Consider the following 72,089-nt stretch of genomic DNA (forward strand, 5'->3'; position numbering starts at 1 on the left):
CCCAGAAAGCTTGCTGAAATACTTCAAAAAAAGAGAGAAATAGCAAGGATAGAGCAGAGGGAAACTCTAAAAAGGAGAGAGACAAAGAAAATATATACCAAAATTGTGTGGGTGTTGGTTAAAACAACATCCAGACAATACCCAGGGAATATATATGTATATGTGTTCATTCACATTGAGCTTCCACATAGGAAAGAGAACACAGCTCCCAACAGAATAGCCCGCATAGGCTCATGTCTAAATGTTACAGATTACCCTAGTTTTCTGGGGTCTGGAGTTGATCTGTCACATACCAGAACGCATATGTAGACACCAGGAGGTGCATCGGTCAACATGGGTACAATCATCCTGCCCATAGATGGATCGAATCTCGGCCGGTCCCTGCTGAACCGGCCAAGATTTGATCCATATATGGCAGGTTTTAGGGCTGTTTACTGGAGAAAAGAGGAAGCAAACCTATTAAGTATCACATTTAGATCTGTATATACAAAGAAAAATGGTTGTACTGATGTACAACAGAAAGATAATATCAACACAATCTCAAACGCACCACCATAGCTAAACACTGATATGGTCCAGAAAGAATTAGACAAAATAAATATACATAAAGCACATACACTAGATGCGTTACACCCATGGATCCTTAAGGAGTTGAGGTCTGTTATTCCAAGGCCCTTGTTTCACATTTTTAAAGACTCCTAAAAGAGGCACTGCAACCTTGCCTGTGCAGAGGAAGGTGACAGTGGAAATGGCATCCCCTTGGTTATCATATACTCCACTTACTGGCACTCTATTGTAGCTCTTTGCTCCTGGCTGTGTCAGCAACCTAAGAGAACAGCGACATCACTCTCCTAGACACATAACAGTGCTCACCTGCCCCCCTCCCCACGGTCTAGTGGTGGAATGTTCCTGATGTTATCACGCCAATAGACCAGCTCTGGACGTGAATATGTGGACTGCTGGACATGGGGAGCTCTGTTTTGTGGAGGATGGAAGGATTGGGTGAGTTCACCCCTAGACAAAATGAGCAGGTAACCCATGCAGTGCGGGCACAGCTCCACTGCATGGAAGTTTTTTTTTTTTTTTTTTACCGGAGCTTCAGCTTTCAATGCTCTCTCTTTTTCTCTCTCTCTTTGGAACCAAATGAATGTTTCTGGGTATATGTTAATACATTTCAATATTTACAAATTTTCAGCTTTTGTTAAAATAATCTCTGGTGATCCTGCGATTAATGTTCAGGCGCATCCTATTATAGGGGGACAAACCTTTATCTCTGTTTCCAAACTGTGTTCCTGGGTTGTCAACCTCCCGCAAGAGCCTCCAATATGGAGAATACAAGCGCATGATGGCAACTGTCATAGTACAGTTATGAATCTCTCTCCTATGTCCCCCCAATGATGCTGCGTCCTGGATTCTCTCCCGAGAGCATAGAATTCCCGTTATTTGAGTTACTGAGCATGCACTTAGCATGTATTAGCTAAAGGGATTGTGGCCATGAGTAGGCAAATCCATGTGTGAGTAGAAGGATCGCCGCTCTCCCAACCAACCTATGTAGACAAAAAGTAAGGAACGGCCTCAGCCTACATGTCCCTACAATAATCCCCATTGATGTGTTTCGCCCCGCCCAATAAGGCCTAGTCATAGAGTCAAGAGACTAAGCCCCGTTCATAAGGTCATAGGGAGTCATAGGGACTAGGCCCCCGGTGGCCGGGATGAAATGTGTCAGGGACGTGGTTTAGCTGAGACATGTATGCTGAGGCTGCTTCTTACTTTTTGTCTACATGGGCTGGTCGGGAGAGCAGCGATCGATCTAATCACACATGTTTAGCGCTACCCCCGCAGGGGCTGCTGGTTACTGATTCCCCTATTCCTGCACAGCTAGGTAACACTCCTTTCCAACATCCATCCAGAAGCAAGAAATCGGCTCATGGGCTTGTTTTTGGTGTTTTATTGGGGAAAATAACTTGGATAGGGTGTAGGGATTGTGGAATGCCCAACCTGGCTTGAAGAACAACAGATAAGGACAAAGTTATTTCTCTATGTAAAAAAATGAAGGTCCTGGACTTTACCACTTCCGAATAAACACAGTCTCTATGGATCAGTGACTAGATCCTTTATGGACCAGGAGCTCTCGGTCCCTGTTAAAGAATTAGCACAAAGCTGCAAACTGTATGCAGAAGTATTTTTTTTTCCACTGTAGAACTTTATCCAGTTCTGACGCCTGCTTGACTACCAGCCAACTGGGCTGCTTGACTACCAACCCACCTGGCTGCTCTGAAGAACTTCCCAGGACAAGGGAAAAGGATTTAGCCCAATGCTGTCCTTGGAAAGTATGCTATGCTAAATTCCTGTTCAGCCCTCCAACTGATCAGATCCTCACATGCCAGTCCAGATGTCCAAAAGTAATGGAGATTCCTCTTTGAGGTTTCCTCTCCCTCCTTTCCTCAGCTCCCAACCCGGGGGGTCCCCTCCCAGGCCACACGATAGCAACCTCAGCACTCCATCTTCCACCTGACTCCCCTGTTGGTTAGGCTCCACCATATTTAATGGCTGACCCAGCCACCCTGCCAGGCCCTCTGCCTGGGGATTGGCCAGATTCCTTCAAATATGCAGATCAGGACCTCCTGGCCTTTGCCCGCTAACTTCCAGAAGCTTCTCCAAGCTTCTAGGTCCAGAGGGGGGGTACCAGAGACCCACCCCATAGAACCATCCAGCCTGACCTGCAGTATTCTGACCATATTACAGACTCACACAGCTACCATGAGTCATAAACTGAATTTACGTACACTAGTTTCACACTAGAGGGTGCTACACATGTTTGCCTTCTGGACCAATATATGGATATGATAGGACCCTGTCTTACAATGGATGCAGGGAAGCGGTTCCCTCACCACAAGTAAAACATACTGGGCGATTCCATAATTAGGTACAAACTGCATAGAAAATGGGCATGACATGGGCAATACCACTGGAGAAGCACGCATGATCTGGGTGGGACCACCTAGAAGGTGAGCGCATCAAATGTGGTCCATGTGCAATGGTCAATTTCCTGGAAACTGGGATGAAGATATGTGGTATGCCATATTACACAGCATGATCCACTGTTGTCACCATCAGGAAGCCCACCTTGAGAAATACCATGCAACCGTCGATGTAGATAATAGGTGGCTGCAAAAAGGCTTTTTTCATGATACAGATTGGTTCAGAAAATCTAAAAAGCTATCTACTTTGTTTCAAGCTTTTTTTTTTCTTTTAAAAACAGATTATTCACCTTTTTCCAGCTTATATTATGACTCATACGTTGATAATCCATAGCGTCCAGTGATACAGGAATGTCTCGATTGGTTAACTATGAAAGGAATTTGTAAATTTCCTGCTGCTGAACTTGGAACTCAACTTGTGAACTCTCATATGTGAAATTAAAAGTGCGTTGAAGAACCCTGTTGGCCACCGGTCAGTACAATATATTTTCGGCTTACCGCGTGACATCAAATTTGTTTACACATAAAAACCTTAAAGTCCTCAAGCTGTACCAAACACACACACCTCTACATCCTGATAGACGGTATTCCATTTTTTTATTTTGGTAATCATCATAATCTTCCTCCTTCAGCCTCCCAACTTGGAGTATTGTAATCGTAGGAAACAGACATACGAAGGAAGCATGGAGAAAGAGCATGTCCCATCAACAGCCAACCCGTCCAGAGTAAACACTCCAGGATATCCTGTTATTGTAGCCCAAACTGCGAGCTGACATCAGTAATCCTGCTTCCAGGAGACGTTGTGCCGTGAAGGAGCCCGTCAGAAAGGACAACACCTCCCCTCCCCCCCTTCTGAATATTAGGGGATTTAAGTCCCTATATGGAAGAGTTGAGGGACGCGCTAGATTTTCCTTTTCCAGAGTTTTCGAAAAGGATTCTTTTTTTGGCCAGTCTGATGTTATTTTAGAACAGGAAAATAAAATTTGGATTTGCTTCCTAATATGCTGCTTTTCTTTTTTACAGATATTATGAATTGGTTACTAGGGAAAAACTTTCACCGCAAAGAAGAACGAAGGTCAATTCTACTAAGAGTCATTCTTATCGTTGAAGATGTCAGCTTTTAAAGAAATTTGGACAATCAGTAAAGATGAGAGAGGTTCTGAAAACCAGTTGAGGTTTTGGGGAAAAAAAATTTGCGAACCTCCAAAATGTTGAATTTTTGAACAAAAACTGAAGTCAATTGAAATCCGAGGTGGGCTCCAAAAAGTATGTGTTACTAGGCAGCAAAAGAAGCGGCATAAGGAGGTCTGCTTTAAAATAAATGTGGACAATTAGTAGAGATGAGAGAGATTCTGAAAACCAGTTGAGGTTTTGGGCAAAAAAAAAAAATTGTGAACCTCCAAAATGTGGAATTTATGAACCAAAACTGAAGTCAGAGGAGAACGATTTGGGGTGCTCCTGGAGAGCTCCTGGCAGCCTGGTGAATAATGGGGCCATAAAGCAACCTCAGCCACTTCCTTTAAAAGTTTTACAAAGAATATAGCACCCCCTAGCAGCAGGTCAGTTACCAGACTAGGAGGCTACCTGATGGGAAATGTGTCTGATACCCCATCTACCATGTACTGGCTCCATACTACCAGGCCAGAGGCCTACAGCAGGAGCTTTTACGAACTCACACTCCAGTAGAGAGTAACAGTTCTTTGATGTTCTGTCGGGTCCCTCAAGCTTTGCGCCACACTATCAGGCCAGAGGCCTACATGAACTCACACTCCAGTAGAGAGTTGCATAAAGCAGGGGTCTCCAAACTTTCTAAACAAAGGGCCAGTTTACTGTACTTAAAACTTTAGGGGGGCTGGAATGTGGACAGCAGGAGTAGAAATGTCCTGGTATCAGTGGGAGTAAATAGTGTCCCCTGCTTGGTATTAGGGGGAGCAATAGTGCCCAATTGTTGGTGTCAGTGGGAGAAATAGTGCCCCATCGTTGGTGTCAGTGGGAGGAATAGTTTCCCATCGTTGGTATTAGTGGGAAGAGTAGTGCCCCATCGTTGGTGTCAGTGGAAGGAGACGTACCCCATCACTGTTATCAGTGGGCGAAATAGTGCCCCATCGTTGGTGTTAGTGGGAGGATAAGTGCACTATCATTGGTGACAGTGGGAGGAAAGTGTCCCATCATTTGCATCAATGGGAGGAATAGTGCCACATCATTGGTATTAGTGGGAAGAATAGTAACCCATCACTGGTAACAGTGGGATGATTAGTGCCCCATCATTGGTATCAGTGAGAGGAATAGTATCCCATCTTTGGTATTAGTGGGAGAAATAGCGCCCCATTATTGGTGTCAGTGGGAGGAATTGTGCCCCATCATTGATATCAGTGGGAGGAATAGTGCCCCACCATTGGTGTCAATGAGAGGAATAGTGCCCCACCATTGGTGTCAATGAGAGGAATAGTGCCCCGTCATTGCTGTCAGTGGGATGAATTGTGCCCTGTTGTCAGTGTCAGTGGTAGGAACTATGGGGGGAATATGGCTCCAAGGGCCAGATAAAAGCAGAAAAGGGCCACATCCGGCCCCTGGGCCACAGTTTGGAGACTTCTGGCATAGAGTAACAGTTCTTTGATTCTCTGTTGGGCCCCTCAAGTGCTGCTCAACACTACCAGTAGGGAGTCACTTACAGTTAAAGTCTTTTGATCCCTAGTCAGGTTCCCCAAGGACTGTTCCATACACCTGGCCCAAAAGTTGAAGGTACATGGGTTTCGAAGCATGTGTGTCCCTAAGTTGACCTAGGAATACTGCATGGTGGGCCGACCCTCCTTCTCACAACCTATTCCAGCTCTATAAGCTAAGTCCCTACTGACACGGCGAGGTATAGACCACACACCGGCAGGTGCAGTGATGAGAGTATGGGGGGGGGGGTTGCAGGTGCAGAGATGAGAATATAGAGGGGGGTGCAGGTGCAGTGATGAGAGTGTGTGTGTGTGGGAAGGGAGGGGAGCTGTAGGTTTAGTGATGAGAATATGGGGGGTGCTGATGCAGTGGTAAGAGTATGGGGGGGGGGTGAAGGTGCAGTTGTGAGTGTGTAAGTGTGCGTGTGGGGGGGGGTTTAGGGGGGACAGTAATAAGAGTATGGGGGGGTGCTGTTGTGAGCATGTGTGTGTGTGTGTATGTGTGGGGTGGGGGGGAGTAGGTGCAATGATGAGAGTATGGGGGTACAGGTGCAGTGGTGAGTGTGTGTTGGGGGGGGGGGGTGTGCAGATGCAGTGGTGATGGGAAGGGGGATTTGTGCTAGGAGGAGGGATTTGGGGGCTTTGTGCTAGAAGAGGTTATATTGTAGAGGGGGGAGGGGATTTGTGCTAGGAGGGGAATTTTTGGGGGCAGAGTGGGGATTTGTGCTAGTAGAAATGATTGGGGGGGGGGGGGGGTGTTGGGAGGGAGATTTGGAAGGGTTTGTGCTAGAAGAGGTCACATTGTAGAGGGGAGGGGGAGAGGATTTTTTTTTTTGGGGGGGGGGGATTAGTGCTAGTAGAGATGATTGGGGGGGCATTTGTGCTAGGAGGGGAAAAATGGGGGTGGGATTTGTGTTGGGAGGGGGAATGGGAAAGGGGGGTTTGTGCCAGGAGGAAGATTTGGGGGGATGGAAAGGGGGATTTGTGCTAGGAGGAGGAATTTGGGGGCTTTGTGCTAGAAGAGGTCACATGGTAGACGGGGAAGGGGATTTGTGCTAGTAGAAATGATTGGGGGGGGGGATTTGTGTTGGGAGGGGGGATTTGGAGGGGTTTGTGCTAGAAGAGGTCACATTGTAGAGGGAGAGGGGATTTTTTTTTTTTGGGGGGGGGGGGGGGTTAGTGCTAGTAGAGATGATTAGGGGGTATTTGTGCTAGGAGGGGGAAAATAGGGGTGGGATTTGTGCTAGGAGGAGGAATTTGGGGGCTTTGTGCTAGAAGAGATCATATTGTAGAGGGGGAGGGAATTTGTGCTAGGAGGAGATTTTTTATTCTTTTTGGAGAAATGGGGGGGTTGTGGTAGTAGAGATGATAAGAAGGTATTTGTGCAAGGATAGGAAAAATGGGAGGGGGAGGGTATTTGTGCTAGGAGGGGTGATTTGGGGGGGGGGGGGAACTATGTGCTGGTAGTGGGGCTTTGGAGTGGGGGGAGAAGATTTGTGCTCGGAGGGGAAATTTGAGAGGTAGATGATTAGTGATTTTCTTTTGGGGGGGGGGGTGCTGGTGGGATTTCGGGAGAGAGAGGGTTTGAACTGGCGGGGGAGATGGGGGGCAGACATTTCTGCTAGGAATTGTACTGGGAGGAGAAGAAATTCATACTTAGGTGTAAGCATGCAGATTGGTGCTCAATTATTTTTTTTTTTGGCGGGGGGGAGGGGATTTTTGCTGACACATAATGCTCATACTACAACTTGGGGTGGGGGGCACAATTTGGCATGTTCGCCGTGGGTTTCAAACGACCTTGCCCCAGCACTGCAATACCCACACTAGTTCTGGTGACAGACAGGGATTTTCTCTCACTTCCTGTTTTACCTATTGGGACAGGAAGTGCAGGGAAATCTCCCCAATGGGGACACAGATGGTAAAAATACATTGACAGGGGTTATAACCCTCCCTTACTCTATCTAAAATAATAAATAAAAACAGTTTTGCCGGTTCTCATGGCCTTCTTTGTCTAAACAATTCGGCACCAGATGGGAGCTTTACATCCGTCTTTGATTTACCATTTTATCAAAACTCTTCTTTCTTGGAGGATCGCTGTCATGTCACATCCTGTTTCCTCGCATTGTTCTGAGTGTAATAAAAGGGAAGATTTCATCAGCCACGTCCGGGGATCTGACGGGCCGGGGTCTGTCCACCGCAAACTTCTAACAGTTTTTGGTTTTAAAGTAACTCTTTCATTATTAAAATGAAAACATTTTTTTAAAATGAAAAATGTAACAACCACTAACATTCTATGAAAAAAATTGCTTAAAGTGTAACTAATAGTTTTGTTTTTTTTTCATTTTGAATAGAGTAAGGGAGGATAACCCCTGTCAGATTTTTTTTTCCTGCCATCTGTGTCTCCATTGGGGAGATTTCCCTTCACTTCCTGTCCCAGAGCCAAAACAGGAAGAGAGAGAAAATCCCTAGAAAGTGAGGGAATCCCAGAACTAGTGTCCCCGTTGGAAGATTTCTCTTCTAATAGTGTTCCAAATGCTAACCCAAAATTTAGGATTTTCTCTTACTTTCAGTTTCAATGATAATAGTAAGCAGGACAAATAGAGAGGGTGGATCTCCCTAACGGGGGCGCAGACAGCAATAAAAACCTGAATGTACTCCCATGAGGGTTAATAGGCTAAGAACATTCAACCAGCAGGGAGACATCTGCTCAGTTTGCAGTGAAAAATCTTGTGTGAATAGCCGAATGAACCTGCAGCTGCAGAGCAAAGCAAAGGATTTAGCTTCCTCCTGGTTGCTAGGGAGCTGGCACCCACTGGCGTCCCAACAACCAGAGACCCATTCATGCCTCCTATTGCCAGCTTCCTAGCCTCCTTTTTTCCCATTGTGTCCAGGGCTCTGGGTTTGTGATAGCACTGGCTCAGTACGGGCTCTTTGCTGTACACTATGAACCTTGGTCCTGATTGTAGTTTACCTTCTTGACCTTAGCCTGTTCCTGGATTACTCTATTATCTTCTGACTGCCCTGACCTCTGTCTGTCTTTGAATTATGCTTATTGTCTGCTGCCTGCCCTGGCCTCTGCCTGTCCCTGAATTATGCTCATTGTCTGACACCTGCCCTGACCTGTGCCTGGATTATGCTTCCTCTGCTTCCTGCCGGACCACCACCTGCCTTGACCTTACCCTGCTCCCAGATGACCCTATCGTCTGCTGCCTGTCTAGACCTCTGCCTGACTATAGACTGCACTTATCATCTGCTGCCTGCCCTGACCTCTGCCTGTCCTTGAATTATGCTTATTGTCTGCCACCTGCCCTGACCTGTGCCTGAATTACTCTTCCTCTACTGCCTGCCTGACCACCACCTACTATGACCTTACCCTGTTCCTGGATGACCCTATCATCTGCTGGCTGTCTTGACCTCTGCCTGACCATAGACTGCACTTATCATCTTCTGCCTTCCCTGACCTCTGCCTTTTCTTGAATTATGATTATTGTCTGCCGCCTGCCCTGGCCTCTGCCTCTCCCCGAATTGTGCTTATTGTCTGACACCTTCCCTGACCTGTGCCTGGATTACGCTTCCTCTGCCTACTACCTGACCACCACCTGACATGACCCCAGCCTGTTCCTGAATGACCATATCATCTGATGCCTGCCTTGAACTATGCCTAACCATAGACTGCACTTATCATCTGCTGCCTTTCCTGACTTTTGCCTGTCATTGAATTATGCTTATTGTCTGTCGCCTGTCCTGACCTCTGCCTTTCCCTGAATTATGCTTATTGTCTGCCGCCTGCCTGACCATAGACTGCAACTTATCATCTGCTGCCTTCCCTGACCTCTGCCTGTCCTTGAATTGTGCTTATTGTCTGACACCTGCCCTGAACTGTGCCTGGATTATGCTTCCTCTGCCTCCTGCCTGACCACCACCTGCCATAACCCCAGCCTGTTCCTGGATGACCGTATCGTCTGCTGCCTGCCTTTTACCTATGCCTGTCATTGAATTATGCTTATTGTCTGCTGCCTGTCCTGACCTCTGCCTTTCCCTGAATTTTGCTTATTGTCTGCCACCTGCCTGACCATAGACTGCACTTATCATCTGCTGCCTTACCTGACTTCTGCCTGTCATTGAATTATGCTTATTGTCTGCCGCATGCCATGACCTGTGCTTGGATTACACTTCCTCTGCCGTCTGCCTGAGCACCACCTGGCATGACCTTACCCTGTTCCTGGATGGTCCTATTGTCTGCTGACTGCCTTGACCTCTGCCTGACCATAGACGGCACTTATCATCTGCTGCCTGCCCTGACCTCTGTCTGTCCTTGAATTATGCTTATTGTCTGCCACCTGCCCTGACCTGTGCCTGGATTACTCTTCCTTTACCACCCTACTGACCACCACCTGCTATGACCTTCCTGGATGACCCTATCGTCTGCTGGTTGTCTTGACCTCTGCCTGACCATAGATTGCACTTATCATCTGCTGCCTTACCAGACCTTTGTCTGTCCTTGAATTACGCTTATTGTCTGCCACCTGCCCTGACCTGTGCCTGGATTACGCTTCATCTGTCGTCTGCCTGACCACCACCTGCCATGACCTTACCCTGTTCCTAGATGACCCTATCATCTGCTGCCCGTCTTGACCTCTGCCTGTCCTTGAATTATGCTTATTATCTGCCTCTGTGTTCTGTTACTGGTTACTCCCCTGCTGTGCAACACACTGTGTACTGATACTCAACACTGATACTTCTAAAGACCACAGGTACTCTTTTCTATAACCTTGCTCAGTCCCTTGTGCCAATTGACCACCAACTATATCACTGTGCATTAGGCCCTGGGGGCAATTCAATTCCTGAAGGCCACCTTGCCTTAAAGGGACAGGGACTGCTATGGGTGAAGCTACACCTATCAGCTGTCATATTCTATTTCTGGTATTGGGGTGAGCATTACACAGCCATTGCTGGAGTGCCTGCAGACAAGAAGTGGCTGCAAGCAGGCTGCGGAAGATCAGCAGCAGAGATTGGTAACCAATGATGAAGAAAGGTGAAAAAAACTTGTTGATGACGTGCAATGCTATTGAAATCCGGATGCCATCCAGGTTATCATCCCAATCAATATTTTGGGTTTCCACCTTTAAGGCCCAATGGATACATTACAGGATAGTCTATACGACCTTCAAAGTTGATCTAGTCAATCTAGAAAATGCATTCATGAGAAGAAAAAAGTCACTGTCCCCTCATTTTGATTTGGGTGGGGAGGCGTCTTAAATTACAAGGTGCATGTTCACGGGTCGCCCAAGTCTTTCATCCTCAGGGCTGCTCTGTTATTAGGGGATAAGAGGGGAATCGTCTCTTCGGGATCCCATAGAAGAGCTCATAACTGCAAAGCGACAAATTAGAGGCCTGATTCTTCGGATAAATTGCGGCCGATCGTCTCCTTATTTCTAAGGATAAGTGTTACCATGAAACCAAACGTCTTCACGGCTCTTCAGTTGTGGTGATGGTTGGTTGGGCATGGGAGACCTGATAAAAATATAACACTTTGTGCTGAGAGTTCTGAGAAAACTGCGTACGGCGAGTGCGATTATATTTTATATAAGATTTATAACTGCTACTTGAAGTATATGGGGCCCACTTAGGGCCTTGTGTTGTGAACGGCACCCCAATGCACCTGCATTGCAGTATACCACAAGTAGAGCATTGCCATGAGTGCATTGGCAGCCCATTATTTTAAAAGGACTGCCAAAATGCAGCGCACATTAGGACTGCCCTAATAGCACCCCAATTCACTTGCACCTGCATTATAGTAGGTCACAATACATGGCTATGCACAGTGTAGCAATCAGGTGCAGTGGCAGCCCATTATTTTTACAGGACTGCCTTAACGCAGCGCACATTAGGACTGCCTTAATGGCACTCCAATACTCCCAGGCAATGCACCTGCATTGCAGAATGCCAGAACACATGGCAATGCACAGAATTTAATGCAGTGCACATTAGGAGTGCCTTAACGCAGCGCACATTAGGAATGCCCTAATGGCACCTTACTGCCCTCAGGCAAAGCACCTTTATTGCAGTATGTCACAACTCATGGCAATGCACAGAAGACCGCTGTGTTAGGTGCATTGGCAGTCCATTATTTTAAAGGGAATGTTTCAATGCAGCGCACATAAGGACTGCCGTAATGCAGCACACATTAGGACTGCCTTAATGGCACCCCAGTGCTCTAATGCAATGCATTTGCATTGCAGTATGTCAGAACACATGGCAATGCCGAGTATAGCATTGCTTTAGGTTTTTTGGCAGTCCATTATTTTCACAGGACTGCCCTAATGCAGTGCACATAAGGACTTCCGTAATGCAGCACACATTAGGACTGCCTTACTGGCACCCCAGTGCTTTCAGGCAATGCACCTCTATTGCAGGATGCCACAACCCATGGCAATGCACAGAAGACCGCTGTGTTAGCTGCCCATTGTTTTAAGGGGAAATTTTCAATGCAACGCCCATAAGGACTGCCGTAATGGCACCCCAATGCATTCAGGCAATGCACCCGCAATGCAGTATGCCATAACGCACAGTAGAATATTGGATTAGGTGCATTGGCAGCCCATTATTTTCAGAGGCAGCCCTTCCTTCTCTGAGCTGGCCGCTCAGCTGTCGGCTAATTACCAGCTCCTATCTCTCCACAGTGACTCACCTGTTGATGATATCCTGCTCATCAGCCCTGCCTACTTAAGCCGTCCAGCCCAGATGATCTCTGCCTTTGCCTTGGTCAACATCACAGAGACTCTCCTGCGTTCCTGGTAAAGACTTGCTTGGCTGACATTCCTTCTGGCTCCAGATCCTGCTTGCTGTTCTACTACGCTCATCTCTGGCTCCCTGACGTTTTGGCTTGTATGACTATCCGTTCCGGTTCCTGAACTCTGGCTATGTATTGACTACCTTTACTTGGTTTACCTTTTTTAATATTAAACAAGTGAGATTTAACTGTACTTCTGTCTCAGTCTCTACAAGAATCACTACAAGATTGCCAAGACCCTGAAACTGAGCTGCAGCATGGTGGCCAAAAACATACAGCGGTATAACAGGACAGGCTCCACTCAGAACTGGCCTTGCCATGGTTGACCAAAGAGGTTGAGCCCACATGCTCAGCGTCTTTGGGCAGTGTTACTGCAATGCACAGAAGACCGCTGTGTTAGGTGCATTGGCAGCCCATTATTTTAAGGGGAAAGTTTCAATGCAGCGCACATAAGGACTGCCGTAATGGCACCCCGATGCACCCAGGCAATGTACCTGCATTGCAGTATGCCACCACACATGGCAAAGCACAGCAGATTGTTCCATCAGATGCGATTGCAGCCCATTGTTTTCACAGGATTGCCTGAACACAGCGTACACTAACAAGCGATATAAAAGCACCACGAAAATGTAAATGAGCGGGGAGATTTGGGAGTAGAATGGGTTTATAAGCAATTGCCATTTTTTTCATACATTTCTACTATTTTTACCTTATTCTCATCCTTCGTTACATTTCAGTGTTGTTGATCACCTGCAGCCTCTTTGCAACTACTTCCTGTCTGCATGTCCCCCTGTGAGTGCATGTAGACAGGAAGTGGACGACAAGAGTGGACCATGCCTGTGTAATGTGTGTGGAAAAGGCTACTTGTGGTCTTCATCAGAAGCCTGAGTGACAACGCAGAAGCACAATTGAGAGCCAGGGACAGAGCATTGCTATAAACAGGGAGTACTTGAACCAAGACCTTTGTGGCAGGATCACCAGAGACCATTATAAATGAAATGTACAGTTTTTAAAAGATTGAAAATAACTTTTGAACTACTAGAACTTTACGTTTTAGTGATTGAATTTTCTATATTGTAAAGGGAAGATGTGTTTTTTTTAGGCATTTTCTTACCGTATTTATTATAGTCCAAATTTTTTTAAATGATAGTGTTACATACTATATAATAATAATAATAGTAATGTATTTATATTAATTAGATATACAGTATCTCACAAAAGTAAGTACACCCCTCACATTTTTGTAAATATTTTATTTTATCTTTTCATGTGACAACACTGAAGAAATGACACTTGTCTACAATGTAAAGTAGTGAGTGTACAGCTTGTATAACAGTGTAAATTTGCTGTCCCCTCAAAATAACTCAACACACAGCCATTAATGTCTAAACCGCTGGCAACAAAAGTCAGTACACCCCTAAGTGAAAATGTCCAAATTGGGCCCAATTAACCATTTTCCCTAACCGGTGTCATGTGACTTGTTAGTGTTATAAGGTCTCAGGTGTGAATGGGGAGCAGGTATGTTAAATTTGGTGTTATCACTCTCACTCTCTCATACTGGTCACTGGATGTTCAACATGGAACCTCATGGCAAAGAACTCTCTGAGGATCTGAAAAAAGAATTGTTGGTCTACATAAAGATGGCCTAGGCTATAAGAAGATTGCCAAGACCCTGAAAGTGAGCTGCAGCACGATGGCCAAGACCATACAGAGGTTTAACAGGACAGGTTCCACTCAGAACTGGCCTTGCCATGGTAGACCAAAGAAGTTGAGTGGACGTGCTCAGCGTCATATCCAGAGGTTGTCCTTGGGAAATAGACGTATGAGTGCTGCCACCATTGCTGCAGAGGTTGAAGGGGTGGGGGGTCAGCCTGTCAGTGCTCAGACCATACGCCGCACACTGCATCACATTGGTCTGCATGGCTGTCATCCCAGAAGGAAGCCTCTTCTAAAGATGATGCACAAGAAAGCCCACCAACAGTTTGCTGAAGACAAGCAAATTAAGGACATGGATTACTGGAACCATGTCCTGTGGTCTGATGAGACCAAGATAAACTTATTTGGTTCAGATGGTGACAAGCGTGTGTGGCGGCAACCAGGTGAGGAGTACAAAGACAAGTGTGTCTTGTCTACAGTCAAGTATGGTGGTGGGAGTGTCATGGTCTGGGGCTGCATGAGTGCTACCGGCACTGGGGAGCTACAGATCATTGAGGGAACCATGAATGTCAACATGTACTGTGACATACTGAAGCAGAGCATGATCCCCTCCCTTCAGAGACTGGGCCGCAGGGCAGTATTCCAACATAACGACCCCAAACACACCTCCAAGATGACCACTGCCTTGCTAAAGAAGCTGAGGGTAAAGGTGATGGACTGGCCAAGCATGTCTCCAGACCTAAACCCTATTGATCATCTGTGGGGCATCCTCAAACGGAAATGGGAGGAGCGCAAGGTCTCTAAGATCCACCAGCTCCGTGATGTCGTCATGGAGGAGTGGAAGAGGACTCCAGTGGTAACCTGTGAAGCTCTGGTGACCTCCATGCCCAAGAGGGTTAAGGCAGTGCTGGAAAATAATGGTGGACACACAATATATTGACACTTTGGGCCCAATTTGGACATTTTCACTTAAGGGTGTACTCACTTTTGTTGCCAGTGGTTTAGACATTAATGGCTGTGTGTTGAGTTATTTTGAGGGGACAGCAAATTTACACTGTTATACAAGCTGTACACTCACTACTTTACATTGTAGCAAAGTGTAATTTCTTCAGTGTTGTCACATGAAAAGATAGAAGAAAATATTTACACAAATGTGAGGGGAGTACTCACTTTTATATAATATATCTATATATATATATATATATGTAGCGCTGGTAGATTTGTGATCTACCATTTGATAGGTAAATTTAGTGAATTGCTTGTTAGGGGAGTTAGATTTGCCTCTGTTCCAGCTTGGCTGACGTTGCGTGTGTTTCCACACTGAGTCGGTGGGTTTCGCTGTTACCATTGGCTGGTGTTGGAAGAGCAACTTGTCGAAGCGTATGAGTTCTCCTCTGTCCCGGAGACAACTTGGTGGAGGTGGTCCTTCGAGTTGCATTCTGGGAGAGGGTATTTATGGGATAGACGCCATATTGTGGGGTTCGTTTTACAGCCACCTGCTGGCCCTCCTGGCTGACAGGTATGCATTAGAGTGCTACCTTTTGGTCCTCCGTTCTGGAGGCCCGCGCCGCTGCGGCGCGTGGGTGGGCCCAGAAGCCTGTCTGGGGCCTACCACAGCAGCCGAGGAATGGTCCTGAGCTTTCTATCCAGAGTGAAGAAGCTGGACAACCGAGAAGATCCCAGGGGAGGACCTGTCATGGAAGGATCATGCAGAGTGCTGGTCTGGAGAGGGGCCTGGTGACTCGGTTGGAGGACGTATCCTAAAGTAGTTCTACAGCATAGTACTGCTGGGTTGGGTTAGCGGTCCAAGTACTGTGTCTGACATTCACAGAAAAAATGAATACATCCTGTGGCAGAGGATCGTACAGGTTTTATTTCAAACAAGTCTGTGGCAGAGACTTTTGTTCGTGCTACGTACTGGCTGCTAGGCAAGTGAGAGAGGCCTATCCAGGCGAGCAAAGATCGTGTCCCACAAGGGGATCGCATCCAATTACAATATTCAACTTTAAAGGACATTCTCAAAAATCCTAAAGAAAGCTTGAGCTTCCCTGCAGCTTCCCTCCTGCCTCTTTCCTGCTACTTCCTTCATTACTTGGTTCAATAAAGCATTGAAAACATACTAAAGTGTTGGTGCTTGTATCGCCCAGAGGTAAACTCAACGGAACCCTAGACCTGGTGCCGGTGAAACAGGAGTGTCGAGAGTGAAGGTAACAAGCCCGCTTAAACCAACAGCTCCGCCAAGAGTTAGTGCTACATATATATATATTTTTTCCTTCATTTTTTTTATTAACCAGCAGGTGGCGATAAACTCTCCTTTTCACATGTCCTTCAGAAACTTCAAACAGCAGAATTACATTGTAGTGCTTTTGTATGAATCTTCTTTCCTTATTAATTATGGTCCAAAATCTAAAAAACTACTGTAAAAAAAAAAAGAGTTACATACTATATAATAATAATATTAATAGTAATGTATTCATATTATTTATATATATATATATACATACTGTGTATATACAGGTGCATCTTATAAATTAAGAATATCATCAAAAAGTTGATTTATTTCAGTAATTCAATTCAAAAAGTGAAACTCCTATATTTTATATTGATGCGTTATACACAGAGTGATATATTTCAAGCATTTCTTACTTTTAATTTTGATGGTTAAGGCTTACAGCTAGTGAAAAACCAAAACTCAGTATCTCAGAAAATTTGAATATTACAGATAAGATCAATTAAAAAATATATATTTTTAATACAGAAATGTTGGCTTAGTAAAAAGTATGCCCATGTACAGTATAGTATGCACTCAATACTTGGTCAGGGCTCCTTTTGAATGAGTTACTGCATCAATGTGGCGTGGCATGGAGGTGATCAGCCTGTGGCACGGCTGAGGTGTTATGGAAGCCCAGGTTGCTTTGATAATGGCCTTCAGCTCATCTGCATTGTTGGGTCTGGTGTCTCATCTTCCTCTTGACAAAACCTCACAGATTCTCTATGGGGTCATCTGCTGGTGTTGGTCCACTGTGTTTTATCAAGTCCAAAGTCAGTGCAGCCCTCTAGCAGGAAATTCTAGAGCACTTCATGCTTCCCTTTGCTGACCAGCTTTATGGAGATGCTGATTTCATTTTCCAGCAGGACTTGGCACCTGCCCACACTGCCAAAACTACCAATACCTTGTCACATGATCATGGGATCACTGTGCTTGATTGGCCAGCAAACTGGCCTGACCTAAACCCCATAGAGAATCTGTGGGGCATTGTCAAGAGGAAGATGAGGGACACCATACCCAACAATGCAGACAAGCTGAAGGCCGCTATCAAAGCAACCTGGGCTTCCATAACTCCTCAGCAGTGCCACAGGCCGATCCCCTCCATGTCACGCCGCATTGATGCAGTAATTCATGCAAAAGGAGCCCCGACCAACTATTGAGTGCATACTATACTGTACATGGTCATACTTTTCAGTAAACCAACATTTTTGTATTAAATTTTTTTTTTTTATTGGTCTTATGTAATATTCTAATTTTCTGAGATACTGATTTTTGGGGTTTCACTAGCTGTAAGCCACAATTAGGGATGGGCTGTCTGTTCGGGTCGAACATGAGTTCATCCTCCGATCCTCTGCTTCTTCCTTCGGTCTTCTCGTCCGCATCTTCTTCCGGCTTCTTCTTCCCCGCTTCGTTCTCCAGACGATCCGCATCCATGGGAGGTTCCCGCTGTGTGACGCTTCTGTTCTTCTGACAGTTTTTATATAACTGAGGGCGGGGCCGCCGCAGTGACCCCGCCCCCCTTTGACACACGGGGACTTTACGGGGACTTCCCTATGGCTTTCCCCGTGATGTCAGAGGGGAGCAGGGCCACCCGGTTACGTAAAGGGTCTGGTATGGATCTTGAGGGGAACCCCCACGTCATTTTTTTTTTAATTTTGGCGCGGGGTTCCTCTTAATATCCATACCAGACCTGAAGAGCCTGGTATGAAATTTGGGGGGACCCCCACGCATTTTTTTTTTAAATTCTGGTTCGGAGTTCCCCTTAATATTCATACCAGGTGATGCACTGTGGGGGAATCCCAGGCCGTTTTTTTCAATGACTTTTATGAGTATTGCAGAGACCCGACAATTCATTATAGCTGCCGATGCTACCGCTAGTACTTTTAGTAATGCTCCCGAAAAAAACGGCCATTTTTAAAACTTTTTTTGCATTGATACATGTCCCCTGGGGCAGGACCCAGGTCCCCAAACACTTTTTATGACAATAACTTGCATATTAACCCTTAAAATTAGCACTTTTGATTATTCATGTTCGTGTCCTATAGACTTTAACAGTGTTCGTGTGTTCGAACAAACTTTTTGCCTGTTCGCATGTTCTGCTGCGAACCGAAAAGGGGGGTGTTCGGCCCATCCCTAGCCATAATCATCAAAATGAAAAGAAAGACATGCTTGAAATATATCACCACTCTGAAACATTTGGTCTTTTCAGGTAAATACACATAATACAAACAGAGTATATATATATATATATATATATATATATATATATATATATATATATATATATATGTATGTATGTCTTTTTTATTATTATTATTATTATTTTTTATTTTAACCAGTGGGTGGCGCCATATTCTCCTTTTCACGTGTCCTTCGGGAATTCCAAACAATATAATTACATTGTAACAATATTACAGCTGATTATTTAAAAGTATATATTTTCTATCTCTTCATATGTAGTAATGTTTTTGTGGGGGGTTTCTGCTGTTCATTCATGTTTGTAGCATCTCAATAAAGAAAAAAAGTACACCAATTTTTTTTTTTTTAAAGCCTGTATTTTATTTCCAAATAACATTGCCATGCTTTGTACCAGAACGATAATTTTAGTTATAGAAAGGACAAACAGCAAAAAATAAAAAATGTACTCTTCTTAAAGTGACTCTAAAACAAAATCCTTATTTTACAGAAATAATCCACACATACCCGCTACTAAATGGCCCTGTAATATTTTTATTGAAATTGATTCTTACTGTGTTTTTCTACCTTCTTGGCACAGCCTCTGTGAGCTCCTAATGCTGTGTACACATGACCGGTTTTTCCGTCGGAATGAATTCTGACGTTTTTTTTCGACAGAACCCCGACGGAGTTTCCGCTGAAACGGACTTGCCTACACACGATCACACCAAAGTCCAATCGTTTAGAACGTGATGACGTACGACGGGACTAGAAAAAGGAAGTTCAATAGCCAGTAGCCAATAGCTGCGCTTGCGTCATTTTTGGTCCGTCGGAATAGCATACAGACAAGCGGTTTTCTCGATAGGAACTGATTCCGTTGGAAAGATTTGAAACATGTTCTATTTCTAGGTCCGTCTGAATTTTCGAAAGAAAAAGTCCGATAGAGCCCACACACGATCGGAATGTCCGATGGAATGATTCCGTCGCACCTTTTCTGCCCGAAAGTCCAATTGTGTGTACGCGGCATAAACCTTTATTTCCCCCCACTTCTCTTTGTTTGGAACAAGCAGTGCATGTTAGTTGCAGTCATGTACACTACACATCCCATAGTCCATGGAGAATGGATGGAGCATGGATGAGCCATGGATGGAGCATGGATGGATGGATGAGACATGGATGGAGCATGGATGGATGGATGAAACATGGATGGAGCACACATGGAGCATGTATGTTGCACGGATGGATGGATGAGACATGGACGGAGCATGGATGGATTGATGAGCCATGGATGGAGCACGCATGGAGCATGTATTGAGCACGGATGGAGCATGGATGGATGGATGAGACATGGATGGAGCACACATGGAGTATGTATGGAGCACGGATGGATGGATGAGACATGTATGGAGCATGGATGGATGGATGGATAAGACATGGATGGAGCACGCATGGAGCATGTATGGAGAACGGATGGCGCATGGATTGATGAGACACTGATGGAGCACACATGGAGAATAGACTGAGCATGGATGGATGGATGGGACATGGTTGGAGCATGGATGAATGAGACATGGATGAAGCATGAATGGATGGATGAGCCATGGATGGAGCACGCATGGAGCATCTATGGAGCACGGATGGAGCATGGATGGATGGATGAGACATGGATGGAGCACACATGGAGAATGGATGGAGCATGGATGGATGCATGAGACATGGATGGAGCATGGATGGATGGATGAGACATGGATGGAGCACGCATGGAGCGGAGCATGGAAGGATGAATGATACATGTATGGAACATGGATGGATGGATGGATAAGACATGGATGGAGCATGTATGGAGCACGGATGGATGAGACATGTATGGAGCACACATGGAGCATGTATGGAGCACGGATGGATGGATGAGACATGTATGGAGCATGTAAGGAGCATGTATGGATGGATAAGACATGGATGGAGCACGTATGGAGCATGTATGGAGAACGGATGGTGCATGGATCGATGAGACATTGATGGAGAATGGATGGAGCATGGATGGTTGGATGGGACATGGTTGGAGCATGGATGAATGAGACATGGATGGAGCACGAATGGATGGAGCATGTATGGAGCATGGATGGATGGATGAGACATGGATGGAGCACGCATGCAGCATGTATGGAGCATGGATGGATGGATGAGACATGGATGGAGCACACATGGATTATGTATGGAGCACGGATGGATGGATGAGACATGTATGGAGCATGGATGGATGGATAAGACATGGATGGAGCACGTATGGAGAACGGATGGTGCATGGATCGATGAGACATTGATGGAGAATGGATTGAGCATGGATGGATGGATGGGACATGGTTGGAGCATGGATGGATGAGACATGGATGAAGCATGAATGGATGGATGAGCCATGGATGGAGCACGCCTGGAGTATGTATAGAGCACGGATGGAGCATGGATGGATGAGACATGTATGGAGAACGGATGGAGCATGGATGGAGCATGGATGGATGGATGAGACATGGCTGGAGCACACATGGATTATGTATGGAGCACGGATGGATGGATGAGACATGTATGGAGCATGTATGGAGCATGGATGGATGGATAAGACATGGATGGAGCACGTATGGAGCATGTATGGAGAACGGATGGTGCATGGATCGATGAGACATTGATGGAGAATGGATTGAGCATGGATGGATGGATGGGACATGGTTGGAGCATGGATGAATGAGACATGGATGAAGCATGAATGGATGGATGAGCCATGGATGGAGCACGCATGCAGCATGTATGGAGCATGGATGGATGGATGAGACATGGATGGAGCACACATGGAGAATGGATGGAGCATGGATGGATGCATGAGACATGGATGGAGCATGGATGGATGGATGAGAGATGGATGGAGCACGCATGGAGCATGTATGGAGCACGGAAGGATGAATGATACATGTATGGAGCATGGATGGATGGATGGATAAGACATGGATGGAGCATGCATGGAGCATGTATGGAGCACGGATGGATGAGACATGTATGGAGCACACATGGAGCATGTATGGAGCACGGATGGATGGATGAGACATGTATGGAGCACGCATGCAGCATGTATGGAGCATGGATGGATGGATGAGACATGGATGGAGCACACATGGATTATGTATGGAGCACGGATGGATGGATGAGACATGTATGGAGCATGTATGGAGCATGGATGGATGGATAAGACATGGATGGAGCACGTATGGAGCATGTATGGAGAACGGATGGTGCATGGATCGATGAGACATTGTTGGAGAATGGATGGAGCATGGATGGTTGGATGGGACATGGTTGGAGCATGGATGGATGAGACATGAATGGAGCACGAATGGATGGATGAGCCATGGATGGAGCATGTATTGATGGAGCATGTATGGATGGATGAGACATGGATGGAGCATGGATGGAGCATGGTTGGATGGATGAGACATGGATGGAGCACACATGGAGAATTAATAGAGCATGGATGGATGCATGAGACATGGATGGAGCATAGATGGATGGATGAGACATGGATGGAGCATGCATGGAGCATGTATGGAGCATGGAAGGATGAAAGATACATGTATGGAGCATGTATGGAGCATGAATAAGACATGGATGGAGCACGCATGGAGCATGTATGGACCACGGATGGATGGATGAGACATTTATGGAGCACGGATGGAGCATGGATGGATGGATAAGACATGGATGGAGCACGCCTGGAGTATGTACAGAGCACGGATGGATGAGACATGTATGGAGAATGGATGGAGCATGGATGGATGGATGAGACATGGATAGAGCACACATGGAGAATGGATGGAGCATGGATGGATGGATGAGACATGGATGGAGCACAGATGGATGGATGATCCATGGCTGGGCACAGATGAGTGCTGCGGGGAACTTCAGATGCACCCTGCTCTCCTCTCCTCATATGCTGTACCGATCGGCCTGAGGAGAGGGGAGGAGCCGAACCGGACAAGCTCCGGTTTGTTTACAAGGCATTGTACGGTGTGGTCACGTGGTAAATGGCCGCTGTCATCGGCTATCGTGATCTGTAATCACGGATATATTTCCGGGTGTGCGCCCCAGGGGGCGTCATAGTACGCCCTCCCAGAGTTATCAAGCCTCACTGTAGTCGTCATTCGGCTATAGCGCGCTTGTTAAGTGGTTACATTTTTATCTAATTTTTTTTCACACAAATAGAGCTTACTTTTGGTGGTATTTAATCAACACTAGGCATTTTTTATTTTTGTCATTAGTACAGTGACAGTGCATATTTTGTAGCACAGATTACTGTATTGGTGTCACTGGTCCCCCGAAAGGTGTCAAAAGTGTCAGTTAGGTGTACAATTTGCCCTCCGAAATGCCGCAGTCCTGCTAAAAATCGCTGATCGCCGCCATTACTAGTAGAAAAAATATAATTTATTTATTTTATTGGGATTTGTTTTTACCAAAAACATGTAGCGGAATACATATTGGCCCTTACTGATGAAGAAATTAGATTTTTTACATTTTTTTCTTGGATATGTTTTATAGCAAAACGTTAAAAAAAAATGTTTTTTTTTTCAAAATTGACGGTGATTTGTTTTGTTTATAGCACAAAATTTAAAAACCGCAGAGGTGATTTGTGGGGGAAAAAAAAAATGACATAAATTTTACTTGGGTACAGCGTCGCACGACCGTGCAATCGTCAGGGCGTATCGCAAAAAAAAATGGCCTGGTCAGGAAAGGGGGGTAAAACTTCCGAGGCTGAAGTGGTTTAAAAAGGATTTACTTACAATGGTCGGGGGTTCTAAGAGATTTGACAGAATCAGAGATTTTTTCATGATCTACTTCTGTCATTCAGCCTCTTGTATTTGCTGTGCAATGGTTGTTCTTGGTAGAGCAGTCCCTTTAAATGCCCAGCCCAGATCTGCCGTGTCTCGTCACCAGATAGGGAAGGGCGTGTAGAGCAGCATCCTGCTAAGCGAACATTTACTTTAGCTCGTCGCACTGCTTCCCAGTCCTCTTATTTCTTCTCTTATATTTTATGTTTGATTTATTTCTAGCCATCAAGCCCACCATCATGGCGCCAGATCTGGAGTCTCTTCGTTTGATGGTTGTCGTTGCCAAAATGTTCACCGTGCTCTTCGGCTCAGTAAGCTGACGGTTTCTAAGGCACGGCCTTGGTAAGTTTCCTGTTCAGCCGAGCCTCGTGCAGGCCGCGTCTGATGCAATCTGAGCCCAATCAGATAGAAGCTTTAAACACACTTTCACTACCAGAGGCATTTTTTTTTTTAGCATTTTTCGCACACATGTTTAACCACTTAAGGACCGAGCCTCTTTTTTAGATGTGTTGTTTACAAGTTAAAAACATTTTTTTTTTTTTTTGCTAGAAAATTACCCCCAAACATTATACATTTTTTTTTTCTAACACCCTAGAGAATAAAATGGCGGTCATTGCAATACTTTCCGTCACACCGTATTCGCGCAGCGCTCTTACAAGCGCACTTTTTTTGGAAAAAATACACTTTTTTTGAATTAAAAAATAAGACAACAGTAAAGTTAGCCCATTTTCTTTTTTTTAATAATGTGAAAGATAATGTTACGCCAAGTAAATTGATACCCAACATGTCACGCTTCAAAATTGCGCCCCGCTCGTGGAATGGCGACAAACTTTTACCCTTAAAATTCTCCATAGGCAACGTTTAAAAAAATTCTACAGGTTGCATGTTTTGAGTTACAGAAGAGGTCTAGGGCTAGAATTATTGCTCTCACTCTACCGATCGCGACGATACCTCACATGTGTGGTTTGAACACCGTTAACATACCCTGTTTCCCCGAAAATAAGACCTAGCGTGATTGTCGGTGATGGCTGCAATGTAAGCCCTACCCCCCAAATAAGCCCTACCCTGAAAATAAGACCTACAAGGACTTTAACTAGGGCTTATTTGGGGGGTAGGGCTTATATTGCAGCCATCACTGACAATCACGCTAGGTCTTTTTTTTGGGGGAAACAGGGTATGCGGGCGCTGCTCACGTATGCGTTCGCTTCTGCACGCGAGCTCGCATTACCTTTTATTTTTTATTTTTACAGTGTTTTTAAAAAAAAAAAAAAATTGTGTCACTTTTATTCCTATTACATGGAATGTAAACATCCCTTGTAATAGAAAAAAAGCATGACAGGTCCTCTTAAATATGAGATCTGGGGTCAAAAAGACCTCACATCTCATATTTACACTAAAATGCAATAAAAAAAAAAAAAAAAAAATTGTCATTTAAAAAAAGAATTTAAAAAAAATGGCCTTTTAAGAGTTATGGGTGGCACTGACGCTTTGACGTCGCTTTCGCCCTGTAATGGTATGGAGACAGGTGCGGGCCATCTTCCCCTCACTCGTCTCCATGCCAAGGAAGGCACAGCATCCGATCGCCTCAGCCGCTGCCGACGGCTCCGGTAAGCGACGGAGGACATCGGAGCGCGGCGGGAGGAGGTGGCCCCCCTCCCGCCGCCGATAAAAGTGATCTTGCAGAAAATCTGCCGCAGAGACCACTTTTATCTTGAAGCGGACCGCCGGCCGAACACGAGGATACCTGGGTTATGGCAGCTACCTGCTGCCATTACAACGATATCCCCCGTCAAATTCAGGACGTACATCGGCGAGCGGCGGTCCAGAAGTGGTTAAAAAAATAATTTTAGTCCTGATGATGACATAAAAGCCCCCAAATGTAATGTATGTTCTGAAAGCAGACACCCTAGAGAAGAAAATAGCGGTAGTAATTTTTTTAGGTCACATGATATTACCGCAAAATTTCTGTACAAAAAATATACTAAAGTTAATTTTGATGCACCCAATTTTGTGGTCAAATATAAAAGATGAGGTTGCACTGAGTAAATAGATACCCGACATGTCAAACCTTCAATGTGTGTACCCATAAGAGGGTGACAAACTTCAGTACCCTATATTTTCTATAGGTGATGCATTAAAAGCCCCCTACAGGTCATCAGTTTAGCGTTGCAGAGGAGGTCTGGTGGTGCTAGAATTATTGTTCTCTCTCCGGCGTGCGCGGAGATATAAAATGTTTTCATGCATGGGTACCCCTGACACATGCATTTACATGTGTATATGTGGGGGTGGCCTCAAAAAAAAATTGGGGGGGGGGGGTGTTGTATGTGCTTCAGTGTAGCTTTCATTTTTTACAATTTAAAAAAAACATTTTCTTTGCTTCACTTTATTGTGATGATTTTTTGGTGACAGGTCCTCTTTAATGAGACATCCAGGGTCTAAAAGTCTCTGCATGTTTCTTCTGGGCTCAACTGAAGGTAATGCACTGCAGATCACATTGCATTACATGCTTTCCCAGCCAAGCTGTCCAGGGACACCGGGAGGCGGACCTGGAAGTGACGTTGAAGACACACATCCGCTCTCCTCCCTCCCCGCCACCCGGTGGCACCCGCTATGTCGGTCCTAGGCTGCAGAGGGACACGTGGAGCCCAGGATACATGGTGGGGGGGCGTGCTGGGGGGGGGGGTTACCGTGGTTGGTAGCGCAGCTGCCCGAATGCTCCCATCTGACCCCCCGCTGTCAGGTCCGCCCTTTAAGCCTGTGCAGATGTGCCACAGGGAAGTTTAAAGGTTCTTCTGTAACCCCCAGGAGCCATTTATAGAGGGAATGAACCCTGAGAGCTGTACCCAAAAAAAGGCAGAGGACAAAGGGTTAGTTACCCATATTGCCTCTGATTTACCAGCTGATCTTCACACCATTACTCTGTACGAAGGCGGCCATCTTGGTAGAGGCAGAGATTTGCTTCCCCATGTCAGAGTCTCCAGCAAGGAGAACATTGAGCAGCACAGTACTGGTAGCACCAGAGGTGTAGCGAGAGTTGCCATGACCTGGGGCAAGACACGCATTGTGCCCCCTAGCCCATGGATGGTTAGCACCCCCTGGGACCCCCTTCCACAAAATATATATATATATATATATATATATATATATATATATATATATAAATATATATATGGAGAACCTGTGTCTCATCTGAGTTCCCAGGTGTGCCCGGCTTTCTCATTCACTCCAATCACCTTCCTAAGTGAGCAACCCCCCACGTTATATACCCATCCCCTCATTGTGCCCCCCAACACCAAACACCCCTCCCATTGTGCACCCCAGTCTCCCCACCTCCATATTGTGCACCCCAACTCCACACAACCCCCCCATCGTGCACTCCCAATCCCTACATCTCCTAATTGTGCCCCCTAACTCCATAAACCCCCCTATCATGCACTCCCTATTCCTATATTTCCTTATTGTGCCCCCTGACTCCATACACCCCCTCATCATGCAATCCCAGCCCCCCACCTCCATATTGTGCACCCCAACTCCACATAACCCCCCATCGTGCACCTCCAGTTCCTTCCGCCTACTTATTGAGCACCCCAACTCTATACAACCCCCCCATCATGCACTCCCAATCCCTATATTTCCCCATTGTGCCCCCTAACTCCATAACCCCCTCATAATGCAATCCCAGTCCCCCCACCTCCATATTGTGCACCCCAACTCAACACAACCCCCCATTGTGCACCTCCAGTCCCTCCGCCACTTTATTGTGCACCCCAACTTCATACAAACTCCCATCATGCATTCCCAATCCCTACATTTCCTCATTGTGCCCCTAACTCCATACACCCCCCTCATCATGCAACCCCAGTCCCCCCACCCCAATATTGTGCACCCCAACTCCACACAACCCCCCATCGTGCAGTCCCAGTCCCTCTGCCTTCTTATTGTGCACCCCAAATCCATACAACCCCCCCATCATGCACTCCCAATCCCTACATTTACTTATTGTTCCCCCTAACTCCAAACACCCCCTCGTCATGCACCCCAGTCCCCCACCTCCATATTAAGCACCCCAACACTATATAACCCCCCCAAGCTCACTGGTAGTTGAAAGGGTTTCAGTGGACGGCATGTAGGTTGGAGGTGGTCCCGGAGGGGGGGGGGGGGCGAGGAAAAAAAGAAGAAGAGATCAGAGCCATACTAAACTGCACAGAGCAATGCACTGCCACACGCTCAGCAGGAGCTCTACTCGCTCTTCTCAACTCCTCCCTGAGTGACATAGAACCGCCCGGCCTAACCCGCCTACGCAGCATAAGAGGCATAGGAGGGAGCGCGCTGCTGATGGAAGCAGAGTGGGAGCGTGCACAGACCAATCTACCTCCTCTTCTCACATCAAATCCTTATTTCTAAGAATTCTGTGCCTGGGGCAACCACCCCTGTTGCCCCACCCATCCTACCCCACTGAACAGCACCAAATCTCACTCCAAATCTCCTAAAGTGGTTCTAAAGGCAGAAGGTTTTTTTTTACCCTAATGTATTCTATGCCTTAAGGTGAAAAACCTTCTGGGTACAGCTCCCAGCCCCTCTTATACTTACCTGAGCCCCATCTCAATCCAGTGATGTGCATGAGAACAGCAGCTCCCCCGGGTCTTTGCATCCTCATTGTCCGCTGTCAATCAAAGTCAGTGAGCCAATGAGGAGAGAGCAGGGGTGGGTCTGAATGGATAGACAGAACAGCAGCTCGGGAGCGAGCCTGCTTGGATGCCCCCATAGCAAACTTCTTGCTATGGGGACACCAGGAGCGCCAGCAGGGGACCAAAGAAGAAGAGAATCAGGGCTGCTTTGTGCAAAACCACTGCACAGAGCAGGTAAGTATACAGTAACATGTTTGTTATTTTAACCACTTCAGCCCTGGAAGGATTTGCCCTCTTCCTGACCAGGTCATTTTTTGCGATATGGCACTGCGTTACTTTAACTGACAATTGCGTGGTCATCTGGCGCTGTACTCAAACAAAATGTCTGCACACTCCAACTAATACCCACTAGAGGGCGCTCAGACATCAGCTTACAGTATAGGAGACAGGATGTCTTTTATACAATGTAACATTTAATGAGGATAAAACAATATTGTTTTAAAAGTAGCAATCAGTACAATAAAATGAGTTAGGCCCCTTTCACACAGGAGGACCGTATGTCCGTTTTTTATCGATATGTTTTCAGATGAAAAACAGACATCCATGTATCCCTATGGGATAGCGGATGTCAGCGGATAAACATCCGATGACATCAGTTTCCGCTATGCTCCATTTCTGATGACGGAGGAAAACCCTACTTTTCCATTCGTCATCGGATCGAATGGGATGAAAACGGACTCTACGGTCCGTCTTCATCCGATCCCCCATAGAGGAGAACGGCTCTCTGATAGGTCGGTCTCTGCACAGTGTGCAGAGACCGACCTATCATCTGCCTGCTCAGCGGGGATTGACAGAGAGATCCCCCGCTGGGCAAAGCGGAGCCCGTAATGATTAAAAAAGTCAAGGTAATTCAAAACACTGGCTTGTCAGAAACCCATATCAGAAAATAAACCATATGGACAAAAATGTGGATCCCCCTACAAATGATTGAGTTCAGATGTTCCCATTGAAGAATACTGTCTTTTTGACCCTGGATGTCTCAATAAAGAGAATCTGTCACCAGAAAAATCATCAGATAGGGGACTTTTTGTCTCCTATGTGATGAAAAAAAAAATGGGCACAGTGGCAGCAATTAATGGCACAGTGGCTGCGTTTGATGGGCACAGTGGCTGCGTTTGATGGGCACAGTGGCTGCGTTTGATGGGCATTGGCTGCGTTTGATGGACACAGTGGCTGCGTTTGATGGGCACAGTGGCTGTGTTTGATGGGCATTGGCTGCATTTGATGGCACAGTGGCTGCGTTTGATGGGCACAGTGGCTGCGTTTGATGGGCACAGTGGCTGCATTTGATGGGCTCAGTGGCTGCATTTGATGGCACAGTGGCTGCGTTTGATGGGCACAGTGGCTGCATTTGATGGGCACAGTGGCTGCGTTTGATGGGCACAGTGGCTGCGTTTGATGGGCATTGGCTGCGTTTGATGGGCACAGTGGCTGCGTTTGATGGGCACAGTGGCTGCGTTTGATGGGCATTGGCTGCGTTTGATGGGCACAGTGGCTGCGTTTGATGGGCACAGTGGCTGCGTTTGATGGGCATTGGCTGCGTTTGATGGGCACAGTGGCTGCGTTTGATGGGCACAGTGGCTGCGTTTGATGGGCATTGGCTGCATTTGATGGGCACATTGGCTGCTCTTGATGGGCACAGCGGCTGCGTTTGATGGGCATTGGCTGCGTTTGATGGCACAGTGGCTGCAATTGATGGCACAGTGGCTGCATTTGATGGTACAGTGAGGCTGCAATTGATGTTTTTTTTCAGAATTTTTCAGTTTGTTTGCAACCCCCCCCAAAAAAATTTTGAGCACCAGCTGCCACTGCCCCATCTAGATCCAGCGATGTTGCAAAAGAGCCTGTGCCATCCGGGACTCCCCTCCTCATTGGTTGAGACAGCAGCATGGCGCCATTGGCTCCCACTGCTGTCAATCAAAGTCAGTGGGCCAATCAGGAGTGGGAGGGGGCGGGGCTGGCTCCACGTCTGAATTGATACACGGAGCTGTGACTCGGCTCAGGTGTCTCCCATAGCAAGCTGCTTGCTTGCGTTTGATGGGCACAGTGGCTATGTTTGATTGGCATGGCTGCGTTTGATGGCACAGTGGCTGCAATTGATGGGGTTTTTTCAGAATTTTTTCAGTTTGTTTGCGTCCCCCCCAAAAAATTTTGAGCACCAGCTGCCACTGCCCCATCTAGATCCAGCGATGTTGCACGAGAGCTCCAGCCGTCCGGGACTCCCCTCATTGGCTGAGACAGCAGTGTGGCACCATTGGCTCCCACTGCTGTCAATCAAAGTCAGTGAGCCAATCAGGAGTGGGAGGGGGCGAGGCTGGCTCCATGTCTAAATTGATACACGGAGCTGTGACTCGGGTGTCTCCCATAGCAAGCTGCTTGCTGTGGGGGCACTCAACAGGAGGGAGGGGCCAGGAGCACAGAAGAGGGACCCGAGAAGAAGAGGATCGGGGCTGCTCTGTGCAAAACCACTACACAGAGCAGGTAGGTATAACATGTTTGTTATTTTTAATTTAAAAAAAAAAAACAAGACTTTTGTATCACTTTAAGTAAAAACTTATTATTTAAAAGTTAAGTAAAAGTTAAAAATGTAAAGTGAATAAATTAATTTAATTGTAAAGACTTTAAGTTACACACAAGCATATAAAGTCCCCCTCCTGAAATGCTTCTGAGGCCCCCCCCACACCAGACCTCCTTTGTAACACTAAACTGATGACCTATAGGGGGCTTTTAAAGCTAAAAAAAATATATTGTACTGAAGTTTATCGCCATCTAACCATTTCAGCCCTGGAAGGATTTGCCCCCTTCCTGACCAGGCCATTTTTAGCGATACGTCACTGCGGCGCTTTAACTGACAATTGCGCGGTCGTGCGACGCTGTACCCAAACAATGTTGATGCCCTTTTTTTTCCCACAAATAGAGCTTTCTTTTGGTGGTATTTGATCGCCTCTGCGGTTTTTATTTTTTGCGCTAAAAACGAAAAAAGAGTGACAATTTTGAAAAAAAAAATCACAATATTTTTTTAACTTTTTGCTATAATAAATATCCCCCCCCTCAAAAAAAATTGAAAAAATTGAAAAAAAAAAAAGTCTTCATCAGTTTAGGCCAATATGTAATCTTCTATATATGTTTGGTAAAAGAAAAATCGCAATAAAGCATATATTGATTGGTTTGTGCAAAAGTTATAGTGTCTACAATCTCTGGGATAGATTTATGGCATTTTTACGATTATTTTTTATTTTTACTAGTAATGGCGGCGATCTGCGATTTTTAGTGGGACTTCGACATTGCGACAGACAAATTGGACACTTTTTTGGGACCATTGACATTTATACAGCGATCAGTGTTATAAAAATACATTGATTACTGTATAAATGTCACTGGCAGGGAAGGGGTTAACACTAGGGGGCGATCAAGGGGTTAAATGTGTTCCCTGCTAGGTGTTTAAAACTGTGGGGGGGAGGGAACTGACTGGAGGAGGAGACTGATCGCTGTTCCTAATTACTAAGAACGGCAGATCTGTCTCTTCTCCCCGGACAGAACAGAGATCTGTCTGTTTACATTGACAGATCTCCATTCTGTCTCTGTCAGGAGCGTTCGCGGGCGCCCGGCGGACATCGCAGGCGCCGGGCACGCGCATCGGCTCCTACGTCACGCAGCGGGCGTGCACCTTCCCCCCATACATTAAAGCGACTGCCGTAACGACGGCGGCTGGTGGGCAAGCGGTTAACAGGCGCACACAAATTTAAGGTTTGACATGTTGGGTATCTATTTACTTGGTGCAACCTCATCTTTTATATTTTACAAAAAAAATGGGCAATTTATTGCACTTTTGTACCCTGAAATTAACTTTAGTGTATTTTTTTTTACTGAAAATTACTTTGCAGTAATATCATGTGATCTAAAAAATGAGACAATGGTCACACGGATCAATATAGTGCTAATATCCCCAGCAGGGACTTAGAGGGCTATAAAACCAGACGTGGCCTCTAAACCATCCGTATCCTGTCTAAACCCAAAAAACACCAAAGGTTTTGGTTTTACATATACTTTAACCTCCGGAAAGGTTTTACCCCCTTCATGACCAGGTCATTTTTTTTTTTTGCTATTTTGAACTGCGCTACTTCAATTGGCAATTGCGTGGTCATGCAAAGCTGTACCCAAATTAAATTTTATATAATTTTGTTTGTTTTTTTTGTTTTTTTTTTTACACAAATAGAAATTTGTTTCGGTGGTATTTGATCACCACTGGATTTTTCATTTTTTTTGTTATATTAAAAAAAAAAAAAAAAAAATGAAAAAACCCCCCCAATATTTTCTACTTTTTGTTATAACAGATATCCAATAGAAAAAAAATCGAATTTCTTCATAGATTTAAGCCAAAATCTGTTCTGCTGCATGTTTTTGGTAAGAAAAAAAAATCCCATTAAGTGTATATATATCGGTCTGTATGAAAGTTATAGCCAGGGCTGGGGACAAGGGCAGGACAGGGGGGGAGGGGAGGCTGCCCTGGGCACTGTGGTATCATGTGAGATTAGGGGGGCGGGCACCACAAGGTGAATGGGGGGAGGGGATTTGTGTTTTAGGGGGAATTTGGGGGGCAGCAGAGGAAAGGAATTAATCTAGGAGGGAAAATTTGGGGGTGGGGTGAAAGGTGATTTGGGGAGGGGGTGAGGGAAGAGGATTTATGCTAGGAGAGAGGAGGGATTTTTCTTTTTTTTTGGGGGGTGGATGTGTGCAGGGGGATTTGGGGAGACAGGATGTGAGCTGGGAGTGGGGATGGGGGGGGGGTAAAGATTTGTGCTGGGAGGGGAGATTCCAGCAGGGGAGTGGATTTGTCATGGGAGGAGGGGGGATTTTTGCTTAGGTAGTGAACATGCAGAATAGTGCCCAATTTTATTTAATTTTTCGGCAGGGGGGGGGATTTTTGCTAACATATAATGCTTATGCATCTTGGGGGGGGGCGGGCACAGGTTGGCATGTTCACCCTGGGGTCTAGAGATTAGAAAAAACTCATTGCTAGGGGAAGTAGTGAGTGGCCCACATTCCTAATCTAGTAACTCGGGATGCAAACCCCTCTAAATGGGATTTTTAAGGGCGACCACAACTTGAAAAGTAATTAGATAAGAATATGAAGTTTATTCCAAACAGTATTACATACGAAAAGGTGATTAAAAAACATTAGGTGCAATTGAAATACAGATAACCATATGGAACAATGACATACAGATAGAATGCAGACAATGCTAGCCGGCAATTTGGAATAACCCTGGGCTCTAGGTGGCCTTGTCCCGGCACTGGTTATAGCATCTACAAACTATGGTGTATATACTCTAATTTACACATCTATGATGCTACACTAGTAATGGTGGTGATCATCGACTTATAGTGGGATTGTTATTGTGGACAATATGGCCCTAACTGACACTGGCTGGGAGGGGCACTAGCTGACACTGACATCAATAGTGACACTAATACAGTGATCAGTGATAATACTGTACACTATCACTGTACTAATGGCACTGGCTGGTAAGGGGTTAACATCTAGGGGCAATCAAAAGAGTTAACTGTGTGCCTAACAAGTGTAACGTGTGCTGCTTTTACGAATAGATGTGGCTGATTCTTCTCTGTTTTGCAGAGTGAAACCAACAGCCACGTTGCTGCTTTCTGTAAAGAGCCCTGTGCTGTTAGTGAACACAGAGCTCTGTGCTGTGATTCGCTAAGCCGATCAGCAGGTCCCAGCCATAAATCATTGGCCGGGACCTGCTGACCGGCTTGTGATGTACTGAATGACAGCACAGATTGGGTGAGGGGAGCGCACACACCCTATACCCAGAAATGTTGGATCACATACATGTTCGTGATCCAGCACAGAAAGGCCGCCCAACCGCAGAAAAAGTACAGTCGGCGGTTAAGCGATGAATTATGTGCTGTTTAATTTCTGCAGGTATTTGTTCTTGGACATCTTAAAAAAAAATTTCAGTTTATGATGTATTTTCTTTCCAATGCCCAGGGACCTGATCTATAATTCCAGCCCATCTCAAGAACCTGCCAGAGGCCACCTGAAAGTTCATATTGCTTCTAGAAAATCTGTTCAACATCAGTTGTTGTGTACAAAAGAAACATAAAGACTATTGGTTGATGAACATATAGAAGTTTGTTTCAGTGATCTGATCGTCTCATCTTGGAGAAGAAGACTTCAGACTTCTCAGGATACCTAAAGTGTTCCCAGACCAGAAATCTCTATAGTAAGTCAGGTCATGGCTTTGGCTGGAAGCCTTGATCTAAGACTCCAAAGAATCTGGAAAACTAAATAATATCACAAGAGGAAGATAAAAAGTGCAATGGAGTCCAGTTAGTGACGGAAAGTGCCTCAGATTTACAGCTAGCAAGGTAGGCCTGTTCTAGGCACAGCAAGGACTGTTCTGTCCCAATAATCATATTGCAAGTTTGTTTTGGTGATCTGATCTTCTCATCTTGGAGAAGAAGACTTCAGACTTCTCAGGATACCTAAAGTGTTCCCAGACCAGAAATCTCTACAGTAAGTCAGGTCATGGCTTTGGCTGGAGGCCTTGATCTAAGACTCCAAAGAATCTGGAAAACTCAATAATATCACGAGAGGAAGATAAAAAGTGCAATGGAGTCCAGTTAGTGACGGAAAGTGCCTCAGATGTACAGCTAGCAAAGTAGGCCTGTTCTAGGCACAGCAAGGACTGTTCTGTCCCAATAATCATATTGCAAGTTTGTTTTGGTGATCTGATCTTCTGATCTTGGAGAGGAAAGGACTTCAGAATTCTCAGGATACCTAAACTGTTTTCAGACTGGAAACTGTACAGTAAGTCAGGTCATGGCTTTGGCTGGAGGCCTTGATCTAAGATTCCATAAGATCTGGAAAACTCTATAATATTACGAGAAGAAGGTACAAAGTGCAATGGCTTCCAATTAATATCTGAAAGTGCCTGAGATGTACAGCTAGCAAAGTAAGCCTGTTCTAGACACAGCAAGAGTCATAGACATTTGCTTCATTGATCTGATCTTCAGATCTTGGAAAGAAAAGGACTTCAGACTCCTCAAGAAACCTAAAGTGCTTCTACACTGGAACAACTATTTTAAAGTCAGGTCTTGGCTTTGGCTGGAGGCCTTGATCTAAGACTCCACAGGATCTGGAAAACTCTATAATATCACAAGAGGAAGATGCAAAGTGCAATGGCGTCCAGTTAGTATCGGAAAGTGCCTGAGATGTACAGCTAGCACCTTCTAGACACAGCAAGGTAATTGCCAGAATCCATATCTGCACAGATCATTGGTGATCAACCTTCACATTTACTTCTCCCGTCCTGAGTTTTGGCTGCCAGAACTGAAATGGTTTTTGGTTTTAGATACTCTTTCTTTGACTTTCAGAGACTTTTAGAGCTGAGAATGCATTCATCAGATCAGCACTCTCAACACATACTTTGAAGCAGTGTTTCAAGACACATTCTTCATTCTGAACTAATAAATGTTTCATTACTAAAGTAAGAACCACAAGACAACATGGCTTATAACACAGGTGAGTGTTTTAGCACCATAAGGTTCTATATGCCCAAAAGGTTGTGGACACCTGACCATCACACCTACATATCTGGCTGAAATAATGTAGACCCTCCAAATGGTTTAGTTTTGGTGTTTCCAGTGAAGGGTACTGTTAATGTAGGTGGGGTGCAGCGTGGTGCAGTGCCAATAATTCATAGACTCAAGTGCAGTGCAACATTTGTATTGAAGTAATGTAGCAACAGTTCACAACAAACCCAGTGGGAAGGCTGCCCAGCCAGGTGCACTCATAGTTTCCAGCGATGTGAAACGAACAGGCTCCAGCCAGACTGACAGCAGCTGTATAGAGGGGCAGAATGTGGCCTGGCCATCTTGTGCCCAAATGAGAAGGTGTCCAGAAGAGCTGTGACCCTATGCTTTCCCTCCTTGTCTGGAACCTCTCATGACCGCTAGTACTGTCCCTACAAGACGAGATACCTTTCCCTACACTGTCCACTTGCATAAAGTGCACCAAGCGCGGGAGCCAGGGCCTTAAAATGGCTCTGCCTTACCCAAAATGGCTTCCGGAGTATTATGGGGCAACAGAATCCAACCGGATTGCTTCCTCAGTGACCCAGAAAACCATAGAGGAACCATGTTCCTCATTACTTCCTTTCTAGCTGCAGGGACACTACGGTTGACTGCAGTGAAGAAAATAAATTGCACCTATCTACACTAATGCAAAAAAATTTTGGAAGTTTGGTGAAGACCCTTTTCTGTTCCAGCATAACTGTGCCTCTGTACACAAAGCCAGCTCCATAAAGATATGGCTTGGCCATCTTGGTGTGGAGGAACTCAAGTGTCCAGTGCAGAGCTTCTGGGCAATGTTTCTGAGACTCCATTACAGCACATACCTCTAGACCATTTCAGAGGCCAATATGTTCTTACACTCCTACAGGGAAAGGCCCAACAAGCTCATATAGGTATTATAGTCAGGTGTCCATGTTTGGCCGCATAGTATATACCGGGCATCACTAAATGACGGTCCACGGTCTAAATCCAGACGGAACCACTGCTAGGGCTGGGGAAAAAATCGATTCGAATCTTGAATCGAGTTGAGAGGTCAAATCGATTCAAAATTTAAGCAAATCAATTTTTTTAGATTTTTTTTTTTTCACCAGGACCGGCGCTGACACCTCGCCGGTCCTGAGGAGCTGCGGGCAAGAGTTTTTAGGCGGGGCCGTGGCTTCGGCCTAGTCCGCGAGGCCGGATGCCGCGGACTAGGTCGAAGCTGCGGCCTCGCCTAAAAACTCCTGCCCGCAGCTCCTCAGGCCTGGCGCAGCTCTAACCACTGCTATATCCGGACTGTCGCGATCGCGCCATTTAGCTGCTGCTTTTGTCTTCAACCTCTGCCAATGTCATTAGCAGAGCAGAGGGAGTCATGTACAGAGGGGCAGTTCTGTGTGTGTATTGGAGGGGGGTTCATGTACAGGGGGCAGTGCTCATGCATAGGGGGCTGTGCTGTGTGTGTATGGGGGGTCATGTCATGGGGAGCAGTGCTGTGTGTGTGTGGGGGGTCATGTCATGGGGAGCAGTGCTGTGTGTGGGGGGGAGGTCATGTCATGGGGAGCAGTGCTGTGTGTGGGGATCATGTCATGTAAAGGGAGGGCAGTGCTTTTTGTGGGGGGGGGGGGGTCATGTACAGGGGGGCAGTGCTGTGTGTGGGGGGTCATGTAAAGGGAGGGCAGTGCTTTTTGTGGGGGGGGGGTCATGTACAGGGGGGCAGTGCTGTGTATGGAGGGTCATGTACAGGGGGGCAGTGCTGTGTGTGGGGGGTCATGTAAAGGGAGGGCAGTGCTTTTTGTGGGGGGGGGGGGTCATGTACAGGGGGGCAGTGCTGTGTATGGAGGGTCATGTACAGGGGGGCAGTGCTGTGTATGGGGGGTCATGTACAGGGGGGGCAGTGCTGTGTGTGGGGGGTCATGTAAAGGAGGGGCAGTGCTATTTGTGTGGGGGGGGTCATGTACAGGGGGGAAGTGCTGTGTATGGAGGGTCATGTACAGGGGGGCAGTGCTGTGTATGGGGGGTCATGTACAGGGGGGCAGTGCTGTGTGGGGGGTCATGTACAGGGGGGCAGTGCTGTGTGTGTGGGGGGTGATTTAAAGGGGGGCAGTGCTGTGTGTGGGGGGGTCATGTACAGGGGGGCAGTGCTGTGTGTGGGAGATCATGTAAAAGGGGGGGGGCAGTGAAGGGGGACATGCAGCCGCACACAAAATGAGGTGCTGCACAGAAAATGTGCGGCGGTACTATTAACTCTTAAACACTAAAATACATGGTGCAGTTTCCCGCACATGGAAATTGCATGGTACAAACGCACCATGCGGCTGCATTTTTACATTCAAATGAATGGGCTGCCATGCCTGCACACCTGGGCTGTGATGTAAAGAATCTGAGTCACCGGACAATGCGATTCGGTCCTCTGCTTGAAGAAAATTGTACTAATCGGACCTCCATGAATTTTAATTCAATACCCCTGGTATATACCATGCCTAACTGTATGACATCACACAGCTAAATTATCCAATCAGGTAGCAAATGATTTGACAATGACATCTGTACAGTATACAGTCAGAGCCATCGTTCCCATTTCCAATATTATAAACATTTGTCTTCCAGGATTTATCTGCCTTTTGCTGATCTTGTCAGCAGCTAAGGCAGCTCATTATGTACAGACGGGGACAGATAAAGATTTCTGTGGATTTAAATGCTATCAACCACAAAGATTCCTGGAGCTTCGGTTCAATCACAAAACTCTGTTTCTAGACGATTGTTCACATCCGGTTCCCAAAATTTATCGTCAAGTGGACCCAAGAATCATCCTGAACAGTTCCAGTGGTTGTTGGATGCTAAGAAATGCTCAGAAGAATTATACAGGCACATACCAATTTTTTTTATACCGCGGTCATATTCGATCATTATTGAAATCGATAAGAATCATTGTATTAGGTAAGATGATTTCCATGCTTTAGGTCAGGGATCTCCAAACTTTCCAGTATGAGGGTCACATTGTATTCTTTACAAGTAATCACAGGTCAAAAACAATCCTCATCAGGGTCCCCATAAGATCCCCCCTTTCACCAAGGTCCTCAAAAGATTCCCCCTAAGTCATCATGGACCCCATAAGAGTCCCCCATACACTGGGGTCCCTATAAGAGAACCCTTTACATCAGGGTCCCCAAAGGAATCCCCCTTACATTAGGGTCCCTGTTACAGCAGTCCCCCCCATTACATCAGGGTCCTCATAAGAGTCCCCCTGAACCATAGCATGGAGACCCCTGCTTTAGGTTAAAGTTGAACACTGGGCAAACAGCTAAATACACTGGTGAAATGTATACTTTGGGGTCGTTTTATCTGCCAAAGGATTTGTGTTTCTGTCCATCCAGTCCTGAGATTTACACAGCCCTGTTTGTACACCTGAGTTTTCTCTGCTGCACTCAAGTAACATGTACGGGTCTGGAGCCTCACCCAGGTTTTGATTGGACCAAGAAGGAGAAGCAGAAGACTGACAAATTCATCTTTGTTCCTCTGCTCTTTCATACCATTAGCATGTTCCTTGCTTGCACGATAGATAGATAGATAGATAGATAGATAGATAGATAGATAGATAGATAGATAGATAGATAGATAGATAGATAGATAGATAGATAGATAGATAGATAGATAGATAGATAGATAGAGTTGTGCTCATAAGTTTACATACCCTGGTGGAATTTATGATTTCTTGGCCATTTTTCAGAGAATATGAATGATAACACAAAAACTTTTCTTTCACTCATGGTTAGTGTTTGGCTGAAGCCATTTATTATCAATCAACTCTCTTTACTCTTTTTAAATCATAATGGCAACAGAAACTACCCAAATGACCCTGATCAAAAGTTTACATACCCCAGTTCTTAATACCGTGTATTGCCCCCTTTAACATCAATGCAGCTTGAAGTCTTTTGTGATATTTGTGGATGAGGCTTTTTATCTTCTCAGATGGTTAAGCTGCCCATTCCTCTTGGCAATAAGTCCTCCAGTTCCTGTAAATTCTTGGGCTGTCTTGCATGAACGGCACGTTTGAGATCTCCCCAGAGTGTCTCAATGATATTGAGGTCAGGAGACTGAGATGGACACTCCAGAACCTTCACTTTATTCTGCTGTAGCCAATGACAGGTCGGCTTGGCCTTGTGTTTTGGATCATTGTCATGTCGGAATGTCCAAGTACGTCCCATGCGCAGCTTCCTGGCTGATGAATGCAAATGTTCCTCCAGTATTTTTTTCTAACATACTGCATTCATCTTGCCATCAATTTTGACCAAATTTCCTGTGCCCTTGTAGCTCACACATCCCCAAAACATCAGCGATCCACCTCCGTACCTTTCGTCATAGGCCTTGTTGACTCCTCTCCAAATGTAGTGTTTATGGTTGTGGCCAAAAAGCTCAATTTTGGTCTCATTTGTGCCAGAAGGTTTGGGGCTTGTCTCTGTGCTGTTTGGCGTATTGTAAGTGGGATACTTTGTGGCATTTGCGTAGTAATGGCTTTTTTTCTGGTGACTTGACCATGCAGCCCATCTTTCTTCAAGTGGATCCTTATTGTGCATCTTGAAACAGCCACACCACATGTTTTCAGAGATTCCTGTATTTCACCTGAAGTTATTTGTGGGTTTTTCTTTGCATCCGAACAATTTTCCTGGCAGTTGTGGCTAAAATTTTAGTTGGTCTACCTGACCGTGGTTTGGTTTCAATAGAACCCCTCATTTTCCACTTCTTGATTAGAGTTTGAACACTGCTGATTGGCATTCTCAATTCCTTGGATATCTTTTTATATCCCTTTCTTACTTTATACAGTTCAACTACCTTTTCTCGCAGGTCCTTTGACAATTCTTTTGCTTTCCCCATGACTCAAAATCCAGAAACGTCAGTGCAGCAATGGATGAAAGATGCAAGGGTATGCAAGGAGTCCAGAAACTCATTGACCTTTTATTCACACACACTAATTAGAAGTAAACAGATCACAGGTGAGGATGGTTACCTTTAATGGACATTCAAACCCCTTTGTGTCAACTTGTGTGCATGTTATCAGACCAAAATCACTAGGGTGCGTAAACTTTTGATTAGGGTCATTTGGGTAGTTTCTGTTGCCATTATGATTTAAAAAGAGTAAACACAGTTGATTGATAATAAATGGCTTCAGCCAAACACTAACCATGAGTGAAAGAAATGTTTTTGTGTTATCATTCATATTCTCTGAAAAATGGCCAAGAAATCATAAATTCCACCAGGGTATGTAAACTTTTGAGCACAACTGTAGATAGATAAATTAGATTGATACAGTAGATAGATAGATATCGTGAGGGAAAAAAGTATTTGATCCCCTGCTTATTTTGTACGTTTGCCTACTGACAAAGAAATGATCAGTCTAAAATTTTAATTGTTTGGTTTTTTTTTTTACCAGTGAGAGACAGAATAACAACAAAAATATCCAGAAAAACGCATTTCATAAAAGTTACGAATTGATTTGCATTGTAATGAGTGAAATAAATATTTGACGCCTTTGCAAAACATGACTTAGTACTTGGTGGAGAAACCTTTGTTGGCAATCACAGAGGTCAGACGTTTCCTGTAGTTGGCCACCAGGTTTGCACACATCTCAGGAGGGATTTTGTCCCACTCCTCTATGCAGATCCTCTCCAAGTCGTAAAGATTTTGAGGCTGAAGTTTGATAACTCGAACCTTCAGCTCCCTCCACATATTTTCTGTGGGATTAAGGTCTGGAGACTGGCTAGGCCACTCCAGGACCTTAATGTGCTTCTTCTTGAGCCACTTCTTTGTTGTCTTGGCCGTGTGTTTTGGGTTATTGTCATGCAGGAATACCCATCCACGACCCATTTTTAATGCTCTGGCTGAGGGAAGGAGGTTCTCACACCAGGATTTGACGCTACATGGCCCGCCCATTGTCCCTTTGATGTGGTGAAGTTGTCCTGTCCCCACAGGCAGCATTCCTCCTCCTCCAAACACAGCGAGTTGAGTTGATGCCAAAGAGCTCGATTTTGGTCTCATCTGACCACAACACTTTCACCCAGTTCTCCTCTGAATCATTCAGATGTTCATTAGTAATCTTCAGACGGACCTGTACATGTGCTTTCTTGAGCAGAAGGACTTTGCGGGCACTGCAGGATTTCAGTCCTTCATGGCGTAGTGTGTTACCAATTGTTTTCTTGGTGACTATGGTCCCAGCTGCCTTGAGATCATTGACAAGATTCTCCTGTGTAGTTCTGGGCTGATTCCTCACCGTTCTCATGATCATTGAAACTCCACAAGGTGAGATCTTGTATGGAGCCCCAGACCGAGGGAGATTGACAGTTATTTTGTGTCGCACGATTCACACCAACTGTTGTCACCCTCTTACCAAGCTGCTTGGCGATGGTCTTGTAGCCCATTCCAGCCTTGTGTAGGTCTGCAATCTTGTCCCTGACATCCTTGGTCAGCTCTTTGGTCTTGGTCATGGTGGAGAGATTGGAATCTGATTGATTGATTGATTGCATCTCTGGTCAGGTGTCTTTTATACAGGTAACTAGCTGAAATTAGGAGCACTCCTTTTAAGAGAGGCTCTTTGCCTGTATAGAAGACACCTGGAAGACAGAAGTCTTGCTGATTGATAGGGGATCAAATAATTATTTCACTCATTAAAATGCAAATCAATTTATAACTTTTTTGAAATGCGTTTTCTGGATTTTTTTAGTTGTTATTCTGTCTCTCACTGTTAAAAAAAAACAACCATTAAAATTATAGACTGATCATTTCTTTGTCAGTGGGCAAACGTACAAAATCAGCAGGGGGTCAAATACTTTTTTTCCCTCACTGTAGATAGATAGATAGATAGTTAAAGTAGATTGATAGATTGATACGGTAGATAGATACTGTAGATTGATTCGATTAGATAGTGTGACCAACCCACTTCAACAGGACTATGTCTGCCGTAAATGCTTCCTTTGTCCAGAACCAGCACTATCCAAGACCCCTTAGCTCACCCAGTCATTAGCCGTAACTCAATGTAGGGTGAAAAACATCAAACTCTTTATTCAAAACACATGTAACAACAGATACACAACTCAGGGAAAGTCCCCCCCCACCCTTGGATACAGGGTGGGGTAAACTGTCCAATTACCAAAAAGGAACACAGAGGCACTGAAACATTTGAACAATAGAACACCTTATCAGCAGGGAGGGCTGTTGGAGGGATCCCCCTCCCCTCTCTGCCCTGTCCGAAGTTTACATTCCAGGAACACCAATACAAACATCCATCCCATAATACGCTTCTTCCAAGGCAGACAGACACAACAGAACAATGGGACACAGCCACACCCCAAACGATCCCAGCAAAGAGTCCAACAGCATGAGACAACACACAATATATACATTTATACAACATTCCAGTGTGGCTGTACAGCGACTCCGACTAGCACAGATCAGACTGGGGTTCTCGGTCACCCTGTGCCCCTAATGGACACAGGGTGATTTACACATAGGAGGGGCCGGGGGAGATGGACAAGGAATTTCCAGAGCTCTCCAAGGTCATCTGGGTTCCACAAGCCCCCCACCCAGGGGCGTTGCTAGGTGGCAAAAAGACCAGGGGCTTCAGCCCAAAGTCTGAGCACCGTGGGGGGGTGTTACCTACCTGATGCGCACTGACCTACCTGACGCGCACTGATCTACCTGACATACACTGACCATTACACTGACCTACCTGACACACACTGAACTACCTATCTGACATACACTGACCCACACTGACACGCACTGGCCTACCTGACCAGACTTCAGGTGACGTGACCTTCTTCTGCAGCTCAGCGGCGCGCCCATCCCAGTAGAGTAGACAGCAGGCACTCCAGGCAGCCAGAGCCATGACACGACAGATCAGGAGAGCCGCCCGCCCGAGCGCCGAGTGGGGATCTTCTGCCAGTGGCGCGGCGGCCGCATTGTAATTCCCACCTTCTGGAGCCTGCAGCTTCTATGATGGACGTCACACGTCCCGCGGTCCCGGCATTGGACCAGTGGGACGTCCATCATAGGCGCTGCCTGCTCCAGAAAGGCAGGACCTGCTATGTCACTCGGCCGTGCTCGGGGTCAGATCGGTCCCTGCTTGGCGGCGGCACTCGAGGCTAATAACACAACTGTGCATGCCCGAGAACTGGGGCTTTTTGGGGACCCACTCGGGGCTTCAGCCACCATCAGCCCCCCCCCTCTCGATGCCACTGCCCCCACCCAAAGTGACTCCCGTCACAGATGGATAGACCCATACTGTAGATTGATTAGATAGATAGATAGATAGATAGATAGATAGATAGATAGATAGATAGATAGATAGATAGATAGATAGATAGATGTAGATAGATAGATACGGTAGATAGACAGATATATAGACACGGTAGATAGATATGAACAATGGAGCTGTGATCCTCCTTTTAATTCTATGCGATTCTTTCAGACGCAGTGAAGATTCAGAATATAACCAGTAATAGCAGTCAGGGGGGCTCAGAGGTCTCCCTGAAGGTCCAGTTCTCCGGAGGAAAGGCCTCTGTATTATGGGAGTTGGATGGAGGCTCCCTTCCCCTGAGATACCTCCTAAAAGATGACAACCAAACTCTTATTATTCAGAATGCCAGCACAGAAGATGCGCAAAGGATGCTGACTGTCTGGGTGAAAAACCCTGTAAGCGAAGACAAACGTGTCATTATCTTGAATCATCTTGTGATTAAAGGTATAAAATAGTTGGTATACGGTATGAAAGATAAGATAGCAATGACTAATGTGCCACAGTAACATCATGGTTGTGTTGGATCTTAAAGCGGAGTTTCGTGAAAAAAAAATACTGCAGCTGCTGACTTTTAAAATAAGGACACTTACCTGTCCCGGGGTCCAGCGATGTCGGCACCCGAGGCCAAAGAATCCCTCGGTCTTTGGGTGCTGCCGCCGCCATTCTCACTGAGGGAATCAGGAAGTGAAGCGTTGCGGCTTCACTGCCCGGTTCCCTACTGCGCATGCGCGATTAGCGCTGCGCGTCTATACTGGTCCCCGTTGTGTTGTGGGAACTGTGTATTTCCCACAGCACAACGGGGGTGGGCGGGGAGTCTGCAGCTAGCTGCGGCTAGCTATACCCGGAAGTGGGTGCAGATACCTGTATTATACAGGTATCTGCACCCCCCTCCCCCCTGAAAGGTGTCAATTGTGACACCGGAGGGGGGGGGGGGAATCCGATGAGCGGAAGTTCCACTTTAGGCTGGAACTCCGCTTTAAGGTGGTTGTAAAAGCAGAAGTTGCATTCTATGCATTAAGGTAAAAAAACCTTCTGCGTGCCACAGCCCCCCCTAATACTTACCTGAGCCCCATCTCTCTCCTGCAAAGCCTTGCCTTTCCGAGGACTCGCACTCTTGATTGGCTTTTCGCTGGAGCCAATGGTCAGTCACAGCCAATCAGGAGACAGAAGGGGCAGGACCGAGCCTTGGTTTCATGTGTGAATAAACACACAGATTCGAAGCTCGGGAGCACACCGGCTCGGGTGCCCCCATAGCAAACTGCTCGCTCTGGGGGCACCCATCAGGAGGGAGGGACCAGAAGCACTGATAGGGGACCTGAGAAGAGTAAGATCCGGGCTGCTCTGTGCAAAACCATTACACAGAGCAGGTAAGTATGACATATTTGTTATTAAAAAAAAAAAACAAAAAAAACAAGACTTTAATATCGCTTTAAGCAGGCCATACATTAAGCAATTTTCTTTCCTGCAACCACGGGTTTTCCAGCCAAGAGCTGCCTGCACACCAAACCTCTGCAGTGTGCTGGCAGTATGAATAACAGTGGTGGCTGGTGGGTTTTTTTTTTTTTTTTGGGGGGGGGCAAACAACCACCCTCCTCCCCCCCCCCACCCGTTGTCTGCTGGTCAGTCCGACACTTACCCCATTTAGGTGGCGGTTATTGGGCAGCGGCTCCGGTGTCTCTCCTTCATCACATCACGGCGGCTTCCGCCGCGTGTCTCTCCACCTCTCCCCCTGGGCGTCCAATAGGATCGCCTGTCCTTTCAGCCAGTTGGGTGACGGGTCTCAGACCCGCTTCCTGATTTTCCGGGAGGAGGATCAGTGTTAGAATAGCAAATATTAATTTGCTATTCTAAAACACCTGGGTGGGCTCTGTTCGCAATGCTCTGCGTCCCGAGCCCACGCTATTTTGAAGCTGATTAGAGCCTCTGGCTCTAATCACGTGCTTCAAAAAAACCCCCATTGGAATTCACGGGTCCGGCGTCCTGCAAGGGGTCGGGCGCATTGGATAGGGGGGTGGCGCTGGTTTGGAGGGGGGGCGGGACCCATGGGCCCTTAATAGATGGGCCGCCCCTGAGTATGAACTTGCCCCTATTAGCAGCAGCTGAAATAGCTGTTATTTTTACACAGCAAGTCCTGGCTGTCATTTTTACTGCTGGAAATTGCTGGTAAATGTGGGAGGGAGAGCTGCAATGGGGGGGAAAAAGACAGAGCCTACTACAGTATACGTGGACTTTTTTTTTGTGTAGCACACCTGATATCCACAACTGGTTTACACTTTTTTTAACAATCAAATAATGAAATAATCAGAAAAAACTGATTATATTTTTAGTATAAAAAATATTTAGAATGGACTGTATTTAATAAAAATGAAATTTCTGCTGCTCTTTCTTTCCACAGATAAAGGAAATCCAAATCGCAGAAGTGACACATCAATAGTGTTTTATATTTTATTTACTGTATTTTTCATCATTTTTGCTGTCTTGGGTAAGAGCTGTTTGCATTATTGTAAATTATCGGTGGATCAAACTTTGTACAATTGTGGATGTGGGGAATCAGGTCATTATTATTTTTTTTTCAACCTGCTGGTGGTATATTTTTTTTTGGGGGGGGGGACAAACAATGCACCCACAGCCACCCCACTCCCGGTCTATCACCAGCCCCGCACCTACCCCATCTAGGTCACGGGCAGCACTTCCTTCGTGCGGCGGCTTCCCCTGTGTCTCCTCCTCCTCGGCATCACAGCGGCTTCCGCTGTCCGTCTCCTCCTCCTAGCAGGGGCGGATCCAGAGCCTAGTCTCGGGAGGGGCAAAAAACAAAAATATGTTTTTTTGGGGTCAATCTGTTGGGGAAATGGCTGGTGTTGGCGCTTCAAACATCCCGGCACCATGGTTGATATGGTGTCAGGATGATTGAAGCGCATTATTTCTATTATTACATTGTTTTAAAAAATAAAATAGTTCAACTCACCATAATGCAGAATCAGTGGGAGCCCTGAGCGTGTCACTTGCCACCGTCGCCTGCCACCAGATGCAGATTGTCACTTGCCACATCACCTGCCACACGTTGAGGATTGTCACTTGCCACGTCACCTGATGTGGATTGCCACTTGCCACGTCGCCTGTCACCAGATGCAGATTGTCACTTGCCATGTTGCCTGCCACCAGATGCGGATTGTCACTTGCCACGTCGCCTGTCACCAGATGCAGATTGTGACTTGCCAAGTCACCTGCCACACGTTGCGGATTGTCACTTGCCACGTCACCTGCCACACGTTGTGGATTGTCACTTGCCACGTCATGGATTGTCACTTGCCACGTCACCTGCCACACATTGAGGATTGTCACTTGCCACGTCACCTGTCACCAGATGCAGATCATCACTTGCCACGTCACCTGCCAGCGGTTACAGATTGTCACTTGCTACGTCACGGATTGTCACTTGCCACGTTGCCTAACACATGTTGCGGATTGTCACTTGCTGGGTCACTTTCCTGTGTCCCAGAGTCAGGCAGCAGATTATAAGTCAGGCAGCAGAGAGATGATGTCATCTCTCTGCTTCCCGCAGCTGCCTGCACAGAGAGGGCGGAACTGTGCTGCAGGGATTCAGGGCGGGCGCAGGGCAGTGAGAGATGTCATCTCTCTGCTCCCCCGCCCACGGCTCCCTCATTGGCCAGCCGTCTGTTCACCCACGAGCCGCCCAGCTGTTCGCCTGCTCTCCCTCCTACGGAGCCGCCTGACAGCCTGTGGAGCCGCCCGCTCTCTAACCTGCAGAGCCGCCCGGGAAGCTGCCCACTCTGTCACCTGCATTCTCGGGGGGGCTATTGCCACGTTGCCCCCCCCTGGATCCGTCCCTGCCTCCTAGGTGGCCAATAGGACCGCTTCTCCTCTCGGCCAGTTGGGGGACGGGTCTCAGGAACCACTTCCTGATTGGCTGGGAGGAGAATCAGGAAGACTATAGCGAATATTAATTGGCACACAAGTGGGTGGGTCCGGGGTTCAGTGCTCTGCCCCTGAGCCCACCATTTTTTTAAGTCAATTAGAGCCTCAGGTTCTAATCATGTGCTTCTTAAAAAAACAAAAAAACCCCATTGGAATCCATGCGTCCGGCGCCCAGCATGTAAATTAGGGGCCGGGCACATGGATCAGGGGGACCGCACGGGCCACCACTGGACACCTGCCTTTACACGTACATGAACTTTAATGGTATCTCAGTTCTATCGGGCAGTGGCGGCCCATGCCCTCCCCATCTGTGCCCCCCCATCCATGCTTCCGGCCTCCTGATCTACATATCAGGGCAGAAGAAAACAGCTGCACACCAAAGAATTAATCCAATGTGTTTAATTCCAAACAATGACAATAGACAGTCACAAAGAGAAGGTACAGGACCCAGGAGGTGACGCGTTTCACACTAAACACAGTGCTTCTTCAAACCAGAAGATGAAGCACTGTGTTCAGTGTGAAACGCGTCACCTCCTTTTTCTCCACCCTTTTTTGAAGCTCTAATCAGCTTCAACAAATGGTGGGCTCGGGGCACAGAGCACTGCGCCCTGATCCCACTCAGTTGTGGGACAATAGAGAATTAATTTTTGCTATTCTCACACTAAAGTTTCTCCCCGCCAATCAGGAGACAGGTCGTGAGACCTGTTTGCCGATTGGCCAAAGCGTTAGGCGATCCTATTGGATGCCTAGGTGGAAGAGGAGACAATACGCAAATGGGTAAATGCCAGACCCGCATTGGGGGGGTGCTGTCAGTGCCGCGCCACCGGGTGGGGTGGTTTTTGTTTACAGCCCCCCCCCAAAAGAAAAGCCCAGCAGCCACCAATATTATAGGGTTGAGGTCAGGACGCTGTGCAGGCCAGTCAAGTTCCTCCACCCCAAACTTGCTCATCCATGTCTTTATTGACCTTGCTTTGTACACTGGTCCAAATCATTTGGTGGAGGAGGGATTATGGTGTGGGGTTGTTTTTCAGGGGTTGGGCTTGGCCCCTTAGTTCCAGTGAAGAGAACTCTTAAGACATCAGCATACCAAGACATTTTGGACAATTTCATGCTCCCAACTTTGTGGGAACAGTTTGGGGATGGCCCCTTCCTGTTCCAACATGACTGCGCACCAGTGCACAAAGCAAGGTCCATAAAGACATGGATGAGCGAGTTTGGGGCGGAAGAACTTGACTGGTCTGCACAGAGTTCTGACCTCAACCCGATATAACACCTTTGGGATAAATGAGAGCGGAAACTGCGAGCCAGGCCTTCTCATCCAACATCAGTGCCTGACCTCACAAATGTGCTTCTGGTAGAATGGTCAAACATTCCCATAGACACACTCCTAAACCTTGTGGACGGCCTTCCCAGAAGAGACGAAGCTGTTATAGCTGCAAATGGTGGGCCAACTCAATATTGAACCCTACGGACTAATGCCCCGTACACACGGTCGGACATTGATCGGACATTCCGACAACAAATTCCATGGATTTTTTCCGTTGGATGTTGGTTCAAACTTGTCTTGCATACACACGGTCACAAAAAGTTGTCGGAAAATCCGATCGTTCTGAACGCGGTGACGTAAAACACGTACGTCGGGACTATAAACGGGGCAGTAGCCAATAGCTTTCATCTCTTTATTTATTCTGAGCATGCGTGGCACTTTGTGCGTCGGATTTGAGTACACAGGATCGGAAATTGCGACAATGGATTTTGTTGTCGGAAAATTTTATAGCCTGCTCTCCAACTTTGTGTGTCGGAAAATCCGATGGAAAATGTGTGACGGAGCCTACACACGGTCGGAATTTCCGACAACAAGGTCCTATCACACATTTTCCCTTCGGAATGCCATTAAAGTTCATGTGTGTCCCAATACTTTTGGTAATATAGTGTATATGTATATGTATGTATGTATGTATGTGTATATATATAAATTATATATATATATATATATATATATATATATATATATATATATATACACACATATACAGTCAGGTCCATGTATAAATATTGGGACATGGACACAATTCTAATCTTTTTGGCTCTATACACCACCACAATGGATTTGAAATGAAACTAACAAGATGTGCTTTAACTGCTGACTTTCAGCTTTAATTTGAGGGTATTTACATCCAGATCAGGTGAATTACAACAGTTTGTATATGTGCCTCCCACTTTTTAGGGGACCAGAAGTAATGGGACAGATTAACAATCATCCATCAAACTTTCACTTTTTAATACTTGGTTGCAAATCCTTTGCAGTCAATTACAGCCTGAAGTCTGGAACACATAGACATCACCAGACGTTGGGTTTCATCCCTGGTGATGCTCTGCCAGGCCTCTACTGCAACTGTCTTCAGTTCCTGCTTGTTCTTGAGGCATTTTCCCTTCAGTTTTGTCTTCAGCAAGTGAAATGCATGCTCAATCGGATTCAGGTCAGGTGATTGACTTGGCCATTGCATAACATTCCACTTCTTTCCCTTAAAAAACTCTTTGGTTGCTTTCGCAGTATGCTTCGGGTCATTGTCCATCTGCACTGTGAAGCGCCGTCCAATGAGTTCTGAAGCATTTTGCTGAATATGAGCAGATAATATTGCCAGAAACACTTCAGAATTCATCCTGCTGCTTTTGTCAGCAGTCACATCATCAATAAATACAAGAGAACCAGTTCCATTGGCAGCCATACATGCCCACGCCATGACACTACCACCACCATGCTTCACTGATGAGGTGGTATGCTTTGGATCATGAGCAGTTCCTTTCCTTCTCCATACTCTTCTCTTCCCATCACTCTGGTACAAGTTGATCTTGGTCTCATCTGTCCATAGGATGTTGTTCCAGAACTGTGAAGACTTTTTTAGATGTTGTTTGGCAAACTCTAATCTGGCCTTCCTGTTTTTGAGGCTGACCAATGGTTTACATCTTGTGGTGAACCCTCTGTATTCACTCTGGTGAAGTCTTCTCTTGATTGTTGACTTTGACACACATACACCTACCTCCTGGAGAGTGTTCTTGATCTGGCCAACTGCTGTGAGGGGTGTTTTCTTCACCAGGGAAAGAATTCTTCGGTCATCCACCACAGTTGTTTTCCGTGGTCTTCCGGGTCTTTTGGTGTTGCTGAGCTCACCGGTGCGTTCTTTCTTTTTAAGGATGTTCCAAACAGTTGATTTGGCCACACCTAATATTTTTGCTATCTCTCTGATGGGTTTGTTTTGTTTTTTCAGCCTAATGATGGCTTGCTTCACTGATAGTGACAGCTCTTTGGATCTCATATTGAGAGTTGACAGCAACAGATTCCAAATGCAAATAGCACACTTGAAATGAGCTCTGGACCTTTTATCTGCTCCTTGTAAATGGGATAATGAGGGAAAAACACACACCTGGCCATGGAACAGCTGAGCAGCCAATTGTCCCATTACTTTTGGTCCCTTAAAAAGTGAGAGGCACATATACAAACTGTTGTAATTCCTACACCGTTCACCTGATTTGGATGTGAATATCCTCAAATTAAAGCTGAAAGTCAGCAGTTAAAGCACATATTGTTTGTCTAATTTCAAATCCATTGTGGTGGTGTATAGAGCCAAAAAGATTAGAATTGTGTGGATGTCCCAATATTTATGGACCTGACTGTGTGTATGTGTATATGTGTATATATATATATATATATATATATATATATATATATATATATATATATATATATATATAATTATTATTATTATTATTATTATATATTTATTCTCATACAGTCACCAGTCAGTGTCTCTGATCACCACCACACCAGTTATATGATGATGCTGTACTGCACTGGTGAGAGTATGTAAAAAAAAAAAAAAAAAAAAAAGATTTATTTTCTTAGTTTTCTAAAAGCTTAGGACAAAAAAATGACAACTTCAAAAAAAACCTGCCATGCCTCTTACTAAGCACCTTGGACGGTCTACTTTCTAAAAAGAGGTAATTTGGGGGTATTTGTACTGTCCTGGCATTTTTGGGTCTCAAGAAATGAGATAGGCCGTCAGTACATCAGGATTGATCAATTTTCAGATATATCTGTACATCATAGTGTGTGGGCTCTATATCTTTCACACAGACTAAATAATAAAACACTAATTTGGGTTGTTTTCACCAAAGAAATGTAGCAGGATACATTTTGGCTTGAATTGATGAAGAAAGATTACTTATTTGCTAATTTTTTTAACAGAAACTAATGCCGTGTACACTCGGGCAGACTTTTCGACCAGACTGGTCCGACGGAACGAATCCGTCAGACAATCCGACCGTGTGCGGACTTTTTCCGCCGAAAATCAGACGGACTTTAGATTTGAAACATGTTTCAAATCTTTCCGCCGGACCCAGTCCCTATCGAAAAATCCGCTCGTCTGTACGCTAGTCCGACGGACGAAAACCGACGCTAGGGCAGCTATTGGCTACCGGCTATCAACTTCCTTATTTTAGTCCGGTGTACGTCATCACGTACGAATCCGTCGGACTTTGGTGTGATCGTGTGCAGCCAAGTCTGTTCGTTCGAAAGTCCGTTGGAAGTCCGTCAAAAGTCCGTTGAAAGTCCGTCGGAAAGACCGTCGGACCTTTGATGCCGAAACGTCCACCCGTGTGTACACGACATAGGAAATTTTTTTTATTTTTTTTTATTTTCAAGCTTTTTTCATTTATTTAGCAAAAATTAAAAAAAAAAACAAACAGTGGTGATTAAATACCCCCAAAAGAAAGCTCTATTTTGGTGAAAAAATGATAAAAATGTAGTTTAGGTACAGTGTTGCATGACCGCGCAATTGTCATTCAAGGTGTGACAGCGCTGAAATCTGAAAATTGGCCTGGTCAGGAAGGGGGTGAAGGTACCCGGTATTGAAGGGGTTGAGATGCATGACACAACGTCATTCCGAGGTTACGCATGCACACACATGTAGGTTATAGCGCTCTATGTGTTTGCTTAAGCCTCCAAAATTCCTATTTAAAAATGATACGATATACCAGTCCACAGTAAAAACCTTTAGAGATGATGGCCAGAAAAATATTACTTCCCAAGATACATTTAATAAAAGAGAGTATTTTTTTATTATTATATATTTTATTATCTTTTATTTTATATAATTTTTAAAAAAATGTTTTATATTATTTTTGTCTGTCAGTGGGACCTAGGGCGGTTGCCCCTTTTGCCTCATAAATCCAGCAATGTTGGGGGGCACTAAAAGCCCTGCACAAGACGGTCATCAGTGGTCTTCAGCTGTCAATTCAACAGCTTGGTCCTGTACCCTCAGAGTTCTAAAGAGGCTACCTATTGAAGTGACACCAGGGCCCCTCTGTTTTTACTGGGAGAAACGATCTACTGGTATAATCTGAGAGCGTGGCAGGTTGACCCAGCCTTGCCCCTAGGGCCCAACCAGGCCTCCCCCCCTCAATCCAATATACAAATAATAAAGTGCAGCGCTAAGGTCCCCAGTATGGACTAGGAACATGAATAAAACATGTGTATATCTGTGCAAAGTAAGTATGAAAAAATAATGATTGTAAAATTAACACAGTAAGAGATATACAAAGAAATATGGACAAAAATGTCTAGAGTGAAACTGTGGTATGTTGTGAGACCCGAGTCCATAAACATGGAATTAGTGGTGGTCTTCTCAAAGAGAAAGGTGCTGGAACACTGGACGGTGAGTAGATACTCAGATGTAAGGCAGCCACAGGTAACACGCCACAAATATCATCAAGAAAGAGATTGGGTACTCTTACCGGATCCTGTAGGACGTATCTGCCGTATAGCAGTACGTCTGTTTAGGCATAAGGAGGTGACCTCCCGTAATATCTCCCGGATGGTATCTCGTAGGTCACGATCACCAATGAGAGGTGGTTGTTCTGGGTGGAAATTGGTCCGCTGTCACGCACACTCTCCAGTTCCGGAACAGAAGGGTCAGGAGAAGAGGTACTCCACTAAGTAGAGCAGGAACTATGCAAGTATGCAGTGATCCGATGAATCCATACATGACATCAAACAGTAGAGGTTGGTAAGTTCGTCAATGATGTTGTGGATCTAGTGGACCCAAGGGGACATACGCCCAATTGGGTCAAAACAGGCTTGGGTGGTGGGTTATAGTAGATGTTCCGGAGGGGTGGTGAAGATGGAAATCCGGGGATGAACCATGGACATTTTGAAGGCAGCTACCCCCCCCCCCTCAATCCACCAAGACCCTACTGCTGCCTACACAGTGCTGACTCCTTCTTTTATCAATGCATTCTTATGATTATGTGCTCTCATCACACATTCCAGGAACAACTTCTTTAGATTGGATCTAGATCAGAGGTCTCCAAACTGCGGCCGAATGTGGCCCTTGCTTGCCTTTATCTGGCCCTCAAGGCGCTATTCAGTAGGATAGTATTCCTCCCACTGACACCAGGGATGAGGAACCAATTTTCCCACTGGCACCAGTGATGGGGCACAATTCCACACATTGACACCAATGATGTAATTTCTTTACTCCCATTGACCACCAAGCCTATGGTATTGTTTACTCCCACCGATGTCAGGGCATTTTCAACTCCCACTGGCCACAGTACGGCCCTCCTAAAGTTTGGAGGGCAGTAAATCTGACCTTTTTTTTCGAAAGTTTGGAGACCCCTGATCTAGATAATCTTGGAGAAAATGATTCACCGCTCAGGTGGACCTGATCCCAGGTGTGTATTAGTAAAACCTTCAGAGGTGGGGAGTCCCAGGTGCTGGCTAAATGCAAATTGGAGCAAGGTTTAGAACAGGAAAATCTGGATGCCGCACACCGGATAAAGTTGAAAAATCTTCTTTATTTTAAAACTCGGATCATCAAAAATACAGGACAATCAGGTAGATGGTACAGACACAGCTGACGCGTTTCACACTCTAATTTGAGTGCTTACTCGTAGCATTTTGAGCTATGAGTAAGCACTCAAATTAGAGTGCGAAACGCGTCAGTGGGTCTGTACCATCTGCCTGATTGTCCTGTATTTTTGATGATCCAAGTTTTACAATAAAGAAGATTTTTCAACTTTATCCGGTGTGCGGCATCCAGATTTTCCTGTTCTAAACCTTGATCTAGATGATCTTCATGTTGGCACTTGAGTTTTTGGAAGGCTGCAAAAACCATCAGGCAAGAAATATGTCGGGCTGTAAAATCACTAATGCTTCTGTGATATTTTGTATTTCAGGCATGTTAGGCAAATTTGAGTACCGAAATCAGAAAGCAGGTTGGAAAAATGTGGTTGTGCTTGGGTTCTGAACTGCATGGACATTTCAAAGCCTCCAAAGCTCCACTACCACAAGTGGTCTCCAACTCTACCTGGAACTGATATATTGAAGACATGAAGAATGCCAGGATGGCACCCTCCTGCCACCTTCATCTCCCAAGCACCAGCTGTATTGTTTCTTAAGTTTTTCACCAATGCTAATCTTTTTTAAAAACTTCCAATCCTGTGCAAGCAAAAATATTGCTCTCCTCATTGCAGATCTTTCTTCCATTACTGACTTACAATGCCTTGACCACCGTAGTAGATGAGCAGGGCTTTGTTTCCTCATGTCAGAACTGCCTCCCTGAGGACTTTTGATTACATTTTTTTTTTTAAGAAGTTGCAGGAGAGGTGAAGAAACCACAGAATGGAGGAAGCAGGGAGATCCTTGCACGGCCGATCCTTGGGTACAGCTTACCCTCCAGCAAGGAGAACAGTGAGCTCATCTCTTTGATCTGCAGGTGCATGAAATATATAACTAACAATGTTACTTTGTATATCTCTTTGTAATGGCTGAACAGTGTTTGTACACACTGTATTAGATCTTTTTTTTTAATCAAACTGCTATTTTAACACAGCAACTCCTGTCATTTAAAGTGGTTCTAAAGCCTAAACATTTTTTATCTTAATGCATTTTTGCAGTAAGGTAAAAAATGTTAAAGCATCAGCATCCCCCCCCCCCTTCTACTTACCCCTGAGCCCTCATTCAAACCAGCGTCTGCAGACCTTCTCCCTCCTCACTTCTGGGTCTCGCTAGCTTTGCTGGGGCACCGGGAACCAGTGGCTCCCAGTGCTGTGGATTAAAGCCAGTGACAAGGGAGCGGAGGGCCAAGTCCCTCTGTCTGTGTCAGTGAAGCATGCACGAGTGCCCCCATGGGAATCAGCTTCCCATGGGGGCACTGCACAGAGAGGAGGGGCCAGGAGCACCGGTGAGGGACCCGAGATGAGGAGGTTCGGGGGCCGCTCTGTGCAATTCTATTTATTATCACATAGTTTTTTGGCTCCTTTTAAAATCCTGGCCCTGATAAAAAGTTTACATACCCTGGAGTGTTTGGCCTTGGTACAGACACAGAAGGTGGCACACTCAGGTTAAAATGCCAATTAAAGATTAGTTTCCCACATTTGTGGCTTTTAAAATCACAATTAGTGTCTGTGTATAAATAGTCAATGAGTTTGTTAGCTATCACATGGATGCAATAAGCAGGCTGGACATGGGGAGCAGAAAAGAACAGTCAAAAGACCTGCGTAACAAGGTAATGAAACTTTACAAAGATGGAAAAGGATATAAAAAGATATCACTAGAATTTAATTTGATGTAAAATTTGATTCGAATTTCAATTTGAGTTTCGGAAATTAGGACAAATTTTTTTTTCGTTATTCGGAGCATTCTGTAAACTTTGTTTATACTGTAATTCCAGTATTTGGATATCTCAGAATAATGAAAAATGTATCCGAATATTTATTCGGAACGAAATGAACCGCATATGTCTAAAGCACACCCTCCTGTCTGCATGCCTGAGCTGAGGGCAGATGGATTCCAGGAAGTAAATGCAACATGAATCTTCTGCCCTTACTCAAGATAGCCACACGCCAGGGGGGGGTGTTATTCAAAGTGCTTTCTTTGGATGGATGGGGGAGTTTGCTTTGATTATCAAAAATGAATTATATAGCGTTTTTGGTTTGTAGTGTCTAGATTGTAATTCCGCTTTAATTAGAAAGACAACTTTGACAAGTAATTAAAACCTTTTACAGTCTATAATTATAGTGAATAGAGTATAAGATTAGAAAACTTTGAGCTTTAATTAAAGCGTAGCTTCACTTTCGTGGAAAAAGAGCAAAAAAAATTTAAAAAATTATATATAGTATAGAATGCTACACAAATTTCATTGTAAATAAATGTTATTGAAAATGACCAATCTGCAGCTGCTGTAATTTTATGTAAAATGCAATATAGCAACCTAGAGGCGTTCTGTACGGTGGTATGGTATACAGAACGCCCCTTAGAAATGTAATTTCCTGCTTGTGTGATTGGCTCGCTGATTTTCTCAGATGTTGGGTGTCCCCTGCAACAAAAATTTCATTTTTGGTGAGATACTCCCAAAGGGAGATCACCTCTAAAGGGATGCAGACCTTGCCACTTTCCTCATCAGAACCCTGCAGGTGCAGCAGCTGATTGATAATGATAAAACCACTCCCATACAGATTTGTTTTACACATGTACACAGAGAAACAAACAGCTACTTCTTCAGAATAACAAGAAGGCACGAATCTGCAATTAAGTTTGTTAAAATTCCTGCAATGTACATAGATCACCGAGGGGGGAGGTTTTTTCTCAACAAAAGCTGAAAGAGCCATAGATAAGGGTCTGCTTCAACTTTAAATAATACTTTTGAAAATATATTTTTGGATGTGAATACACTATAAGAATACATATACTGTCTACTAATATTTAGGAAATATAGAATAATAAGAAAATAAAGTTAATTATTCATCTATATATTATTAATAGTGCATAATCGTGTAATCAATATATAAATATATAAAATAGCTGTATAGATAAAACACTATAAAAAGACATTAAACACGTAGAATGGGGTGCATTAGAGTTCATTTTGCCAGACAAAGTTGTAAGCATAATTGTCCTTGGGATGAAGAAGTCTTATCAAGACAAGAATTTGATTCAATGATGGATATGTTGGGTGTTATACTGTCTGCATATAAGGGGGCTTGTGATTGGCTAGTAATGGTGCCAAGAGCACAAGTCCCTGCTCTTCCCTTCCTTCCCTGCTCTGCCCACTTCCCTTCCAAAACAACATCCCACCTGCTTGAGGCTTCAACCCTCCACCATCTTGTACCCATTCCATGCCAGAAGCTTCCTCTTGACATTCCCGGCCGATAACCTTTTTATCTCCAAGGAACGTGCCAAGGTGCCAAGAGCGCAAGTCCCTGCTCTTCCCTTCCTTCCCTGCTCTTCCCATTTCCCTTCCAGAACAACGTCCCACCTTCTCAAGGCTTCAACCCTCCACCATCTTGTGCCCACTCCATGCCGGAGACTTCCTCTTGACATTCCTTGCCAAAAACCTTTTAACTCCAAGGAACAAGTGTCCACACAAAAACAGAATTGCTGCACTTCATTTCGACATATTTCCAGGAGTCAGTTCACAGTGCATTGTCAATCACATATAGTGGACGATCCACAGCATTCACATGTGAAAGCAGCACATTTAATAAGCCATCTTCCTTAGCTCAGTCTCTCTCCACCCAGGGTCATTCATACTCACTCAGAGGTTCTGGTTCACCTTAGGCTGTCTGTGTTCACTCATTGTTCCTTTAGAGGTGGTCTCACTGTATTAGGATCATCGTAAACATCTGTAGCTTAAGTACACCCATTCCAGGGAACACTTGGCCTGGCCTAAAATGCCTTTTGCAACCTGCCCTAGCCTCCACCACCTTCATAAGTGTCAGGAGGTCTACATCTTCATAAGGGTCAGGAAGTCTACAACTGGCTCCTCTGCCTGCAAGTTTACCTCTCCCTGTCCTCCTGCCCTATCCAGGGCCTCCACTTGCTGACTACACCTGCCTGATGGGGCAGTTTCTGGCTCCTATGCCCCAACTGCACTCTATTCTAAAATGTGTTATAAAAAGGGCCTGCGAGCCCCAATGTCTTTGAACTAGCTTTTGCTTGTTCTCAGCTGTTATCAATAAATCTGCTTCATTGAAGGTCCTGCCTTTTCAAATCCTTTGTTATTTCTACTTCTGGTTCCTCTTCTGGTTCCTTTCAATTGCCCTCTCGACAAGATCAACAATCTGCAAGGTTCTCATAGGAAGCCAAAAGCATATTGCTGCCAAACATAAAAGATCAGCAACCTAAAATACAGCTGCACACCTTCCAGCTTCCTTTGGACAAAGTCCAGTGAGTGATACAATCCTTCGCTACAGACCAGATCATTTATGGTGAACTCCTACAGCCAGCTCCTCAGAGCATCAATTTAGGCTCCCAGATCTGCCCCCACTGAGACCTCAATGAACAGCTACACAGTCCATGGGCTGCCTCCTAGGGCCGCAGTCCCAGAGGCTTTGGAACCCACCCTGCCAAGGGTAAAAGCATCTCCCCAGGGCTCCAAACTATTTATCCCCTCCCCAGCCACCTTCTGGACACTCCTCTCTCTGGATTGGCTAGAGCCTGATTAGTGTTTAGGCTGGTCGCCTGATTTTCCTCCCTATGTTCTGAACGCGTCTTCCAGAGGCAGAGGTAAGCAATTAAACACCCAGCCTGTGGAACCCTGAACAGACCAGAACAAACAATTGCTGCTCCCTTGACTACAGAAGGGGCCAGAAACTAAATTTTTCCTATTATCCTATGCTAAGAGGTACACAGGCTGCCAGCTACAGACACAGTTTTACGCACACTGACAATACAGGCTCAGTCTAGGGGATCTCTTTACTATTTATTGCTGAAGAACTTAAGCAGGAGAGGGCTAAAAGATCAGGATACTCCAACCAATAGCAGAAATAGCAGGAGGACAGACCCCTAGGCTAAACCCTTATAGCTGCAGTTACACATGAAAGTCCCAAATCCGGTCCTACTCGCAATATCCCAGGAGCTGATCACCATCCAGCTTCCTCCAGGAGGTCCTCAGTGAGGCAAAAGATCCTTCTCCAGACCAGGATCTCAGAACAGAGCCTTCCAACAAATAATCTTTTATCAGTCTTCCTTGGCGCTCAGCCCAGCTTCTGCTGAGGCCCAGACTGCAGTTACTTGTTTCAGTACCAATCTCCCACAGGCATCAGCTCCTGGATATGTGGATACCTCCCTAGAGAAGAAAGAACCCTCTGGAAAAGGCCTGCAAAACATCAGTAGCAATATCCCAGGGGCAGCAGCCCCAAGAAAACTAGAACCCTCCCTGGACAGGAAGTAACCCTCTGGAAAAGGCCCCTAAACATTTATCACTTCCCCAGCTACCTTCTGGATGCCTCCTTTGAGGAATTGGCTGGGGCATAATAAATATTCATAATGGTCATTTGACTGTCCTTGTCCTATATTCTGGAAGCTTCTCCCAGAAGCAGGTAGGGGGAATCAAACACCCATATTGGGAAACACTGACCAGACAAAAGCAATAGATCACTGCTCTATTGACTACAGTAAAGCAAAAAATAAAAAATTTAGTATAGCAGCCTACTAGAGGAGGGCACTACATGGTATTTAAAGGAGTAGTACAGCCAAAGCTCGTTTGGCTGTACTTCTGTGCATCACAGGAGTGCAGTTCGTTCTGTACTCCGGTGACCCATTTTCAGCTGACAGTGGGCTTCAACCTGCTGTCGGCTAATGTCACAGAGCCACTCCAGGCTTGGGCAAGATCATGTCAATGGAGTTGAGATCCACCCACATGCCTGGACCGACACCCAGCTCAGCCAGCCGCACCCGCCCCCTCCCCCTCCATAGCCAAGCGCTCCAGTGGACGACAAGGCCTGGCTCGCAGTCTCTGCTCTAATTCATCCCAAAGGTGTTCCATCCATGTCTTTATGGACCTTTCTTTGTGCACTGGTGCGCAGTCATGTTGGAACAGGAAGGGGCCATCCCCAAACTGTTCCCACAAAGTTGTGAGCATGAAATGGTCCAAAATTTCCTGGTATGCTTATGCCTTAAGAGCTCCCTTTACTGGAACTAAGGGACCAAGCCCAACCCCCTAAAAAACAACCGCATACCATAATCGCCCCTCCACCAAATGATTTGGACCAGTGTACAAAGCAAGGTCCATAAAGACATGGATGAGCGAATTTGGGGTGAAGAAACTTGATTGGCCTGCACAGAGTCTTGACCTCAACCTGATAAAACACCTTTGGGATGAATTAGAGAGGAGACTGCAAGCCAGGCCTTCTCGTCCACTGACCTCACAAATGCACTTCTGGAAGAATGGTCAAACATTCCCATAGACACACTCCTAAACCTTGTGGACAGCCTTCCCAGAAGAGTTGAAGCTGTTATAGCTGCAAAGGGTGGGCCAACTCAATATTGAGTGGCCCCTCTGTTGAAAGGGGAGGCTGGGTCTCTCTCTCCCCTTCACTGCATGCCCGCTCACATGCTGATTCAGTATACATATATTTTACAACTTCTACTCCTTGTCTATGAATTGCCAACAATTGGTCAGTGCTAAGTCTCTCCTCAGGAAAACCCTAAGTGGCTGCTTTATTCATTTTTATTTTTGTAATAAGGCTTTAACAGCCTCCAACAAGCTACTCTTGATTCAACTGATCAAGGTCATATTTACATTTAGCCCCTCTGTGACCAATAATATGGGAGGTCCAGGCAGAAGAGACTCATCCTATCCTGTGAATGCTATTCATCGCATTCATTAATCTACAGCAATTGTTTTACCTTCATTTATCAATTGGCTTGTGCACCACATGTTTACCAGAACTCCTGATGAAGCTCACAAATTGAGTGAAACATGTCGAGTGGTATTTAATAAGTGTTTTTTCTTATTGTCTTTGTAAAGCCTGATATGGATATTGAGAGACCTGTTCTTAACTTTTGATAATATGTATTAAACAGAATTAAATACATTTTTGTACGGTCAGATTCTGCATACTTACTTATCTATTCTACCTACTTTAGTATTTAAGCACCTTAAAAGTCCCTGGGGTAACTTTACCCCATTCCCCTCTTCTTTTGTGTATTTCCTTATGGGATGTGGTGCCAATAGTTGACTGTTCTTGTCCTCTCTTTATTATGGATGATAAGCATGTCTTCCGCCCATCTCTTTTGTGTAGTTGCTGATATAGCCAGCCAACTGAACCTTCAGAGAACTTAGTCCGAGGTTTAGGCCTGCTTCAAGAAACTCTAAGATGAGCAAGGAAGAAGGGACCGCTGGGTCCGAACACCTGCCGGTTGCAAATATCTTGAATTTAATCCCGATTTTTGTGTATACACAATTCGTGGAAGGTTTTCTAGCCTTTAACAGTGTTGAAATTACTTCCGATGAGCAACCTAGGGATTGGAATTTTTGCCTCTCAGCATCCAAACATGAAGATTCAGCTTGTGTGGTGCTGGATGTACAAATCTCCCTTGAGAGAGAAGATGAGGTACGATCGGAATCTTGATGGGGCGACATGTACTGAGGTACATTGCCCAGGGAAACCACGACCTCCTCGGCCAGTATGGGAGTATTGTCACCACTCTGACTGACTCTTTCAGCAATCTGAGGATAATCCTCGCGATTAGACATGTGCATTAGTTTTGGTCCGAATGCACTTTCGGCCGAATTTCAGGTATTTTCGTTATCGTTTTAACAAACGATAAGAAACGTGCAGAATCCGAAAACCGAAAGATCCGACATAAACAAATGCTTTATTTTCGTTTTCGTTGCGACAACAGTTCGATATAAATAGGAGATTCGAAATGACGCTGACAATAGCGACCTGTGTCCATCGAACCTGTGGTCGAATTTGTCTAACCTTAGCTCTATTAGTCTATTGTGACAGGAAGCCCACTTAAAAAAAACCTCAGGTGCCAATCAGCCCAAGGCAGCATCGGGATACAGGATGACATGGTCCAGATTAAACTCAGGTAACCTGACGCAGAGAGGTGGGATAGCTACCTGAGATGAGTCATCTTCTGGGAAATAGCCATTACTCTCTGGGGAGGGAGACACACTGAAGTGTTGAATAGAGCTCCTAGGTAGATCATTGACTGGGTTGGGGTGAGAAAACTCTTCTCCCAATTCACTAGCCACCCGAAATCCACAAGGGTGGACAGCAAGATTTATCTGTGCTTCAGAAGCTGCTCCAGATTGGGAGCTAGCAACAGGATGTCATCTAGTTTGTGAAAAACTCTCAGTTCTGTCTCCCTGAGAGGGTCTAGAACTGAAATCAGGACCTTTGAAAATACCCTCGGGGAGGTGCAGAGGCCGAAGGGGAGACACTGGAACTGGAGATGCGTATGACCGACTGCCACACTTAGATATTTTTGGAAGGTGGTAAGAATGGGCATGTGGAAATAGGCATCTTGGAGATCCACTGAAATCATCCGATCTCTCGGCTGCACCATCTGGATGATCACTTGCAAGGATTCCATCTTGAAGGTATCTAAATAAATGAATCGATTTAGTCGTTTGAAATCCTCTACTGGTCTCCATTCCCAATTTTTTGGGGGGACCAGAAAAAGGGTTGAATAGAACCCTGTGAACTTCTCGGAGGGAGGGACAGGTACTACTGCTTGCTGAACTTGCAACAGGGGTAGAAACTTCTGCAGTGCTTCTGCCTTCTGCAGGGAGACTGGAATTTTCGTTAGGGCAAATTAATCTTGCGGGGGATGGTCTAAGAATGTCCAGAAATGCCCAAAACAGACGGTGGATACCACCCAAGGATCCTTGTAGCGGCTGGACCAGACCCCGGAGAAGCGAGTTAACCTGTCCCTGACCAGAAACACCTGGGGTGGCCTCGCGTCACAAAGGTTTCGCCCCATCCTGGGGATTGGAAAGGATTTAGAAAAGTGGCTTGAGTGCTTCTCCAGTTTTTTTTAGGGTCTCTGTTTTGACGAAACTGTGAGAAATTCCTGTTCCTAGAAGATTGAAACTTGGAAGAGAAAACTCGTGAACGTCTCATCCTTCTGTCTTGTGGAAGTAATCCCGACTTCCCTCCAGTCACCCGGGTGATCGCCTGCTCAAGCCTGTCTCCAAATAATGCCTTCCCATCAAAGGGGATCTTGCACCAGTTCTGCTTGGAGGCTTCATCTGCAGCACATGGTTTTAGCCACAAGGCCTGTTTGGCCATAATTGTATGCAGCATAGCTCTAGCTGAATATCTTATTGAATCGATTGCTGCTTCCCCCATGAAGTCCGCTGATATCTTAAGCTCCTCCAGTGCCTTTATGATATCATCTCTTGGTACATCTTGCCGAATGGCCACCTCTATGTTTTCAGTCCATACTCTAATGAAATTTGAGACTGACGTTAATGCCACTGCTGGCCTGCAGGCGCCTCCAGCCGACTGGTAGGCCTTCTTAAGGTCTGAATCAATGCGCCTATCTAAAGGATCCATAAAGGAGGCTGAGTCCTCCATTGGCAAGGTAATGTTCTTGGCTAGGCGAACCACTGCGGCATCAACCACCGGAGAGTTGTCCAAAAGAGCTGAGTCTGACTCGGCTAAGGGGTAAAGCTTATTCAAACGATTCAGAGAAAATCGTTTTTCCGTCTTTTTCCATTCATCCACAAGAAGGTCCTTCACCTCCTCCATAAGACAAAAAAAGGAAAGTCTCTTCTTCAGTAACGTAAAATAGGACCTCGCTTTCCTAGGAGGTTCCTCGATTTCCTCCCAGCCTATTGCCTGCTTTACTGCTGAGACAAACGGTTGGACTAAGGAAAAACTGAATCCTGACGGGTCAGTCTTATTAGCTAAATCTTCGGACCCATCTTTATCTCCTGCAGATGTAGTCGGAGGTAATGATGAGGGTATTACAGGACCGGTGGCAGAAGGACCTGGGAGAACTACATCTGCAGTTTCATCCTGTCCACTAGTCGCAGCTTGTTGGGAAGGTGTTGATCCCATTAGCTCCACTAATGAGTCTCTGACGACTTTCTTGATCAGCTCTGTCACTTGTTGAGCTTCAGCCTCCCCTTGAGTGGCATAGCTTCGGAAACAGTCCTTGCAGACCAACTTATCTGCCATAGGGACAGTTCCACAAGCCTGACACCTTCTAGAGCTTTCTCATCTGGGAGAATATGCCGACCGATATATCTCAGATGACGATCTTTCATCAGAATGACGTTGTGACCTAGAGGATCGACTGTGTTCAGGGCTTGGATGGGACTGATCGCCATGTCCTAACCTACTAACCTCCCCTCATCCTTTAATAGGATAAGGGGAGGAGAAAGGGAGGCCAGAATGACCTAAAACTACGCCCTCCTATTCCTCCTACTGTGAGGGCAAAAGATTTGCCTTTTTCCCCTCAAGAAAGATGGAGCTGGAGCCATCTGCGCATTGCGCATGCGACGTACGGCGCCAAACATCGGTCAGGACCCGCCCCCCCTGTCTCCAATTCACGGTGAACATGTTTGTTGTGATGCCGCAGCACGAGGGACGCCAACGGACCTGAGGAAAATCAAAGGGAAAGGAAAAAGGAAAATTATGAAGTTTAAATCAACCAATGACAGTAGCATACCAAAGATAGGAGAGCTGCCTTACCTGCCCATACAGCATGGTACTAGCCATACCCAAAAAATGCAGAACTGATGTTTCAGGTTAGGAGACTGCTGCTGCCCCAAAAGACCCTCAGAAGGTGCTCCCCACCTTATCAGCTCTTTAAGCAGGCCAAGGATGAGGACCGCATCTGGGAGAGGCTTGAACCCAGACGGAACCTGCACACGGCAGAGGCAAGGACACGCAACACCACCATCCATGAGGTATAAGGAAAAAAAGGAGAATGCCATGGGGGGGGTTATTGGTCTTTCTTTTATAATATTTTCACTATCCTGAGGGGAGGAGTCCGGGGTGGAGCTTATCACGGGTATGCTGCCATGGAGGCACCAGGAAAGTTATTTCAAGGGTTCCTCTGTGTTGAAAATAGTCTTCAATGAGGTTTTTCTACGCTCTAGTTATAATATAGATATCATTTAAAGCCACCAGATGGCGCTGTTGTTATATAATATATGAATTATGCCATTTTTGGAACGTTTTCTTGGACAGTAAATTACATAGTTACCAATAGGGATAGTTATAGATCAGTGAATGTCACATGCAGCAAACATTCACTGCTGGTGGATATTTCAATGTAATTTCTTTAATTATTTGTCCTTAAAAAAAAAAAAAAAAAATCATAATAAAAATAAAAACATGGACAGGTAGCTCTTTATGCAGAAAATACATGCAATGTCTCTTCACCAATAAAATAAATCTACCTGCCTGTCTGAGGTCTTCTGCAGAATGCACATTGAGCTGCGCATGCGGAACTCAGTTTATTTTTTCGGGATGTGCCAATATGCCAGTATAAGTGACTCTGCACATGCACGGTAGTGATGTCATCCCACGACGGCCAATCAAGATTGCAGGAGAAGAAGATGGGGAGAGGGTGCCGGGGAGGGACTGAGTGGGTGTTGGCTCTTCGGAGTAGAGGTGGGTAATCCTGACAAAAAGTATCATGGACCGTATTCCACCTTATCATATCAAAAAATTGTATCATTAGTAATTGTATTGTCCATGAGATACTGCGTCCACCTTTTTTTTTTTTTTTTTCATCTTCAGTTGTATTTGAATGCTGGAGAATGTTACCTCCAGCCCATGCTCCCCAGTTATGCTCCTGCGCTGGCACCTTGCCATCTGGGGTTCGAATGAAGACCAACAAGGTGAAACTGGCATGTACATTTGTTCTGTGTATGGGACAAAATTGAATGGTCTCAAGCTATTTTCAAAGCAGATCAAATGTTCTTCATTCATAAATATCCTGGGAAAATGCTGCACTATGGCCACTAGATGGAGCTGATGGTCAAAGGAAAGAAATACTCCATCTAGTGGCCATAGTGGATAATTTTCCTGGACCACTCCATTTTTTTTATGAAGAAAGAGCATTCGACCTGCATTGACACCAAGATTGGGGCACTATTCCTTCCACTGACACCAATGATGGGACACTATTCCTCCCACTGATACCAATGATGGGGCACTATTCCTCCCCCACTGATACCAATGATGGGGCACTATTTCTCCCACTGACACCAATGATTGGGCACTATTCCTCCCCCACTTATACCAATGATGGGGTACTATTCCTTCCACTGACACCAACGATGAGGCACTATTACTCCCAATGACACCAATGATTGGGGAACTATACCTCCCACTGACACCAACACCGAGGCACGATTCCTCCCACTGACTCCAATGTTGGGGTACTACACCTACCAATGACACCTACAATAGGGCACTATTCCTTCCACCGAAGTTCTAATCAAGAAGGATACCATAGTTATGGTATATGCATCCTTACATTGGTCCAAGCTGGACCAATGTAACTATTCAAAAAAATCTATACCTGGAATTCAGCTTTACTTGTAAGTGGTGTCATCCACCTGGCTGTGCTTTGCAGCAGAGCTGTGTAAATCCCAGGACAGGATGGACAGGAATAGAAATCCTTTGGCAGGTAAAACAGCTTTCATATATGTATTTGATCGGTGGATCAGAGTATCTTGATGTTACTTAGTCACTCGGTCAATAGGTACAGAGTTCAGCTGTTATACGATCTGTATATACTATGAGCAATGAAAAGTTCTTGACCGATGTCCTTGTTTGTAACCAAAACAGACACATGCTAATTTGGATTGAAATTTGTTTTTGTCATTATAAATAATTGTTTATGTCCTCAGAGTTGCAATTAAAAAAAAAAAAAACAACGCATTTTTGCTTGCACATGATTGGATGATGAAAGTTTACTTCATTCGCTAAGTTCCAGGGAAAATTCCATTGCAAAGTGCAACCTCCCTTACCGATTTGCCTAAATTAACCCTGCAGGTTTGCTTCCCCCTCCCAAGCAGTAAATACATATGGTGGCCATATAAAGGTGCTAATAAACGTTCAATCCAAACCGATAGAACGCATAAATCACTCACATGGCGATCAATGTTCCATACAAGTGTACCCAGAGTTTTGATCGATTTAGTGCGCCCCCTTCCTCTTCCCTTGGGGTCCGTGTGCCCTGAACACACTTCCACACTAAATGATACGCCAGTTCTACATGGCCAAAAAGGTATGTGGTCACCTGACCATCATGTCTACTATATGGCCAAAAGGTTGTGGTCACCTGACCATCATGTCTACTATATGGCCAAAAAGGTATATGATCACCTGACCATCATGTCTACTATGTGGCCAAAAGGTTGTGGTCATCTGACCATCACACATACTATTTGGCCAAAGGTATGTGGTCACCTGACCATCATGTCTACTATATGGCCAAAAGGTTGTGGTCATCTGACCATCACATCTACTATATGGCCAAAAGTATGTGGTCACCTGACCATTATATCTACTGGTATATGGTCACCTGACCATCAAACCAAATATATGGTCAAAAGTATATGATAATCCTTGACCATCATGTAGCCATGGTGTTGCAGCTAATAACAAACCATCCACCAAATCACCCCACTGCCAGACTTCATACATCACTTCCAGAGACAATGAACAGTCTTTTTCTGGTTTTGTTTTTTTTTTTGTTGGGGGGGGGGGGGGTACAACTTGGATAGGGTTTGGAATATGGGATGCCCATAGGATTAGGCTCAGTTTCCACTAGTGCGACTTGTCATGCGACTGCAAAGTCGCATGACAAGTCATACCCCATGATTTCCAATGAGTACCATTCATATCTGTGCGACTTCAAAGTAGACCCTGCACTACTTTGGTCCCACCTTGATGCGACTTGAGGTCCATAGACCTCAAGAATACACAGGCATTGCTTCAAGTCGCATCAAAATCGTGGTAAAATCGCGTGACTTTGGGGCTGCAATAGTGGAAACCGAGCCTTAATTATTGCCAACATATTTATAATTGAAGCACAAAAGCACATGGTTAGAGCCAGAAGATTAGATGTGCATGGATGTTACATGTAAATCTCCTCCTGCATCTCCATGCAGACTGTTACTCCTCCTGCACAAACTTGCTTCCTTCTACCCACACTGGTTTTCATCTGCACACACTTGTAGTTACTGAATTGAAGTATGTCACATCTTCTTCTATTAGGTAATAGGGGCCCACTCTGAATAAGTCCCTTTACAGGCTCTGATTGCTCGCTGCTACTAGGCCTGAGGCCTGCAGAACCTCCTCCAGGAGGCCTAGTAGTTTAAAAGCATGACATAGATGGTGGACTACTGTTCGCAGCCAGCCCAACTTGCAAATCCTGTGCCCTCAGGCCACATCGATTTGACACAGATCCCCACAGTCTCTTCTCTGATCCCGGACTCCCCATCATTCACCGTGTGTATGATGAAGACTCTGCTAATGACCGTGTGAAAGCAGAGTTCCCTCACAGACTTCCTGGCACATCCAGCCCCCCACTGTGGTAACAATCACCGACCTTTCACTGCCCTAAGTCCTTGATGAGGAACTGGACCGGACCACGCGTTCCAACTGCTTCACCTGCACCTCTGCTCCAGGAGTTCCCTACCACCGACTGTGTAGTGGCAGAGACATTGCCAATGACTGTGTAGAGGCAATGTTCCCTCACAGTTCTCCCTGGGCCTTCTCCTGTGTTCGCCACCCCCCCCCCCAGATGGGGATGTCCTCTTGCTGCTGCCTAGCGTTCCATTCCTCACTTCACTCAGTCGACTTCTCCCCCCAGTGGCATATCACCTCAGCTTATATAGGAGGCCCGCCCCCTGCCAATACCGATTGGGGATTGGTCAGGGCTCCCACACAAGTTGCCTGCCACTCCAGTTCCAGGCCCAGCCCCTCTTCCAGAATCTTCTCCCCGGAAGCAGGGGGGGCGCCCCAGAACTAGAGCACAGGTGGTAACACCCACTGCTACTCTGACCACTCCCAGCCCCCAGATCAAAACAGAAAGGCCTAGCTTACAGCATAGGCCTGCCTAAAATTGCCTGGTCTGACTGTCACTAGTAAAAAACCCATACTAACATCTACCTACTTGTAGAGGGTTCTACATTCATATCTACTATATGGCCAAAGGTATATGGTCACCTGACCATCGCACCTACTATATGGCCAAAAGTGTATTATTATTATTATTATATTATTATACAGGATTTATATAGCGCCAACAATTTACATAGCGCTTTACAACTTGAGGGTAGACAGTACAAATGCAATACACTTTAATACAGTAGGAATCAGAGGGCCCTGCTCCTTAGAGCTTACAATCTAAGAGGGAAGGTCAAGAGATACAAGAGGTAATAACGGTGGGTGATGTGCTGATTGAGATATGATCACCTGCCCATCATATCTACTATCTGGCTAAAAGGTTGTGGTCACCTGACCATCATAGCTACTATATGGCTAAAAGGTTGTGGTCACCTGACCATCATAGCTACTATATGGCCAAAGGTATGTGGGCACCTGACCATCATATCTACTATATGGCCAAAAGGTATGTGGTCACCTGTAGCATTCTCTCCTGCGCTCCGGTGTCCAGTAACTACGTATGTGGTGCGACCAACTTAATGAAGTAATGCCTGACGTCTTGCAGCCCTCCTTAGAACAATGGGTATTCATAGACTAAAGGGAAACAAGAAAAGAAGAAGGATGCACCGACCTAGTGCATTACCACTGATAAAACTTTATTGTAGCATTAAAACAGCAAGATGTATACTCACAAATGAGCATTCATAAAGGCTTTGACAAGGGAGCAGATGCCCTGTTCTGAAGATCGACACACCAGGACCTAATGTCAAGAGGGTCAAACCAATGGAATGACTAATGGCTGAAGCGTTTCGGGGGAGCACCCCTTTCCTCAGAGCCTAAGCGGGCAATGGCTAATCTCTCGTAGTGACCATCATATCTATTATATGGCCAAAAGGTTGTGGTCACCTGACCATCATATCTACTATTTTGCCAAAGGTATGTGGTCAACTGACCATCATATCCACTATATGGCCAAAGGTACGTGGTCACCAGACCATTACACCCAAAGCCGCTGATAGGGGGGACCACCGGTCCTCTTGTAGGGGCCCGAGCACACAGGCGGCCCACACAGGGAGGGGGATTAGTGATGGACGACAATTACTGTACTCTTCCTCCAGCAGCTGAAAGTTGGTCTCTCCCCCTCTCCTGCTGCCAGCTTTTATCTGCTGAGAAAGAGACAGTCATCCCCCACTAATCCGCCTCCTTGTGCAGACCCCCCATCCCCCCTCCCAGCGCTGTCTCTAATGTTAGCTCTAGGAAGAAAAGAACGGCTGCACACCACAGGAACGTTCCAACGATTTTATTACAAAAATAGCAAATTACAGTCAACAAAGACAGAGTGTCCGAACCCAGGAGGTGACGCGTGCGTTTCACACTGACCTCACACTGACCACACTGAGGAAATGTTGCCAAAACCAACAAATCAAACCAAAAACAAAAATGATACATTCTCTGTTCCCATCTGAATCCAAACATTATTATAGTATAGTATTTATTATAGTTCAACTACTCAAACATTGCACATAGACTATTGTTAAACACAGATCTGAAGATATATGCAAAAATCCTGGCCAATAGATTAATAAACATAACATCATCTCTCATAAAACCCCGACCAGATAGGTTTTGTGAAGGGAAGACAAGCTCCGGATGGCACGAGAAGGATGATAAACCTAATCAATCAGATAGAAAATGGTCGAACGCCTTCTCTTTTTCTCACTCTTGATGCCGAAAAGGCATTCAATAGGATGCATTGGGAATTTTTCTCAAATTCACTTACGAAATTCGGATTTAATGGATTTATAGATTCAGCCATAATGGCACTCTATACACAACCCTCAGCAAAAGTCTTCACCTCAGGTATAATATCAAAAAGTTTTGATTAAACTAATGGAACGAGACAAGGGTGCCCCCTATACCCCCTTATTTTTCCATTAGCTATTGAACCTTTAGCGGAATCCATGCGATCAAACTCAGATATAAAAGGGATCAAAATAGGACAATATGAGCATAAAATAGGATTATTTGCGGACGATGTTATATCTCAATAACCAATCCTGATACTTCCTTACCGGTCGTACACAAAGTTTTAGAGTTGTATGGAATTGCATCCTATTATAAGATCAACCGTAATAAATGTCATGTACTACCTATGAATCTTTCTGATGATACTGTAGGTAATTTGCGTGAAAAATATGATTTTAATTGGGAAGAATCATCTATATCCTATTTAGGAATCAATCTTGCGTACCCTTC

General features: G+C 45.4%; 1 protein-coding gene across 1 annotated transcript; it reads left to right on the forward strand.

Annotated features, from left to right (window-relative positions):
- Positions 1-23,505: 23,505 nt before the first annotated feature.
- Positions 23,506-57,127, forward strand: LOC141108703 (uncharacterized). Its single transcript, XM_073600572.1, has 7 exons — positions 23,506-23,750; positions 34,107-35,364; positions 35,495-35,642; positions 38,279-38,608; positions 44,133-44,405; positions 46,357-46,443; positions 55,134-57,127. Exons 3-7 carry the CDS (start codon positions 35,627-35,629, stop codon positions 55,202-55,204), a joined length of 777 nt encoding a protein of 258 aa, XP_073456673.1. The 5' UTR covers positions 23,506-23,750; positions 34,107-35,364; positions 35,495-35,626; the 3' UTR covers positions 55,205-57,127.
- The last annotated feature ends 14,962 nt before the right edge of the window (positions 57,128-72,089 follow it).

The sequence above is a fragment of the Aquarana catesbeiana genome, linkage group LG09 (genome assembly GCF_042186555.1).
Source record: "Aquarana catesbeiana isolate 2022-GZ linkage group LG09, ASM4218655v1, whole genome shotgun sequence".
NCBI lineage: Eukaryota > Metazoa > Chordata > Amphibia > Anura > Ranidae > Aquarana > Aquarana catesbeiana.

Bases quoted from the DNA above. Each gene is read 5' to 3' on its own strand.
- LOC141108703 (XM_073600572.1), top strand. The intron at 38,609-44,132 runs GTAAGATGATTT...CGATTCTTTCAG, and splicing joins GATAAGAATCATTGTATTAG to ACGCAGTGAAGATTCAGAAT. The intron at 46,444-55,133 runs GTAAGAGCTGTT...TTTGTATTTCAG, and splicing joins CATCATTTTTGCTGTCTTGG to GCATGTTAGGCAAATTTGAG.